The sequence below is a fragment of the Adiantum capillus-veneris genome, chromosome 7, assembly GCF_014529385.1.
Source record: "Adiantum capillus-veneris isolate H3 chromosome 7, ASM1452938v2, whole genome shotgun sequence".
Taxonomy (NCBI): domain Eukaryota; kingdom Viridiplantae; phylum Streptophyta; class Polypodiopsida; order Polypodiales; family Pteridaceae; genus Adiantum; species Adiantum capillus-veneris.
The window spans coordinates 131,319,614-131,391,702 of NC_140937.1; the positions used below are offsets into that span (position 1 = coordinate 131,319,614).

The window sequence follows — 72,089 nt, forward strand, 5'->3', positions numbered from 1 at the left end:
AAAAGTATTGAGGTCCAAGGGCGTTTCATCAACATCAATGAGAGATGAGTCAGTAGATGTTGACCATGATTTTCCATATGGTATGACAAATGTGATGCTCAAGCTCCCAATTGCTTGGTTCATGTCCTCAAAGTTAACATTGGAATCTCTCCCTCCCTCCCTCCCTCTCTCTCTCTCTATGTCTCTGTGTGTGTGTGTGTGTGTGTGCCTCACTCAACACTTGCCAGATAGATCTTTGAGCTTTCTCTATCGTCGAAGAGGTTTTGATTTCAAGACTCATCGGATAGGTCTTTGAGGTGAGACTCATGGGATAGATCTTTAAGATCTCTCTCTCTCTCTCTCTCTATCTATCTATCTATATATATATATATATATATATATATATATATATCTTGCATTTCAGTATGTCAAGCATGTCTTCCAATTGTCTACTTTGTGAGATTTCTTACATACTACATTGAAGACCACCCATAGTAGAGAGGATGACATTGTATTTTTGTTGATAATGCTCTCATTTTTTGGCATGCTCGGTGGGACCTCAACTGAATCCTTGCTCCATCGCTCATTCGAGCCAGTGGAACAGCCTGGAACAGTTTGAAACTAGTCCAGACTAGCCTCTAACAAGGGGACTTGGTCGAGTACATCCACTTGGTCTAGCTGGTCTAGCAGGTCTAGCAAATCAACTTGGTCAATAACCCCCTTTAATTCACACTCAATAACCCTATTGGGCGGCCGTCTTCCGTTTGGTGTCATTTGATTTGCACTTTGGGCAGCCGTTGTCCCCAATTGGGCGGTCTCGACCTCATAATACACCACACTTTGCATGCACATCAAGAAAAGCATCCCGTCGCACAACATTCAGAACACAAATGCTCATAAAAAATCTAACGTGCTTTTGAAAAGGCACCTCATTTGACAAACACATTGCTCAAGGCATTGCTAAGATGTCTTCCCACTGCCATGTTTGGCATTCTCCGAACCCTTTAAGCGAAAGCTCATCAAGAACTTTTTGTGCCTCTGAAAGGACACCACATTCGGAGTACCGAGGTCCAAGGGCATCTCATCAACGTAAATGAAAGATGAATTAGTAGATGTTGACCATGTTTTTCCATGTGGTATGACAAATGTGATGCTCAAGCTCCCAATTGCTTGGTTCATGTCCTCAAAGTTAACATTGGAATCTCTCCCTCCCTCTCTCTCTCTCTCTCTCTCTCTCTCTCTCTCTCTCTCAACACTTGCCAAATAGATCTTTGAGCTTTCTCTCTCGTCGAAGAGGTTTTGATTTCAAGACTCATCGGATAGGTCTTGAGGTCAAACTCATGGGATAGATCTTTAGGATCTCTCTCTCTCTCTCTCTCTCTCTCTCTCTCTCTCTCTCTCTCTAGCAGTTTTTTAAACATCTTGGAAACAATACCACTAATTGGGATTTAAAATGGGGGTCTCTCTCTCTCTCTCTCTCTCTCTCTCTCTCTCTCTCTCTCTCTCTCTCTCTCTCTCTCTCTCTCTCTCTCTCTCTCTCTCTCTCTCTCTCTCATTTCAAGACGCAAAATCCCTCTCGTTTGGAGGGGTTCGAAACAATGGCGTTGGAGTACTAAAACCGCTCGTACTAAAAGCGCCTTTCAACAAGATTGCACAAACTTTTGCTAGAAAAATGGTAGAACCAGAGCTCCCAAATCCAAGTGGCGATGGTAGCCTTTGAAAGGCGAATCTTTAACGGCCAATATCTTGGCAACTAGAACTCCAATTTTGCTGATCTGAAAAGACCGATGCGCTCCACAAAGTGAGCACTTAAGGCCCATGCATTCTCTTTATCTATGATCTCTCAACTGAACTTGCCCAATCCCGTACGGATCTGCAATTGACTCAAATTTGAAACTACTATAACTTCTTCACAGTAGCTCCAATCAACGAGCCGTAAAGACAGGCCAATAGAACACTTCAAGCACTACAACTCTAGATCATAAACTTCCACTGCTTATCACTTCATATGTATCCACTTTTAGCATTAAAAACATAAGTTCTGGCCCCTTATAGCCGCATATGGCATACATAAAGCTTAAAACTAGCTTGTTATCAAGCCATAATCACTGATCATTAATCAAGTAAACTTCAATCAAGCACAATGTGCATCCTTTTGATAATTTTCCTATCATGAAAGCGGAGCTGCACAACAACGGTGACTACCTTTAGTTGCACCAACGTGCGGTCCTACACCAAAACAAAGCCTAGAAGCTCTTGCTCCAACCTCAAATGGTAGAATCCTGTAGATATCCCCTCCCTCATCTTGATTACTCTGTGTGTGTGTGTGTGTGTGTGTGTGTGTGTGTGTGTGTGTGTGAGAGAGAGAGAGAGAGAGAGAGAGAGAGAGAGAGAGAGAGAGAGAGAGAGAGAGTCTTTGATTGCTTCCTTCTTCCTCTTACTCACATACACTTTGAAATCCAAAAAAAACTCTCAAGTCGTTTCAAAACCTTGTCTTCATAACTCCTCCCTTTGTGGACTTCAAAAAATAGAAAAAAAAGAAAAAGATTTCCTTTAGTTTTTAGCACTACCATGAATTTTCCCTTTTGTGATGCTCGAACTTTCCCATGAACCTATGGGAACTCCCTCTTAAATACATTGGTCTCCCTTAAGGGTTGCCACCAATATGAAAGTTGCAACATCTAACTCCAACAATATTATACATTATACAAACGGAGGCCACCATCGTCAACAATTAATGTCACCAACACCACCCTCCACATGCACACATGCATGCGAAGCCATGAAACCACATAATGGAAGCAGAGGTCCTTCAAGGGAGCTCTTCCCTCTTATGATACCATTAGGGTGATGCCACATTATTGTATATATTGTGAGTCACAAACCCCAAAACCCCATGTGGATTTATTTCACTGCCACATAGCGTTCACTTGTGCTCCCTCATTTCAACCTCCCACAACATCTAAAAAATACACAAAAGTACTTGGTGAATTTTAAGCTAAAATGGAGTCATTTCGAACCCAATTGGGGCTCAGAAACATTCGGCTTGACCCCGAAGATTGGAGCGTGCACTATTGAGACCCCCCCTATATAACATACCTTTGAGGGTATTTTAAAAATACCTTTCTTTAACATGTTTGAATGAATAAAATGACCTTTTATTTTAGGATGCAAAACCCTTTTATTAATTTATGTCTATTAATTTGACTAAAACTTTTGCATTTAAAAACCCTATCTAGTAAACGCATGTGGTACATTAACTTCATTACTTAGTCCCCCCCCCCCCCCCAGAGCCCGGAGATGAGATCTAGCCAACTGAAAATATTTTAACACACTCAATCATGATGTTGCTTTCATGCAGGTAATTCAAGTGAATATGCAATGCATACCTCCTATCCACAAAGCTCAAGCCAGGTTCATGATTTTCCTTTAGAAATTTGCACTCACTTATAGAGAATAATTGTAGCACCCACTCATCGTAAAGGATAAATAAGAATTTTCAACTACATAGAGAGAAGCATTGGGAATGGTGTTCAATGTTATTAAGTTCAGATACTATTTGTTGAAAAAGTTATTTCTCTTCTATGTAGATCATCAAGCTCTTTTGTATCTAATCAATAAAGTTGTCAGCTAGGGAAGATTGACCAGATGGATGATGTTTCTTCTGGAGTCATGGACTGAGATTTCTTACATACTACACTGAGGACTACCCATAGTAGAGAGCATGACATTGTCTTTTTGTTGATAATGCCCTCATTTTTTGGCATGCTTGGTGGGACCTCAACTGAATTCTTGCTCCATCGCTCATTCGAGCCAGTGGAACAGACTGGAAGAGTTTGCAACTAGTCTAGACTAGCCCCTAACAAGGGGACTTGGTCGAGTAGATCCACTTGGTCTAGCTGGTCGAACAGGTCTAGCAAATCAACTTGGTCTAGCAGATCCAGCAAGTGGACTATGGAGTGCTTAGGTTAGAGGTCTAATAGTGCTGGGAGGTGGAGGTCCTCTTCTTGCCAGGCAGGTTGACTCTTAGGCTAGTCATGCATGACACATACAAGGCACTCTAAAGTTCAAGACTAGATCTTTAAGGTAAGAGAGATATTTGAGGTCTCTGGGGATTGTTTCCAAGATGTTTAAAAAACTGCTAGAGAGAGAGAGAGAGAGAGAGAGAGAGAGAGAGAGAGAGAGAGAGAGAGAGAGAGAGAGAATTTCTCCATATTTCCACTAATTGGGATTTAAAATGGGGATTGTTTCCAAGATGTTTAAAAAACTGCGAGAGAGAGAGAGAGAGAGAGAGAGAGAGAGAGAGAGAGAGAGAGAGAGAGAGAGAGAGAGAGAGAGAGAGAGAGAGAATCTCTCCATATTTCCACTAATTGGGATTTAAAATGGGAGTTAACATTGGAATCTCTCCCTCTCTCTCTCTCTCTCTCTCTCTCTCTCTCTCTCTCTCAATACTTACCAGATAGATCTTTGAGATATCCCCTCCCTCATGTTAATTACCGCGAGAGAGAGAGAGAGAGAGAGAGAGAGAGAGAGGAGAGAGAGAGAGAGAGAGAGAGAGAGAATCTTTGATTGCTTCCTTCTTCCTCTTACTCACATACACTTTGAAATCCAAAAAAAAACTCTCAAGTCGTTTCAAAACCTTGTCTTTATAACTCTTCCCTTTGTGGACTTCAAAAAATAGAAAAAAAGAAAAAGATTTCCTTTAGTTTTTAGCACTACCATGAATTTTCCCTTTTGTGATGCTCTAACTTTCCCATGAACCTATGGGAACTCACTCTTAAATACATTGGTCTCCCATAAGGGTTGCCACCAATATGAAACTTGGAACATCTAACTCCAACAATATTATACATTATACAAACGGAGGCCACCATCATCAACAATTAATGTCGCCAACACCACCCTCCACATGCACACATGCATGTGAAGGCATGGAACCACATAATGGAAGCAGAGGTAGCTCTTCCCTCTTATGATACCATTAGGGTGATGCCACATTATTGTATATATTGTGAGTCACAAACCCCAAAACCCCATGTGGATTTATTTCACTGCCACATAGCGTTCACTTGTGCTCCCTCATTTCAACCTCCCACAACATCCAAAAAATACACAAAAGTACTTGGTGAATTTTAAGCTAGAATGGAGTAATTTCGAAACCAATTGGAGCTCAGAAACATTCGGCTTGACCCCGAAGATTGGAGCGTGCACTATTGAGACCCCCCCTATATAACATACCTTTGAGGGTATTTTAAAAATACCTTTTCTTAACATGTTTGAATGAATAAAATGACCTCTTATTTTCGGATGCAAAACCCTTTTATTAATTTATGTCTATTAATTTGACTAAAACTTTTGCATTTAAAAACCATATCTAGTAAACACATGTGGTACATTAACTTCATTACTTAGTGCCCCCCCCCCCCCCCCCCCCAACGAGCCCGGAGATGAGATCTAGCCAATTGAAAATATTCTAACACATTCAATCATGATGTTGCTTTCTTGTAGGTAATTGTGCGCTCCTTGCCGTACTGTCGAAGCAAGGGACTTGCCGATACACCGAGTGCGAGCCACAAATGGCTCCAAGCACACAACAAGCCTAAACTAGCAAGCTCAAGAGAGCAAAGGGTGTGTCACTCACTGCTCTACGCTCGCCTTCGTGGTGGATTCATCGCCGCGATGAAGAAGAAGCTGCAGTCGTGCCGTGCTCAACCACTTCGCCGCCGTCGTGCCTTCGTAATGCTCGATCGCACACACACTCTCCCTCTCTCTCTCACACACACATACACACACACACAAGGAGGTGAAGAAGAAGAAGATGGAGCAAGAGCACTCTTCTATTGCACAAATGAGAGAATGAGTGAATTTTAGGTTTAGTTGGCTTTTATATGAGCTCACCCCATTCATACTTGGGCGCCCATGCTTAGCCAACTAATCCCTTGAATGTCCCGGTTAGAGTGCGCCTCTCATCGACGATCACTCTTACCCTTTTCCTATTGGTTCGACAAGCCCGGTACCTGACTCTACCAAATACATAATACACGTCCGTCGTAGGTGATGGGGTGTCCGTGAGCCGTGAGGGTTAACATGCCCCCCTTCCTGATGTAGATTCCGTCCTCGGAAGCTATTGAGTTGAAGTTCCTTCGTCGAGGTGGAAGAGCATTTGAGATGAATGTCCTTAGCCTTCTTCAGTCACTGCAAAATCAAACAACATTGGCACAGTAATTGCATTCTCATAAGTGAGTAAAAAGAATTTGCCTTTTTAGGTAGACAAATTGATTGGTAAAAGAATTTCAAACAATTTGTCAGCAATGAACATTAAATTGCAATGTAATCAAATGCATAAACAGATGTAAAGGTAAAAAATAAAAAAGTCTGGGGTCGCTAATTTGATGGTCGAAAGGCACTAGAGATCGAATATTAATACCATGGGTAAGCTTCTTAATTTTTTGTGGTCAATTAAGTTGTTTAATCGCGAAAGCCAAGTATTCATGTTCGAGGGCTGACTAGAGGCTATATCTAGAAGACCTTATAGTTAAGCTACCATAAAAGGAATTTCTCATGAAATCATCGCCTGACTAATTACTTTTTCTTTGACCCCCCAAAGTCTTTTCACAGTGATTCAATTTGATGTGTGTGCTTATTTTGTATGCCTTGGGTTTTTTTCTTTTCAAGGAAAAGCGCCCACACTGGGAACCTCTAGGGCTCTAGTACCATAGGCAATACATGTGAGTGAAGTACGAAATCAAGCTGAGATTTCTCTTCCAGCTTAAGATTTTACAGTGTGGCACTTTGATTTTTTGTTTGTTCATTTTCATCATTTTAATTTTGTAACTTTGGGGGGTCATATAACACTGATACACCTCCCCAGGCTCATCACACTAGTAAACTCCCTTTATAATACTTAAGCTAAAGGTCAATAGGGTCAAGCCCACTAGAAAGCCCTAGTACATTTCACACAATGCTGCCTAAATCGGATTAAGAACCTAAGTAACCATTGATTATTAGGAAGGCATTCCCCATGGTATTAAGAGAAGATCTCTAACACCTAACTTGGTCAAACTAGCTTAGTTAGACTGCTTGATTTTTAAACCTAGACAAGTGATTATGACAAAAAATTACATTGAATTAAATGTTTGTTACTAAGCAAATGTGCTGGATATTACCTACCAATCACAATTAAAGCAGACAATCATAGATGCAAAAAAGATAAGGGGCAATGCTAATGCACAAGAAACACCTGTTTGTGTCGATGGTTGCGCTTGATTTGAAGAGTGAGTCGAGATAAATATTCAATGAAGGTCCAAATCCTATCAATCGCAACACGCTCCTGTACACACTAGGAAACAAAAGGAATACCTCCAGGAGGCACATTAGTGGGAAAAGGTACCAACACTTATTGAACACAACAAAAAACATAAGGAACCCTAACCTAATTATTTGCACTCCCCTAGAGAGTCAAGGGAATAGGATATTGTAGAGGTTGGGGGGAAACCCTAAGGCTAAACCCCTATCCTCGTCGTCGAGATAAACAAAGTCATCATCCATGAGACCATATGTGCCATCCGTGTAGTCCTGTAAATTTTCTTCTTCATCATAGGTGCCCATGTTTACTAAGAAGGTCACTAGACGCCTATAGTCATCTTGGTCAAAAGGGTAGGCTTGTGCAATGGGAGAAACGCTCTCTACTAAGTATGGATCAGACGTGGTCAAGAGACGTATCAGCCATTCTAACTCCTCAAAATTCCTCTCACATGCTAGCGTACCTATCAAATCCCATTCACATGCAAGCACTGGAAAGACCATGTGAAATATTTGTGAAAAGTAACGAGGGTACCTCTCACCCAAGGCACGAGTGGATGACTCTAGTGTACTAGCCATATCTGTACACGCAAATAGATGATGGTTAGAGTGCAAATATTACAAGGGTCGTGTTCTTGTGCATAATTTGTTTTTATGATTTGTGTTATGGCTCTTGCTCTTTTACTTTTTTATCTTGTTTTTGTGAGTATAAGGCTTTATATATACATTCCATAAGATTGGAGATTAAGAGGTCAGGGAGAAAGGTTGAGAGGGAAGCAAGTGAATGATGGATGTCCACAAACACTCCCCCCTTCCTTGGGTAGATCATACCGTTTGAAATGATGTCGTCACCCTTTGAAACGAATTGTTCCAGTTGGTAATAGGTGAGCATTTTTGCCAGTAGTTTTCTATTACCCTAGGTGCCTCATCAAGTTGCAAGGGTGGTAAGGTACTCTCCCAGGATCGAACTTGAAGTGGTTCATCAGGTGATTCTTGAACACTGGGAGGTGTGGATTCTTTTGTAGCTTCATGGAGGTCCACTACTATAGATGGAGGCTGTGTAGAAGCTTTTACCTCTATGGATGAATTACATGAGGAGCTAGAAGCTTCAAGGAACTCCCCCCTTCCTGAGCTAGGTGGAATTAATTGGTTTTTCCTAGGAGCCCAAACTAGCTCTGGACTAGGTGTGTAGCATTCTGTGATCTTTCCCTTCCCACGGTCTTCCATTGGTAGTGTTACACTGTTTGACTCATATGGGTTTGTTGTCGATAGGGAAGGACACATTTTACGTTTAGGTACCCAAATTTGTTGATTTCCATCATAGTAGCCTTGGGCTTCTAATAGTTGTCTTCCATTGGTAGTGTTACACTGTTTGACTCATATGGGTTTGTTGTCGATAGGGAAGGACACATTTTATGTTTAGGTACCCAAATTTGCTCATTTCCATCATAGTAGCCTTGGGCTTCTAATAGTTGTTTTGGAATCCATCGTGATTTGGTCTTGACTCTCCTAGGGCGCGCTCTTGGTTTTTCGGGGAATTTTTTTCTTGGAATGGATGGGAGGGTTGAGGTAGTTGGAAGTAAGGCCTTGGGGACCCATTGATATGTACTCTTAGGTCGTGCAGGTTGAGTACTTGCAATATTACTGCTTGCTGCAACTACAAGTGTTGAAGTGCTAGGTTCATGGGTAGCTGGCAAAGACGAGTTAACCACCTTGACTTGTGAATGTTGGCTATCCTTCAACTTTGCTAGAGTTTGCAACGTGGGTGACTTTGCTTGAATGATAGGGGTAAGAGTCAAGGGTCGCGTCGTGACACTACCAGTATCCCAATCAATAGTGCATTTGGTTGCCAACATCCACGTGCGTCCTAGGTTTATGTTTCCTTCCATAGCTCCCGCGGGCATGACTAGAAACCTCTGCACTATGCTTCCATTGTCATAGACAATAGGGGTCTGAAGGACTCCAAGAATAGCAGTTTTCTTTTTATTAATGCCCTTGAATTGCATCGTACTCGGGGATAGGGTCGGTTTCCCTAATTGACACCAAACTCCATAGGATAACAAATTGTGTTTAGCTCCCGTATCTAATAAGGCATTGTATAGTACTTTCCCATAGGGGCTATTTAGCTCAATTGGGTATCGTAGGGGTGGCTCAGATTCTAATGAGTCGTCATTTGTGTCCTCGAAAAATGCTTGCGTGATTCCCAGATTAGCCTCTCGTTGGAGTCTAAGATGTTGTTGTCGTTCTCGAGCCTCAACTCTTGCTTGGATTTTTTTAAGCTCTGCTTGTTCCTTGGCAGCCTTCTTTTGATGGATGGCTTGCAACTCTTCCTGGCTTAGAGGATCATAATATCTTTTGAATTTACTCCCATCAAGGAATCCAATGGTTTCAACTCCATCTAGAGTCTCCACACGAATGGTCCCTTGCGGGGTAATTTCACACACTCGATATGGTCCCTTACCAGCGTATTTCAATTTCTTCTTTTCATTACGTACCCCGTACATAAGAACTTTATCACCAACCTTGATGTCTTTATCCTTTAAATGGCTATCAAACCACTTCTTTCTCCTGTCCTTCTCCACTAGAGCATTTCGCACAGCTAATTGCCTTTCTTCATCTAGCCTTTCGAGGATATATAATCTCTCCACTAAGGGGTTACCATCCCAACCTTCTTGAGAAGCTACTCGAAGACTAGGAATGACAAACTCCCATGGCATAACTTCTTCTTGGCCATACACCATCTTAAACGGTGTGCAATTAATAGCAACTTTATACGCAGTACGATAAGCCCATAAAGCTGATGTAAGCTTTAGGTCCCAATCATTGCGATGAGCCTCAACTATCTTTGTCAAAATGGAGATGAGAGTTTTGTTGGTACTCTTAGCTTGGCCATTTGCTTGGGGATAATAGGGTGTAGACTTGTGGTGAGATATCATGAAGTTTGATGTGAGTTCTTTTATTACTTCATTTATAAAATGAGTTCCATTGTCACTCACAAGTTCAAAGGGGCATCCAAAACGTGTGATAATGTTCTCAAAGAGGAACTTAGCTGTTGTTTTTGCATCCGCCTTTCGTGTTGCTTTTGCTTCAGCCCATTTGGTTACATAGTCGGTAGCCACAATGATATATCGTGATTGCGTGTTACGTGCAGCCGGACTAATCGGTCCTACAAAGTCTAAGCCCCACTTTTCAAATGGTTGGGTTACCTTGATGGGATGTAGAGGCATCCTATCACTTCTTTGTGTCTTCTTGAAGCGTTGGCATTCATCACATCCCTTTGCAAAAAGTGATGCATCCTTAAACAGAGTGGGCCACCAGTAGCTTGACTATAAGATCTTTCGGGCAGTCAACTTTCCTGAAAAGTGACCACCAGCTACGTCCATGTGTGCCTCTTGTAGAATATATAAATACTCATCCTCGCGGGCACAGCGTCTAAGAACACCATCTTTTCCTCTATTATAGAGAGTTCCAGCCAGTAAGCAATAGGGTTCGCATTCCTTGATTAATTTTCGAGCTATATCTTTTCGCAGCTCTTTGGGTGGAAAACCATTAACTAAGAAGTTAACAATATTTTCACTCCATTCAGGCATTGTCTCAACAATGAACAAAGGAGTATCAGGCAATTCATCATCAACCCCCATAGGAGCTTCGCCATTAGGGATACGAGATAAATGATCCGCCATGACATGTTTCCTCCCAGGCCTCACAACAACGGTGAAGTCAAACTCAAGAAGAATTAACAACCATCGTGTAATTCGACCTGTGGAACACGGCTTGTTTACCAAATATAGCAATGCTTGATGATCAACATAAAACACAAACTTGGTAGCAAGAAGGTAATAGCGAAATTTCTTTACTGCGTAAATCATAGCTAGACCTTCGCGCTCTGTAGTAGTGTAGTTCATCTTGGCATCATTTAATTGGCGACTTGCAAAGCTAATAGGGTAGTCCAATTTATGTTCTCCTGGTTGAGTTAGAACACACCCAATAGCAAAATTTGATGCATCAATATGCACATGAAAAGGTACATTCCAATCGGGTGTTCGCAGGATTGGAGCACTTGTTAGGGCCTTCTTTAATAACTCATAAGATTGATGACATTCTTCCGTCCAGTGAAACTCGATAAGAAGCTTGTACAATGGACGCGCTGTCTCGACAAAGTTTAAAATAAACCTTCGATAATAATCAACATGGCCCATAAATCTTTGAACTCCTTTATAGTTCGTAGGTGGTGGCAAATCGGCAATGGCTTTAATATTACTCTCATCTGTGGATATCCCGTTCTTGGACACTATATGCCCTAGAATGACTCCATGCTTAACCCAAAATTGGCATTTGAAAGGGTTCAATGAGATGCGATAAAATCTGCACCTTTCAAATATTTTTCGTAGATATAACAAATGCTTCTCCCAAGAAGAATAAACACAAAGGTCGTCTAGGAAAGCTTCACAAAACTCCCTTAGAAATTCTTTAAACGCAGTGTTTATTAATCATTGGAATGTAGCAGGGGCATTTGTTAAGCCAAAAGCCATAACACAAAATGCAAACACTCCAAACTCTGCGATAAAAGCAGTTTTAGCTTGGTCCTCTAATGCAATTGTGATTTGATTGTAACCAGAGTACCCATCTAAAAAGCTATAAGCTTCCTTGCCCGCAACTCTTTCAAGCACATGTTCTGAATATGGTAAGGGATAATGATCTCTCCTAGTGGCTGCATTAACTTTCTTGAGGTCCACGCACACTCTTAGTTTCCCATTCTTTTTTGGCACAATGACTATTGGAGAAACCCATTCTGAGTGCTCAATAGGGTATATGAATCCACATTGGATAAGTTTTTCAATCTCCTCTTGTACAATTTTGGCGTACTTAGGATTCATTGGATAGGGTCGTTACTGGACGGGTTTAGCAGTGTTGATCATGGGAATTGTATTTTGCACCACAGAAGGTGGAACGCCCTTCATGTCATGATATGTCCAAGCAAAGATATCCTTGTATTCCTTGAGGAGCTCCTTAAGTACAGCCTCTTCAGTTTCGGTAAGGTCTTGAGCAATAAAGACTGGTTTAGACTCCTCACCTGGTTCTGCTAATTCTATCTCTTTAACTACCGCTGGACCATCATAGACTCCACTGCTTCCATTGGTAGGTATTCTTTGGGCTTTGGCATACACAACCTTTCGCTCCCCCGTGGTATAAGATTTAAAATGTTCAGGAGCCGTATGTAAGTCAGCAGGCTCTTGTCCTGACAGAGCCCTTTCTTTTAGTTCTGCCTCCTTTTGTTGTTGAGCTAACTCTCGGTTTTGACGTCTTCTTATAGTTCGACTCAATTTCGGCTCTATAACCTCCAATTGAGCGAGGTCAATCGGTCGCGGGCTGCACCACATGACACTCTGGAGATGTTCACCCCAATTGTCTACTAGCTTTCGATGAGCATCACATGCCCCTAGATAGCTAAGCCATTATGCAGTAGATCTTTCCTTGTTTATCCTAGCTCTCACATTTGCTCGATATCGTCGTCTCTTATATGACCTTTGTTTCTTGTTAAGGTTTTGATTTTGGTAAATGTTTGAACTCGACTCGCTTGATAGGTCTTCGCTTGTATCTTCTTCACTCTCATATAAATTACCATAGATGGTCGTACTAGGCCTTGAGTGTTCAGTTTCTATACTTGGTTCACTCGATGTTTCTTCAGGTTCTGAATCCATTTCTCCCTGAGATTCCGTTTCTGATGTGTATTGGTCTGAAGCCTTTGAGGAATCATCGGTTTCACTCTCAGGTAGGTGTGCCTCTTTCTTATCATCGGATGTTACATGCGCTACACCTAACATGTTTACTGGTGCAATGTGTGGTATCTCTTCCCCATCTGGTGTTACCCAGGTTGTTTCTCTAGCTCCCCATGTATCTATAGTTGTTGCTAGGTGTACCCAATCGACATTGTCTGACTCAGCCATTCCGGGTAGGATATCCATATAAGGAGAGTTCTCCCCAATATCCGTGTCTTCGTTACACATGTAACAATACTGTAATGGAGCTGAGTAAATTGTTGTGTCTGATCGATTATCAATGATGAATTTATTTCCTAGAGGATGCGTTCGACCACTTAAAAGATCAACTCGAATGACAGAGTCTTGGAACTGTAAGTAGACGTGGTTTTTGGACCAGTCATGCACCATTTTTGCTTCCCTCATGAATGGACACCCTAAGATCATCTCAAATGACATAGTATGCTTGGAAAAACCCATAACAATGAAATTCTGCCTTACCTTGTGTCCCAAGACCTTGATTCTGAGATCCTTTAGCATTCCAATAGGCGTAACAATAGATCCATTAGCCATTTTTACCGCTACGCTTGTGGTTTCAAGGTGAGGTAAAAACTCCCAACAACTCTTTGTCACCATGCTGACTCCCGCACCACCGTCAAGTACCCCCTTTACAGTTAATCCTTTAGTAGTGATTGGTAGAGTAGCATTAGATTCATCACCTTCAAAGTATTGCCCCAACTTGTTAACGGGTACTTCAATTACAGATTCATGTCCCGCTAGGTCAGATGGCGGTGCTAAATGTTCCTCATCATTCATTACCGAGTCAGGTTTGTTCATATGTGCAAACTGTGGTAATCCGGCCTGTAATTCTCCATTGAGGAAGGCTCGAAGAGCTGAGACTAGCTCGGGGTCTTTATATAGTTTGGACATGATGGTGGTTCTAACTTCTGAAGACATGAAATCCATCAATTTGGCAACATTTAATGGCATCTTGTGGGACGTAGGACCCTGACAAGAGAATGGTGAAGATGGAATCTCCACTTCCTCAAGCGGGTCGGGCATTCCCTCACCAAACATTCTCTCTAGTAGGAAAGGTGTGTGTCCACTTTCAGATGTCCTACCCTCACTCTCTTCCCGAATGATACTGGGTATAGCTAACGGCCTGTAGTTCTTGTGAGGTTGAACTTGTGTGGGAAACACTTTGTCCGACATCTGGATATGTTTGGGTTCAGGTTCTAATGTTCGTTGAGTTTCTTCCACCAAACCCCTCAGTTGTTGGACTCGTTCAATTTCCACTGTTGGGTTTGGATAGGTTCCAATCTTTCTCTTGCAATCCTCATTTTTTGTCTCTCGTGGCTTATCTTGGGGGTTCGCAACTGGGTGGTTTAACTTTGAATACTCTTTTGGTGTTCGTCGTAAGTCCCTCTCGTGATCCTCCACACTGGCTTTTTCCTTTGTAGTAACAGTTTTGGTCTCTGTGGTCTCTATCGAATCTGAGTCATCCTCAGGGTCATTCATATACACGGGATCCTCTCCTGTCCCTATGTTAGTCTTTGAACTAGGTTTTGAGCTAGAAGCAATAAGGGATTTCTTTCTTCGTGTTTTCTTCTTTCTCGCTCGGCCAATGGATGCAGCATCTCTCTCTTCGAGGATGTAATTTTGCTTTTGGAGCATCAACTGTGTGAGTGCATTCACTGGTGCTATGTTTATAGTTGGTGGTGTCCCATCAACAATCTCTATTAAGTTCAATGGTGTGGTTTTCGGCGCGTTTGGATTGTTAGGACACTGTGCGATCAAATGATCTATGCCACAACGATTACAAATGAGTATTGGCATTGCCAATGCACTCCCTTGACTTGTTTGCATTAGTGCAACATTCTTTTGCATTCTAATGGGGCACTCAGCTACTCGATGTGGTCCACCACATTCATAGCACTGAAGAGGTGGTCTCCTGGTAAAACTATTAATGTTTTGGCCTCTTGCTGCTAGCGCAGTAGCTTGATATACCGGTTTGATTTGTCCCCAATGGTCTTCCATATAGTACATGGGACACTCCTCAAGCATGTCGACTCCATAGGTGATACTAGAGTCTATGTCCTCTTCGCAATCTACATAAGTACTAGATGACTCGCAACCTATTTGGTTCATAGGTGTAACTCTTGGATGAGGGGGTTGCGGTCCTAGCACTGGAGGTGGCAACGGTGTGGTTTGAACCACATTTTGGGTTCTAGGGACCATGTGCTGTAATGGCAATTGTTGCTCCATGGGTGGGGTAGGCATCAATGCAGGAACTCGAGGTGAGTCTGCCCAAGCTATAGGCGGTCTATTTTCCATGATGCGTTTAAGAATTAGGCAATCCTTCGCTTGATGGCCATACCTACCACACGCGTTACAAGTCCCGTTAAACTTTACTCTGAAAGTAGGGCATTCACTCGTTGTATGTGGGCCCAAGCAAATTGAGCACCATTGTTGCTCCCTTCTTGGATACATATGAGTGTTTTGTGGAGCACGATTACCCCTAAGGCTTTCTTGGATGGCCTTGGTGAGATCTGCCAAAGTCATCTCAAATATCGTTTGCTCTTTCACGATTGGCTTTATCTTCATTGGCTCATGCCCTGACGCTTACGAGCTACTAGACTTCGGCTCGGCGGACACTCTTTCTCCTGCAATCATTAAATTATCCTCCAATTGGATTGCATTCATGGTGACTGCTTCCCAAGTAGTGATACCTCTAATGACTAGGCCATTATAGATACTTTCATGTCGTAGTCCCCTAATGAATCTATCAAGCAATTGGTTGTTGTTGAATCGCTTATTTGGATTGCATCGAGAATTCAAATTCTTTAGGCGACTAATGAAGTCTCTCACGGATTCACCTTCTTCTCGTTGGGCTTTCTGGAGCTGAGAGGCTACACCCCAAAGTACTCCCTCTCGTATGTATTCTTTTAAGAACAGTCTCCTAAGAGTAGAGTAGATCGTTTTCTCTTCTACTCTTAAGGTTCTATACCAATCTCCAGTCTTTCCGCTTAGGGTCAAACTCAAAGCCTTACACTTATGTAGCTCATTGTGCTCTTCCAAGGAATCGCACACATGTTCAAAGACTTCCATATGCTTTCTAGAATCTCCGTCTCCATTGAATTTCTGTGTGAGCTTAGCTACTTGAACTGCCTTGCTCCTAGGCTCTCTATCAGGTGCACTACGCATGTTTTCTGCAATAGAGCGACCGATAGTTTGAGCAAATGCTGCCAAATCTCCTATTTGAGCAGGTATAATGGGTGTATGTGCTCCTGGAACCACATGTGAGATGGGAGTTGGCCTTGGCCTTGGCATACGCGCGACTCTTGGGTCCCATATTTCGTATGGTGGTGTACCAGACGGTGGTCCAAAGTTTACAGGCGTGGCCATAGGCATAGGGGGTGCCTGATATGGCATGTTATTATTAAATGGCATGGCTCCACTTGTATCAGAGCTTGGATAATTCCATTGTGGATTGTAAGCTCTTGGAATAATCGGAGGTGTAGGAGCTACATGAGGCTAAGGTACGACAGGTGCACATGATTGATACATACATGTAGGTATAGTTAGGGGCACTGTGCTACTAGGCATCAGCGCAGTATTAACAAATGAACTCCATGGTGTACTTATTGTCATGCTCACCACTGGGATATGCATGGTAGCCGTAGTTTCATTAAGAGAAAGATGAGCTAGATCTGGGAAGGTAAAGCTGCCACTTGTGGGCTCAAATTGTACTGAGGATCCTGGCGAAACAACATATGGAGGATCAATGGGGCTCACTGAGGGAGTCTCCATTTGTGATAGGGTTGGTTGGTTGGCCTTTCCCGTATCCAAGAATCTCATTAGGCATGTTGAAGGCATGTTGATCCCTGTGTTCTGTCTTTCTAACTCGACAATCCTATGGAGGACATCACAGACTTTTTGTTGTTGCTCATCTATGCTAGTAGCACCCGATGTGGATTGTAGAACATCTAACCAACCCACATGATAGGTGTGTCCTGTGTACCGATCAGTTAAAGCTTCTGCTTGTAGGTCATACTCCCAATTTTCGTTTAGGAATATCCCATCTAGGCCTGGCGTGCTGGAGGTTTCCCTTGAAGTGGAAGCATTATTGCTCCCCATAGCTTGCCCCTCCGTGACTGCTACCTTGGGAGCACTCTGTTGCTCGGCTGGCATGATTGTTGTCATAGGAGCCTTTGCTTTCAGGGCTCAACTTTGTTCTCGCCCTCGTAGGTTCTCAATTTCCCTCTCCCTTGTTGCTTGCATATAGCGTTCGATCTCTTGCACTTCGGCAAGACTCCTACCATCGGGTAGTAAAACCTCAGAGGGAGATAGTCCTAAAGGATCAGGAGGTGCAGTGGATGGAACATTCACATGCACACTCTCAAGAAGCATAGAGTCTATTTTAGGCATGAATGACGAATTTACTTCCCCACTCCCTTCATTTATTTCATTAACCGCATGTTCGGAGCGAGTAGCTCTACTAAGGGTCTCTTTAAAGCGGCTAAACACGCTGGACCCGGGCCGTGGGCCCATGGCATGCATGTCTTGACTTGAACTATCAGGGTTTGGTGTAGGATACCCCTCCATGACTTCGTAGTCAGAGGAAGAATCACTAGACGCGATATGAGGATCTTGGGTCGCGCTACCTTGAGTCCCGGTCGAAGGTCCAGAACCTAGGGTGGAGGAATAATGGGTGCCCGCGTAAATGGAGGCACTACCAATATGCTCGTGCTCTAACACTCGTCCAGAGCGTAGGTTCATATGACTTCCACACTCTAAGCACATTGGTGAGTGCCCGTGCAGGCCGCTCACTTAGTTTTTTTTTTTTTTTAGGTGTTTATAACCCAAGTTTTTCGTTATTCTTGGTTATTTTTTGTAACCAAGCCACAAAATATGGCGTGTAATAGCTCAAGACGAGCGTTTTGGCTAAAGGAACGTGCCGTTCTTTACAGCTCCCTATTCGGCTACGTGAAGCCCTCGAAATCCTAAAAATAGTCTTTATAGTCCTCGAAATCCTAAAAATAGTTTTTAAATATAAAAAGGTGTATAAACTATATTTTAAAACTGAGGACTGAGGTCTGGGTTTGGGCTTGAGCTTGGGGAATGATCCCCAGCCCGATCCTTCTTTTTAAAAAATATATATATATTTTTAGTTTTTTTTTAAAAAAAAGTCGCCGCGGCCGTGCCGCGCGCGCGCGCACACACACACTTAACCTACACCTAACTTATCTACTTATAGCTAATAGAGATACTGCCACACACACTCTAACACTGTTTACACAGTACTACAGTAGCTAACAGATCTACAAAACTAACCTTACAGAACTAACATTGAACCTTACAGAACTAACATTCCATAGCTAATACCTTAATTCTAACAATACATTGCAAAAAAAATTGTAACTCCTTCTTTACAGAAAACAAAAAAGACAGTTCAGTGTAACAAAAATCTTCTCCACACAACCACACACCTTCCTTCTTCACAAATCCTTCTCCACACAACCACACACCTTCCTTCTTCACAAATCCTTCAATTGAAATTGCATCACAAGAAAGCGTAAAGTGCTTAACCGAGCTTAGTGTAAGGCATTTCCCCGACAGCGGCGCCAAAAATGTGCACTCCTTGCCGCACTGTCGAAGCAAGGGACTTGCCGATACACCATGTGCGAGCCACAAATGGCTCCAAGCACACAACAAGCCTAAACTAGCAAGCTCAAGAGAGCAAAGGGTGTGTCACTCACCGCTCTACGCTCACCTTCGTGGTGGATTCCTCACCGGGATGAAGAAGAAGCTGCAGTCGTGCCGCGCTCAACCGCTTCGCCACCGTCGTGCCTTCGTAATGCTCGATCGCACACACACTCTCCCTCTCTCTCTCACACACATACACACACACACAAGGAGGTGAAGAAGAAGAAGATGGAGGTGGAGATGGAGCAAGAGCACTCTTCTATTGCACAAATGAGAGAATGAGTGAATTTTAGGTTTAGTTGGCTTTTATATGAGCTCACCCCATTCACACTTGGGTGCCCATGCTTAGCCAACTAATCCCTTGAATGTCCCGGTTAGAGTGCGCCTCTCATCGGCGATCACTCTTACCCTTTTCCTATTGGTCCGACAAGCCCGGTACCTGACTCTACCAAATACATAATACACGTCCGTCGTAGGTGATGGGGTGTCCGTGAGCCGTGAGGGTTAACAGTAATTCAAGTGAATATGCAACGCATACCTCCTATCCGCAAATCTCAAGCCGGTTCATGATTTTCCTCTAGAAATTTGCACTCACTTAATTAGAATAATTGTAGCACCCGCTCATCGTAAAGGATAAATACGAATATTCAACTACATAGAGAGAAGCATTGGGAATGGTGCTCAATGTTATTGAGTTCAGATACTATTTGTTGAAAAAGTTATTTCTCTTCTATGTAGATCATCAAGCTCTTTTGTATCTGATCAATAAAGTTGTCAGCTAGGGAAGATTGACCAGATGGATGATGTTTCTTCTCGAGTCATGGACTGAGATTTCTTACATACTACAATGAGGACCATCCAGAGTAGAGAGCATGACATTGTCTTTTTGTTGATAATGCTCTCATTTTCTGGCATGCTCGGTGGGACCTCAACTGAATTCTTGCTCCATCGCTCATTCGAGCCGATGGAACAGTCTGGAAGAGTTTGCAACTAGTCCAGACTAGCCTCTAACAAGGGGACTTGGTCGAGTAGATCCCCTTGGTCTAGCTGGTCGAACAGGTCTAGCAAATCAACTTGGTCTAGCAGATCCAGCAAGTGGACTATGGAATGCTTAGGTTAGAGGTCTAATAGTGCTGGGAGGTGGAGGTCCTCTTCTTGCTAGGCAGGTTGACTCTTAGGCTAGTCATGCATGACACATACAAGGCACTCTAAAGTTCAAGACTAGATCTTTAAGGTAAGAGAGATATTTGAGGTCTCTTGGGATTGTTTCCAAGATGTTTTAAAATCTGCTAGAGAGAGAGAGAGAGAGAGAGAGAGAGAGAGAGAGAGAGAGAGAGAGAGAGAGAATCTCTCCATATTTCCACTAATTGGGATTTAAAATGGGAGTTAACATTGGAATCTCTCCCTCTCTCTCTCTCTCTCTCTTTGTCTCTGTCTCTCTCAACACTTACCAGATAGATTTTTGAAATATCCCCTCCCTCATCTCTCAACACTTACCAGATAGATCTTTAAGATATCCCCTCCCTCATCTTAATTACCGAGAGAGAGAGAGAGAGAGAGAGAGAGAGAGAGAGGGAGAGAGAGAGAGAGAGAGAGAGAGAGAATCTTTGATTGCTTCCTTCTTCCTCTTACTCACATACACTTTGAAATCCAAAAAAAAACTCTCAAGTCATTTCAAAACCTTGTCTTCATAACTCTTCCATTTGTGGACTTCAAAAAATAGAAAAAAAGAAAAAGATTTCCTTTAGTTTTTAGCGCTACCATGAATTTTCCCTTTCGTGGTGCTCTAATTTTCCCATGAACCTATGGGAACTCCCTCTTAAATTCATTGGTCTCCCATAAGGGTTGCCACCAATATGAAACTTGCAACATCTAACTCCAACAATATTATACATTATACAAACGGAGGCCACCATCATCAACAATTAATGTCGCCAACACCACCCTCCACATGCACACATGCATGTGAAGGCATGGAACCACATAATGGAAGCAGAGGTAGCTCTTCCCTCTTATGACACCATTAGGGTGATGCCACATTATTGTATATATTGTGAGTCACAAACCCCAAAACCCTATGTGGATTTATTTCACTGCCACATAGCGTTCACTTGTGCTCCCTCATTTCAACCTCCCACAACATCCAAAAAATACACAAAAGTACTTGGTGAATTTTAAGCTAGAATGGAGTAATTTCGAACCCAATTGGGGCTCAGAAACATTCGGCTTGACCCCGAAGATTGGAGCGTGCACTATTGAGACCCCCCCTATATAACATACCTTTGAGGGTAGTTTAAAAATACCTTTTCTTAACATGTTTGAATGAATAAAATGACCTCTTATTTTCGGATGCAAAACCCTTTTATTAATTTATGTCTATTAATTTGACTAAAACTTTTGCATTTAAAAACCATATCTAGTAAACACATGTGGTACATTAACTTCATTACTTAGTATTCCCCCCCCCCCCCAACGAGCCCGGAGATGAGATCTAGCCAATTGAAAATATTCTAACACATTCAATCATGATGTTGCTTTCTTGTAGGTAATTCAAGTGAATATGCAATGCATACCTCCTATCCGCAAATCTCAAGCCAGGTTCATGATTTTCCTCTAGAAATTTGCACTCACTTAATTAGAATAATTGTAGCACCCGCTCATCGTAAAGGATAAATACGAATATTCAACTACATAGAGAGAAGCATTGGGAATGGTGTTCAATGTTATTGACTTCGGATACTATTTGTTGAAAAAGTTATTTCTCTTCCGTGTAGATCATCAAGCTCTTTTGTATCTGATCAATAAAGTTGTCAGCTAGGGAAGATTGACCAGATGGATGATGTTTCTTCTCGAGTCATGGACTGAGATTTCTTACATACTACACTGAGGACCATCCAGAGTAGAGAGCATGACATTGTCTTTTTGTTGATAATGCTCTCATTTTCTGGCATGCTCGGTGGGAACTCAACTGAATTCTTGCTCCATCGCTCATTCGAGCCGGTGGAACAGTCTGGAAGAGTTTGCAACTAGTCCAGACTAGCCTCTAACAAGGGGACTTGGTCGAGTAGATCCACTTGGTCTAACTGGTCGAACAGGTCTAGCAAATCAACTTGGTCTAGCAGATCCAGCAAGTGGACTATGGAATGCTTAGGTTAGAGGTCTAATAGTGCTGGGGCGTGGAGGTCCTCTTCTTGCGAAGCAGATTGACTCTTAGGCTAGTCATGCATGACACATACAAGGCACTCTAAAGTTCGAGACTAGATCTTTAAGGTAAGAGAGATATTTGAGGTCTCTTGGGATTGTTTCCAAGATGTTTAAAAAACTGCTATAGATAGAGAGAGAGAGAGAGAGAGAGAGAGAGGGAGATTCTCTCCATATTTCCACGAATTGGGATTTAAGACGGGGGTCTCTCTCTCTCTCTCCAAGACGCAAAATCCCTCTCGTTTGGAGGGGTTAGAAACAATGGCGTTGGAGTACTAAAACCGCTCGTACTAAAAGCGCCTTTCAACAAGATTGCACAAACTTTTGCTAGAAAAATGGTAGAAGCAGAGCTCCCAAATCCAAGCGGCGATGGCAGCCTTTGAAAGGCTGAATCGAACGACTTATAACAGATCTTCTCTCCCTTTTAACAGGTTGGATTCTACACTAAACCAACTCTTCATTTTGGCCTTCCTTTCACCTTAATCATGTAGTAATTAGCACATTAACTTTTGCTTAATCCTACCCACTAATCACAAGAGGTTCATTTAATATGCAAACTATGCTACAACTGACATTCCTTTTTCTTTTTCTGTGGTTGACCATCCTCTGCCCTTCGTTCATTAGCTCTGCCGCCGCCAGGCGCTGCACTCGCGGATGTCATGTAGAAGGTATCGGTATATCCTGCATGTGCCTCTGCATTGCTTTTAAATTAAAACTTTACACCGATACAAGAAGATTTAGAATTTTTCTCATGTAGAAAAAAGCAGTCTTTTTCAGTGTTTTTCATACAATGCATAACATCAGGAGCTTCTGCTCGAGAGGCGCCGCATACCTAGCTAGGTCCACCGGGCCAGCGGTCCCGTGCCCCCCATCGTACCTAGCTAGGTATGCAGTGCCTCCCTCACAGAAGCTCATGATGTTGAGGTAAGTCGCAATGTGGGAATTATTGTGAGAATTTGTCCAAAACTTCTTGTCGCTGGGTATATTGCTGTTGCACACATTTTTTTAAAGGTGAATGTGCCCCTTGCAACATTTGGTTTAATACATTTGTCTTAAGTGCTATTGCTACTTGTCCCAAGTTTGATTCATGCTTGCAGGCTGTAGTATTAAATGCTGATCTTAATTTGTAGAGCAGCTAGCTGTGATAATGGTAGGTTTAACTCACCCAATCATGACGTTGCTTTCTTGCAGGTAATCCAAGTGAATATGCAATGCATGCCTCCTATCAACAAAGCTTGGCACAGGTTCATGATTTTCCTAGAGAAATTTGCACCATCTTTAGCATGGTTGTAGCACCTGCCGCTCATCGGCAAAGCCGGCCATCCGCTTGCTAATAAGTGTGCCTATATTGTAAACAAATGCAGAAAACAACATTAATCAGTAGGAGATCAAGGAGGCTGCCAATAGATACCAGCAGAAAGAGTCCTGCATTATATCATGGCGTCGATAAGCCAGCAGAGACTCCAACCGAGGTAAACGACATATGGTATTGAAAGTCTGTAAGCAATTAGATTCACTGCTTGGCTCATAATTGCATTATGCAATGAAACCAGCTTCGAACCATTATTAAAATTATGAGATGATACCATCGAACCAAGAATTTAGCCGGCATTAATGCTTCAAGAGGATCGCGATAAATATAGTTTGTAGTATTCTGCCCATTCCAAATTGCTGATGCGCAGATTAGCTTGCTGTTAGCCATAGCTGCATGTAACTTAAGACATTAAGAATCTGATAAATTCCCCTCATTTAGCTACTGCAAGAAAAAAACCTGCACTAGAGAGTCTAATTAGGCAAATTACATGTAATTGATGTAGCTTTGCTTCTGAGATTGCAGAGTGAGATTGCTGCAGAAAACAGGAGGGCATTAAGGAGGGAGTGGTGGTCATCGTCAGATCCGGCATTCCAGGCAGATTACTTCAAGGCGCGACCGCACCCGCCAAAAAACAATCGGTAGAGGAGGGGCAGTCATGATCAGACGTGCTCATTGAGTATATGAGCTGCTTCCAGGAACAATATAGTTTTAATTAGAGTTGCTGGTAGCCAGCATTATCCCCTTTGTTTATCTGCACAGGGTTCTTTTTTAGCATTACAAGTAGTCGTAGTCTGTGCGTGCGCGCTCCGGATACAAGCTCATACATCAGCTTACAATTTTGACACAAGCTTACTTATAGGTGCCTCTCTCGACACAATAGTAGGTCAAGTTTTAGGCTATATATTTTACCCTTCGGGGTTTGCATTTTGGGATTTTATGTTTTGCTCGGTCGATACAATATAAATTGCAGTTCTCTCTCTCTCTCTCTCTCTCTCTCTCTCTTTTGGTTATGCCATTTCCCTCTTAAATGCATGTCAAAGATGTTTGTGTTACCATATACATGAGGTCGTGATGTGTGTGAACACATTTAGAATCGTCGGGGCATTTTGTTCCTCTTTAGGAGGTTTTTTCTCCATGCATTGTATATATGTCCATTCTAGGACTATCTATCTTCCCATTGCACACTAAGTAAAACACTCTCTATTGTGTGCCTTGAGCTTCCTTCGTCTTCTCCAAGCTATGTATGTTTTCTTGTAACCCGAATTCCAACAATTGGTACCAGAGTAGGTTGTGTCCTTCCGGGTTCAGTCGCAAGCAGCTCCAGCACACGCTTGCTCACTTTCTTTGATTTTTGGGAGCTTTGGCGAGCGTTTGCAGGTGGACAAAAATTTCGGGAAAGGCGGTAGAGCTTAGTCTCCTTAGATTTTTTATTTGGGCTCATTTCGGACTCCGTTTCCACTATATGCGCAGTACTGCATATGCTATTTCGTCATTTTGTACAGAATTTCTGTCAGTGTCCTTTTTTGCATAACAAGTCCCTTACAGTCTTCTACGGTTTGTGCTATATAGCACGTGTTGTTCTCACTTCGTTTCTCCTTTTTCGGGCAGTTTTCACATCAGGTGCAACATTTACCATGGCTAACAATAACACAGATGTGTTCAAGATATTTGCTGTTGAGGACAGATTGGATGGGGATAATTACCCAATGTGGGCTTACATGATGCAACATGTTCTTGTGTCAAAGGACGTCTCGAATACTGTGCAGGACATTGATGTACGTCCTGGTTTCGAGGATGTAGGCGATGTTGAAGATGTTGCAGTACTTGCTGTTGTTAGAGTTGTTTTACCTACGACAGAACAAGCTCGTTGGGATGTAAAGGATGCGCAGGTTCATGCGTTGATTGCGTTGTCTGTGAAGCGCACCATTACTCCTCACATTCGTTCAGCGAAATCTGCAAAACAGGCTTGGGATATTCTGATCGGTCTTTATGTAAGCCGCAATATTGAGGCAAAAATTGCATTACTGCGTAAAGAGCTGGAGTTAAAGATTATACATGAGGAAGATGATATGGGCACTTTCCTTGATGGTTTCAAGGATATCAATGAGCAACTTATCTTTGCAGGTGAAGTCATTTCAAATATTCCGTTGTGCAAACTGTTCTTGATGCCTTGTCAAATTCTTACCAGACTTTTGTTAGTACTTGGAGATTTAGGACCCAAGGAAATCCTGAAGTTATCAAGTTTGATGCATTGTGTACATTGCTGTTACAAGAGTCACTTTCCAGAAAAAACAGGACTAGACAGCGTGCAATTGAACAAATTTTATTGCTGCACAAAGGAAGGGTGGTAACAACAATGCAGTCACTTCTTATGGTTCTTCTGCGAGCGGAAAATCACCTGTTACTAATACTTCTGCTGGCAACAATTCGTCTAGAAACTCTTGTAATAAGGACAAAAAGAAGATGTGATGCCATTATTGTAAAGGTAATGATCACTTGATCAAGCAGTGTCCTAAGTTGAAGGCCAAAGAGACTAAGAAGAAAGAGGGTGGTTCCACTACAAATGTTTGTTCCATTACAAATGTAAACTATTGTTGAGTCTTCTGTGAAAGGAGACTGTGATGCTGATGTTGATACAAAATGGGCTTTTAGTGTAGAGTGTACCTATAATCCTCTTGTCCATGATGCATATATATCAATTGTTGCAGATTCACATGTGTGGTATTTTGACAGTGGTGCTACAAAACACATTACCTCACATCATGATTTGTTCACCTTTCTTGAGTCTGTCCCTCATAAGAATTTAGTTACTTGTGCCAACAACGCCTCTTATCCGGTTAAGGGAGTTGGAAAGATTGTGCTTATTACTGCTGCAAATGCTAGTTCTTTCATACTTGTTGATGTACTTTGTGTACATGGGATCAAGAAGAATCTTTTGTCTATATCTGCACTTGCTAGACTTGGACTTGTAGTCAAGTTTGTGGATGACAGATGTACAGTACACGATCTCAGTTTTGGTAGATGAAATTGTTGCATCTCGCATATTATATCGTGGGCTGTATAAGCTCACTTTGTACGACAAGTGTGGGCAAAATTTACAAATGCAGTTTTGGATTCAAAGGCTATTTCATATGAAAAACTTTGGCATGCACGTTTTGGTCATCTGAATTTTGCCAGTTTGCTGCGCTTGCAAAAATCTGATATGGTTTCTTCTTTGCCGCCTCTTGAAGCACCTGCCAAACATGTTTGTGAAGACTGTATTTTGGGTAAGATCCAGTGTTCTAAGTTTCCAAAGGATGGTTCCGTTAGGGCCACATGCAGATTGCAGCTTGTGCATAGTGATGCTTGTGGGCCCATGCAAACTCCATCCTTGTGTAATTACCTTTACTTCATGACCTTTATTGATGATTACTCCAAGCATGCACCATGGGTATTTCAGCTTAAAGTGAAGTCCGAAGTATTTATGTGCTTCAAACAATTTCTGGCTATCAATGAAAATGTCTCGAAATGTACTATAGACACTCTCCGTTCTGATCAAGGGGGGGAGTATATGTCTCATGAATTTAATGCATTTCTGGCTAATTGTGGGATAAAATACCAATGTACAGTGCCTTATACTCCTTAGCAAAATGGTGTTGCTGAGAGGAAAAACAGGTTACTTACAGAAATGGCACGATGTATGGTCAAAAGTCAAGCTTTGCCGCATTCTTTTTGGCTTGAGGCCATCATGTGTGCCACTTATATACTAAACTGGTGTCCGACAAAAGCTTTGCAGTCTATTACTCCATGTGAAGCATGGCATGATAGAAAGCCTTCTATTGAGCACATGCATGTTTTTGGTTGTTTGGCATATGCTTTGGTGCCACAAAAACAACGCAAAAAATTGGATGATAAGCCTGTTAAATGTATTTTTGTTGGTTATAGTGCTAAAAGCAAAGCTTACAGGTTGTATCATCTGCAAACAAAGCATATCTTGGTCTCAAGAGGTGTTGTGTTTGTGGAAGGTTCTGTTCAGCCCTTGCTATCATGTACTTATAATTTTGACACAAGCTTACTTATAAGTGCCTTTCTCGACAGCAATAGTAGGTCAAGTTTTAGGCTATATATTTTACCCTTCAGGGTTTGCATTTTGGGATTTTAGTTTTGCTCGTTTGATACAATGTAAATTGTAATTCTCTCTCTCTCTCTCTCTCTCTCTCTCTCTCTCTCTCTTATGCCTTTTCCCTCTTGAATAAAAAGTCTTGAGTTCAACTCTTCTCATTGGCTAAATCTTTAAGGTCTCGTTTCCTACGACGTTAAAACCCTCTTATTCTTCTTCTTCTTCTTCTTCTTCTCTCTCTCTCTCTCTCTCTCTCTCTCTCTCTCTCTCTCTCTCTCTCTCTCTCTCTAGTTCTCTCTCTAGTGTTAGGAAAAAACCGGGGTCGACGAATGTATTTTAATCGGCTGAATCCTCAAATCTCGATTAGATTTTGAGCTTGCCTTGAAGAAAACCAGGAAGTTTTCATAAGTTTTAGTGTATTTACCGGGAGAAGCTTCAAATCTTGATCCAAAAACCACGAGAATTTCAAGTTTGCCCTTATTTTCTTCAGTTGGGAAAATGCATTTTTCTAGCCGTGTGAGCTCTCTCTCTCTCTCTCTCTCTCTCTCTCTCTCTCTCTCTCTCTCTCTCTCCAACATGTGTTATGCAATGTCAAAGATGTTTGTGCTTAATGGGAGATTAGGTAGGCGTCACGCCTTTCATTTTCAATAGAGTTGTGTTAGACTATCTAAGAGTGTAGAGATGGTGTTTTAAAATTGTCATAATAAATAATATTTAATTCTCCTTAATGATTTTCTCATGTTAAACTGATCATTTAATATGGGGAAGTGCCACGGGAGAAAAAGCTAGAATATTGGTTAAGCTGGCAGGGTGACCACATTAGGGATCCAAACGAGGGAAAATAGGGATTAAAAGGAGGGAACATCTGCAAAATACCAAGGTGCAACAATGGGCTTAAAAGACCCTAAGGTTGAGCCCATTAAGACTTACAAAATGCTAAGGTTCCAAAATTCAAAGGTTGTATCCAAAGGTCAAAACCTTAGGGAAATTGGATGCTTTGTGTGTGTCCCAAAGTCTTTCACAATCCCTATAAAGGAGGGGGCAAGCCCAAGAAGTAGGGGATGAAGAGAAACTCACACACACACACATACACACACACACACACACACACACACACAAGCTCCCTTTACACAAAGGGAATGAGGGACACAGCCCAGATGCCCACAAGGTGTACTCAAATCCTATTGGATGGCCTTGGAGCTGGACCAATGAGAATTAGTCTAGAGTAAATCTAATATAATTAATTTAAAAAAACTTAATAAAAGAACCAATAAGAATTAAGCTCTCTAGAAGACTATTGGATAGTCTCCCAAGGGGTCCAATGAGCATTCAGCAGCCCAATGGCTTACCTGATTCCTATTGGCCAAGAGGCAAAGGGGTCCAATGAGAGTTTAGTTGCATATATTAACTACCTAAAGCTCTAACAAAAGGGGAAAAGGGAACACATGTCAGAAGGCTATCACTTATGCTCCTGAAATCCTATTGGCTAAGCCCGGGGAGGTCCAATGGGGTGTCTGCATGAGCAAATAGCAAGAGGGGTCGACCAAGAGAGAGGGGGGACTAATTTTCTCAAGGAATTATTGGATTACACACTCACACTAGTCTATGTGTGGAGTAAGAAGACTCTCTCTCTCTCTCTCTCTCTCTCTCTCTCTCTCTCTCTCTTCTCAAGCTTTAATGGAAAGCTTATCACCTACTCCAAGCTTGTGAGAAGGGATGCCTACACCAACAACTCTTGGATTTGTGATGCAAATCCAACCAAGAGCCAAGCGTTCAATGCATGCTCATCCCTCTACCATGCTAATTACTAAGCTAAGCTATGCTAATATGATGATTATGTGAGGATATGTACATCTTTCTTGTAAGACTACTCCTTCTTCCTCTCAATCTACTCTCATACCCTGCTAGCTCTCACCATCTTCGAAGGTGTGTGAGGTCTTGGGTCTGAGACCATGAGGGAATTGATGTTGTGTTTGATAAGTGTTTTGCTTAGTGCTTGAAGTTTCCATCTTCATTGCACTAGCTAGTATTGAAGGAGCACAAAGAATTGTATTGTAAAAAGTCTCTCTTAATGGGAGAAACCATAATACAAAGCCTTTTGGAGGGGGGACCAGCTCCATGCAAATCCGGTCCTCAACTATTTTCAATTGCTTAATTTCTCTCTTTTGAAGTATTGTCCATGCTATCTAACTAGGTGTTATACTTTTTGTTGCTCTCTCCACCCAAGCACTCTTGTTATTCTCATTAATTATTCTAATGAAATGCTCACTATGTTCATGCTATTTTCCGCTACACACAAGTTACTAGACCATTATATGTTACATTGGTATCAGAGCACAAGGTTTCTCTTTTTTTGATCAAGAAGGGAGGTCCTCAAGCTAGCTATAAATGGTTGGTATTATTAATTGCATGTAAGTAAGTAGAATAGGGATTTTTCAGCCTTGCAGTGCGCCTACCTTTGTGCAGCTTGAAGCTCTCTCCCTATGAATCCATTCACAAATATGTAGACAAGTTTTGAATCCTACAACTCAAAGCCTCTGTCTTCAAAAAGTTGGATTTTGGAGAGCAAAATCAACAATTTTGTGCGGGCTTAACTGAAGAAATGGCGGAGTATGTCAACTCCCAAAGGCCACACACCATATTGGTGGTTATACACCATACTATGGTGGATTCTCAAATCAATTTCCAAACTGGGGCTAAAAGAAATTCTAAGCCCACAAAAAAAAAGGGTTCCAATGAGCCTAAGGGGAAGGACAATGTCCAAACGTTTCCTAACGGCAACTCCAACAAAGCTAAAGAGAAAGGAGTTTACAAAGGCAAAAATAAACTCTCTCCTCAAGAGCTTGAGCATTATCACAAGGATAACCGTTGTTTCAAGTGCGGCGAGCAAGGGCGTGCGTACAGCGCTTGTCTCCAAAAGAACACCCGCCATGAACCTCCTAGAGCTACCTTGGTCGAAATCCAGGAGGAGGAAACTCACCACAAAGGATCTCCTTTATGCCATGCTTGGGGAAAGGTAACAGAACATGATGCTTTTATTCTCTTTGACCCTGGTTCTACTCACAATTTCATATCCACAGAGTTGGCCACCAAGCTAGGCATACAAGCTTACGAGATGGGAGATGTCCTACCCGCAGACGGTGCTTTCAAGGGGCAAGAAGCTTCAGTCACTCCATTAATCGGGAAATTGAGGCTCCATGTCCAAAGCGATGTGGACAAAGAGGACTTCTTCATCTCTCCTCTCAAGCATGAGGATGTAATCCTAGGGGCACCATGGTTTGAGCACGTGGCTGCCAATGTTAAATTCCCTAAAAGGAGAATCTCCTTTAGGTTCAAGGAAAAAGATATGTACATAGATGCTAAGGAAATGGGTAACACCATACCCATTGTACATACACAAGATTTCAATAAGTCAATAAAGAGCTCTATTTCCGTGTACATGATTTTTGTTAAAGACTCTGAAAATGAACCTAATGTTTTAGCAAAAGAAATTATACACAACCAAAAGGAATTAGAGTTATCCAATTTTCTCAGGGGTTTCAAGATGTCTTTATTGACGACATCCCTTGTGAGCTACCTCCTAAATGGGGCAATGATGACCATGCAATTGAACTTCTTCCAAGAAGTTCACCGCCTAACAAACCTCCTTATAGAGTTTCTCAAGCTCAACAAGAGGAGATTATGCGGCAAGTGCATGAGTTAGTTGAGAAGGGCATGGTTAGGCCTAGCTCATCTCCATTTTGCTCACTTGTGCTATTAGTGCAAAATAAAGACGGCACATATCATATGTGTGTCGACTATAGAGCACTAAATAGAATCACTATCAAGAATAGATTTCCCGTTCCATGGGTAGAAGACTTATTTGATAAGCTACAAGGGTCCACCGACTTCAGTAGGATTGACCTAAAAAGTGGCTATCATCAAATAAGGATAGTTGATCAAGACATTGTAAAGACCGCATTTTGCACTACGTTTGGTCTTTACGAATATATTGCCATGCCATTTGGCTTGACCAATGCACCAGCTACATTCAACCGCTTGATTGGAGAAGCTATTCAGGCCTCACCAAACCTTTCCTGGAGTGTTCTTTGATGATAACATCATCTACTGTAACTCATTAGACGAACACAAGCAACACCTCCAGGTAATATTTCAAGTTCTAAGAGAGAATAAACTTTATGTTAATCGAAAGAAAATTAAGTTTTTCTTGCAAGAGATTCAGTATTTAGGTCACATTATCTCTCAAGATGGCATCCAAATGGATCCATCGAAGTTAAAGGTAATAAAAGAATGGCCTAAACCAAGGAATCTTCATGAACTAAGAAGCTTTATAGGTATGTGTGCATACTATAGATGCTTCATAGAAAAGTTATCACTAATAGCAGGACCATTACATGACCTAACAAAGAAAAAAGTTAGGTATACATCGTCTGCCAAGGAAAAAAATGCTTTCAAAAAGCTTATCTCTGAACTTGTGCTTACATTACTGGATCTCTCAAATCCATTTGAGGTCCAATGTGATGCTTGTGGTGATTGCCTTGGAGCTGTTTTCTTCCAAGAAGGGCACGCCATAGGCTATGAAAGTCGAAGGCTCGAATTGTTGAGCAAGTTCTAGGAATATATGAAAAGGAACTCCTCATAGTTCTACATGCCATAGACTCATGGAAGCACTATTTATTGGGGACTCCTTTCATTCTGCGAACGGATCACCAAAGTCTTAAGTACTTCATGACGGAAACCAAGCTCTCCGACAAACAAATGAGGTGGGAAAAACAATTTCATTTTCATATTGCTCACATTGCTGGCAAGCATAATCAAGTAGCCGATGCACTCTCAAGACGGCCGAGAGTGAATGCGGTTTCCATAGCAACTCACAATGATCTACCTTCTATGATAGATGAGTATGCTATTGATCCCTATTTAAGAGATGTGGTTTCAGCCCTTGCACTAGGGAAGAAAGAGGAACCATTTACTTTACGAGATGGTTATCTTCTCTATGGCAATAGACTATGCGTTACTAACTCACTCCGTGAGAAAGTAATGTATAAATCTCATGCTCCTCCTTATGCGGGGCATAGAGGGATTCAATCTACCCTAAAGGGGATTGAAACATATTTTTATTGGCCTACCATGAAAGAAAACATACAAGTGTATGTTTCTAAATGTGTGATATTCCAAAAGACAAAGTTTGATAGAGGGAAGCAACCTGGATTGCTTCAACCTTTGCCAATCCCTAATTCACCATGGGAGAGCATATCCATGGATTTTATCTTTGGATTGCCTAAGTCTATCGATGGGAATATGGACAATAGTAGACAGGATCAGTAAACAAGCTCAATTTATACCTCTCAAAAAGACTATCAAAGCCCATCAAATGGCAACCCTCTTCATTTCACAAATCTTCAAGTACCATGGCTTGCCAATGTCCATAGTGTCAGATAGAGATCCTAGAATGACCAGTAACTTCTGGAACGGTCTCTTTGAGAATTTAGGAACAAGGCTAAACTTCTCTTCGGCCTATCACCCGCAAACGGATGGACAAAGTGAAATAGCTAACCTAACAATCCTCAATCTACTAAAAGCCTATGTAACGGAAGTAGATCAAAGATCTCAATGGGAGAAGTACTTACCCTTAGTGGAGTATGCCTACAATAATACTGTACATACTTCCACGGGAAAAGCACCTTTTGAGGTAATTGAGGGAAGATCAAAAAGTCCCCTGCTACTTAAGGTACACGGGAAGATCTTCGCTACTGCAGATGAGTATAGCCGAGACCTACAAGAATCTTTCCAAAAGATTAAGGATGCTATCTCTATCTCACAATAACGGCAAAAGGCTGTTGCTGACAAGCACAGAAGAGCCCAAGCCTTTAAAGAAAATGATTGGGTCTTACTCAAATTCTCCAAGGCTCGATTAAGGCACACGACGGGCAAGAATCCTACGGGACACCAAAAGTACTATGCTAAGTACTATGATTTGGGAAAGTGCCAGGGGAGAAAAAGCTAGAATATTGGTTAAGCTGGCAGACCGACCACAGTAGGGATCCAAAGGAGGGAAAATAAGGATCCAAAGGGGGGGCCATCTGCAAAAGAGCAAGGTTCAACAATTGGCTTAAAAGACCCTAAGGTTCAGCCCATTAAGACTTTCAAAATGCTAAGGTTCCAAAATTCAAAGGTTCTGTCCAAAGGTCAAAAGCCTAGGGAAATTGGATGCTTTGAGTGTGTCCCAAAAAGTCTTTCACAAACCTTACAAAGGAGGGGGCTGTTGGGATTAAAGCCCAAGTAGACTCTTATACGGATATGGCCGGCCGTCCGCCGCCTGCCTAGCTCACTTATCACTAACTCTTTGTATATACTCACTTATACTTGTGTGAATAATAAGATTTGAGAGATAACTCTTCAACGAATTCTTTGCGTACTGTGTAATCTCTTTGTCTGTGTATCTGTGTGTGTGTGTGTGTGTGTGTGTGTGTGTGTGTGTGTGTGTGTGTGTGTGTGTGTGTGTGTGTGTGTGTGTGTGTGTGTGTGTGTGTGAGTCGGTCTAAGCTCCGCTCCGCGACTTCAATTGGTATCAGAGCAAGGTTTGGTGCGTTTTCGTGTAATCGCGTGCGTGCACACTTTTTAGGCAGATTCTGGATCCGAAGCTTGGAAATTCACACTTGGTGTTCCGGGAGTATTTCCCAAAGGTGACCTGGAGTTTTACCCCCCTCTCGAAGTTGTTTATGCCCTCAGAATTTCATTCTGAGTACTATATCAAAAGATAGGTTTCAGCTGCTGCAAAGAAACCCGTCTTGTGTAGATTGGGAAGCAGGAGGTGGTCGGCATCAATATCGGCACCGACATACATCACTCATTAGTCTTCAAAGCATCATCTATAGACCAGGTACACATATATATCATCAGATATATATATTGCAGTCTGCATTGCTACTTCTTGTGCTTGCTAGGCTCCATGGGAGGTGTGGCCATACGACGGCTTAACACTAGAATGGTAACCTAACAGGACATAAAAGTGTCCTTTCAGGGTTTTGGGAAAAAATTCCAAAACCATAGTAGATCCACTCATTTTGAAAAATCCTTTCATGAGCTTATAGTTCAATAACTACTACATATGGAAAAAATGAGAAACTTGTAATTTTTCTCATCCCTTGGTCACTACAAGCCTCCAAAGTTGATGGACCAGTGCATTTTGCCCAAAACAGCAATTTCTTACTGTTGATTGCATATAAATAAGAGTGGAGATTTTTGTAGGACATGAGATAAAATGCCCCGTTAACTTCAATGGGTTGGTGACCAAAACATATGGTTGCTTTTACCTCACTAATTTTTTTTTGGGCAAAAAAAATAGGTACAAAAAAGTTGCATTTTTGCCATTCTGCGGACCTATCATCAAAGTTTCTATAGTCACGCTCAATAAAGATACTATATACATGTTTTATTAGTTTCCTTGGGCCTCTGGATTCAAAAGTAGCCATGGAGCATGTCAAAAGGATAATGGATCTCTTACAATTGGAACCTTGGGGGCAATGATAAAGTGCTAAATATAGCAAACATGAAAAAAATGGGTTTAGCATTATGACCTCTAGAAACCCTTAGAAACCACTCAATATCTAGCCAAGTTTGTAGTCTATGATTAGATATGGTTACTACCTACAAAATACACACAATTGGCCTAAGAAACTAGCAATATTGAGAAAGTTATACTTGCTACTCTAAAATGTATCGTATTCTTTAGCAATCAAAAAACTTAACGATCATCATATACTATGCTATATAGCATATTAGGTCCCCCAAAACTCAAGGAAGATTAGCTTTATGTTATACATTACACTTACACAATCAAAATTGAATTTGGATATCAAGAAAGCCACCAAAAAAAATCATAAAAGTGCTAATTTTGGCCAAAAAACAGGATTATGCAATTCTTGTAAATTGGTCATAACTTTCAATTTTAACACTTAGCTCTCCCTACAAGCATCAAAACATGTTGAGAACTATGAAGGCCTAACCTCTAGCCATCTAAACCTCACAAACATGAAGTTTAGAGTGGTATAGTTGCCAAAAATGAAAAAAAAGCCAAAAACAGGACCAGTTGTTTCACACAGTTTAGGTTCAAAAATGTTGTGCAAGAGTAAGGTTAATGGTGAGATCGATACTAAAAAAAAAGTGCTAAGTTTTTTTCAGCTCATAAGGCAACTTTGTGGATATATAGCACCTAGAAATTCATTTTCATACTCTTCAAATAATTCAAGCAAAATGGTCACTTAACAGGACACAAAAGTGTCCAAGGACATAAAAGTTTCCTGTTACCATTCTAGTGTTAACACCACTGGCATGTATTGCAGATTGATGTACTGTGATTGTGGGTTTGCTAGTTGTGAGGCACGCTAGCAGACAGACCTCCACAACGGTCATAGGACAGTGATTGGTCTATTGTAGGATGTATGCTAGTGTTGGGCAATTTGCTGAGCCATCTGAGAGGGTTGTGTGTGAGGTTTTTTGAAGCCAAGCAGTGGGGGATGGGTTACCCAGTGTGAGGTGGATTAGGTTGCTGGAGGTCCCCTCTACATGCATCCTCTTTGGCACCTTTTATCCCATAGGATGTATGACTTTGTGTAGACACCGGATTTCATCTTATGTGTCAGGCCGTTGAGGCATTGTTCAGGGTTCAGCCTTGAGACAGATATAAGTTCTGTGATCTCCCAGACAGGAGACAGTGTATGCTTACAGGATAGCATATTACAAAGATTTTTAGATTTGTCACTAGTCAACTATTTATGGTTGTTTTTTAGCTATCTTTTGGTTTTTAGAGCTCAGTTTACACGGGAGACTCTGTCAAAATTTTTCAAAATACTGACAATTCTTGAGGAGAGGTGTTCAACTTGTTGTTTATTGTGTACAGAGGCCAGTTTACAGGGGAAACTCTGTCGGATTTTTCTTAGAAGTAAACAGTTTGGCAGATATGGCATCTTCTCCAAGTGAGACTCTTTACAACATAAAGAAGCTGGATGGCACAAACTTTCCATTCTGGAAGAAGAAGATTTGGTAGGTTTTGGTGCAGAAAAAACAAGTGAATCCACTGAAGCTCAAAGGGGAAAGACCAGAAGGTATGGCTGAAGATGAGTGGGAAGAGCTTGACTAGTTATCTTGTTCCACAATCATGTTGACACTGGCAGAAAATGTTTACTTCAACGTAGCAAAAGAGACTATAGTGTATGGCGTATGGCAAAAGCTATAAGGTATGCACGAGAAACAAAGTGCTGCTTCTCAGATTTACTGGCTCAAGAAATTGGTGGATTTGAATATGAAGGAAGGGACAACCATATCAAATCATCTCAATGAATTTCACACAATTTTCATCCAGATAATAGCACAGGAGATAGTCTTTCCAGATTCAGTGAAGGCTATGTTTCTCTTAATCACTTTGCCAAACAGTTGGGAATACTTTTCGCTTGGCATTAAGTAATTCTGTCACGCCAGAAGGTCTTACAAGTGCCAATGTAGAAGGTAGCTTGCTTACAGAGGAAGTGAACAGGAAGAACATTGGCAAAGGCAAAGGCAATAGTGCTTTGCTTGTTTGAGTGAGACAGCAGTTCAAAGACAAGAAGGATAAAAGGCATAAAACCGAAGTAAGTCTCGTGAATCGAATTCAAAGGATGACATAAATGCTACCATTGTGGCAAGAAGGGTCACATGAAGAGAGACTGTACAAAGTGGAAACAAGAAACAGACAAAACAAAGAGTTCTGAGCAAGATGAAAAGAAGAGTTCAGTGAAGATTGAAGAGGTGAATGTCACAGGATCTGGTTCAGACAATGATTCTGGTATAGTAGCTGGTGACATCTTCCTCAAAAGAAATTTTGATTTTTTTTTCTTGACTGCAGAGGATGGACATGCTATGAGTGATTGGATTATTGACTCAGGGGCATCCTTACATGTTTCTCCGCACAAAGAGTGGTTTACATCATATGTGGCTACTAAAGATTATGTCAGACTTGGCAATGAGCAGGTTTGTACTTGGAGTGGGAGATATGCAGTTGAAGTTTTAGAATGGCTCTTCTTTATGACTCAAGAATGTCAAACATGTTCCAGCAATCCAAAAGAGCTTGATCAGTACAGGGAAGTTGGATGATGCGGGTTATGTGACAGTTTTTGGGAGCAACGCTTGGAAGATCTCCAAAGGTTCGATGATTGTAGCACATGGAAGCAAGTCAGAAACTCTGTATACTTTACATATTTCAGAGGTTAAAAACCATCTAATTAATGTGATTGAGTAGCCAAGTGTGTCACTGTGGCATCGTAGGCTGGGACATATGTCAAAAAGAGGAAGCGAAATACTTTCTCGTTATGGTTATTTGTCTGGCTTTTCATTTCAATATTTCGAGTTTTGTGAGCATTGTGTTTATGGTAAGCAAACACAGGAACCGCATAAATCAAAGGGAAATCGTAAGGATGAACGGTTAGCTCTTGCACACAGTGACTTATGCAGACCAATGCCTAGTTTGTCGTTAGGGGGAGCATCGTACTTTTGTACCTTTATAGATGACTATTCTTGCAAAGTATGGGTTTATTTTGTGAAGCACAAGGATGAGGTACTCAAGGTCTTTAAGACATTCTTGTAGCTTGTGGAGAATCAGAGTGGTCAGAAGTTGAAGTGCTTGAGAACTGACAATGGTGGAGAGTACGTTTCCAAAGCTTTTCAAAACTTTTGTGAATCAAAAGGGATAAAGTGAGAACTTACTGCACCATACAATCCTTCGCAAAATGGAGTTGCAGAACGTAAAAATAGGACCATCCAAGAGAAGGTCAGAAGCATGTTGTCAAATGTCGAGTTGCCTGATGGATTTTGGACGGAAGCAATGGCTACAACAGTCCATTTGATCAACAAGTCTCCTAGTAGGGTTTTGGATAAGAGTGAAGTGGCCGAGATGCTATGGACAGGCAAGGAACCTTTTTATAAGAATCTCAGAGTCTTTGGTTGTGAAGCTTATAGCCATATTCCTAAGGAGTTCAGGAATAACTTAGAACCAAAGAGCAAGAAGTATATATTTCTTGGCTATGGAGAATTGGGGGAGATGGGTTACCGGCTTTAAGCTCCTGAGTCGAGAAAAGTTATTCATAGCAATGATGTGCATTTCAATGAAGCCAAGTTTCACGCTAGGCCAGAGAAGACAAAGGAGATCAGAAGAGTTGTCTTCAGGGAAGATGGACCTAGTGCTAGCACATCAAGACAGCATGGTCAGGCTGAGGAACAGCCTATAGTGGCTAGAGAGGTAGAATCAGTTGTGGTGAGACGTTCTGAGCGTGTCTCCAAGCCACCTGATTGTTATGTGCCACCTCTAAATTATGTCATGCTCACGGATTGCGGAGAACCATCTTGTTACAAGGAGGCATTACAAGTGGTTGACTCAAAAAAATGGCAGTTGGCCATGCAATCAGAGATGATGGCTGTGCATAAGAATCAAATGTGGAATTTGGTTCAATTGTCAGAGGGCAAGAAATCTCTACCTTGTAAGTGGGTTTACAGGTATAAGCTTACTCCTCATGATGGACAACCAAAATACAAATCACGGTTCGTTGCTAAGGGTTTTAAGCAACAACACGGAATAGATTTTGATGAAGTCTTTTCACCAGTTGTCAAGATAACAACATTGAGAAGTGTACTTGCTTTGGTTGCCAAACATGATCTGCATTTACATCAGATGGATGTGAAAATGGCATTTCTTCATGGAGATTTGCATGAGGAGGTTTATATGCAGCAGCCAGAAGGGTATGTTGAGAAAGGCAAAGAGAAATTTGTATGTCATTTGAGAAAGAGTCTCTATGGCAAAGAGAAGAAGGGTATGTTGAGAAAGGCAAAGAGAAATTGGTATGTCGTTTGAGAAAGAGTCTCTATGGCAAAGAGAAGTTTCACCGATTTATGCTTTCTCAAGGATACAAGAGAAGTGAGGCAAATCATTGCCTGTATACTCGACAAGCTAAGGATGGTAGCTTGATAATCCTCATCTTGTATGCGGATGACATGTTACTTGCTGGTAGACAAATGGTAGAAATTTCAGCTCTTAAGCCAAAAATGGCAAAGGTTTTTGACATGAAAGACATGGGTGAGGCAAGTCATATACTGGGTATGCGTATCCAACGAGATAGGTCAAAGAAGATGCTTTACTTATCTCAGGAAGAGTATATTGACAAGGTGTTGCAATGTTTCCATACGAACAGGGGAAAGGCATTGATGACACTAAGCAAGTCTGAGGTGGAAATGGATACAATGTCGTATGCGTCTGCATGTGGGAGTGTGATGTATGCAATGATTGCTACACGTCCGGATATTGCATTTGCAGTGGGAGTGGTTAGCAAATATATGTCAAATCTTGGCAAGAAACATTGGGAGGCAGTGAAAGGTATCATGAGATACTTAAAACATACAAAGAGTATGTGCATATGCTATGGTAGTCAGGATTTGAGTGTCAGAGGATACACTGACTCAAATTATGCACGAGACTTGGATAAGAGGAGATCTACATCAGGCTATGTCTTTACATTGGCTGGAGGTGCCATATCATGGCGATCTCCATTATAAGATTGTATTACGCAGTCTACTACAGAAGCTGAGTATGTTGCAGCAAATGAGGCATGCAAAGAAGCTATTTGGCTTGGTATATTGGTAGCAGACTTGGGAATCAAAGTAGATATGCTAGAGTTATATTGTGATAGTCAAAGTGCTATACAATTGGCAAAGAATCCAGTGTTCCATTCGAAGACTAAGCATATTGATGTGAAATATCACTTCATTAGGGAAGTACTTGAAGACAAGCAGATACAATTGATGAATCTCCACACCAAGGACAATACTGCTGATCTACTCACAAAGGGACTTCTAGGAGAGGGCTTTGTGAATTGTCGTGAGTTATTGGGTATTGAATAGATGGAAGCCATGTAAATCTTTGTATGTTTATGCTCATAGATTTACAGTTAGTTAAAGTGCCACATTGGACTTTAAGTGGGAGGTTGTTGGGATTAAAGCCCAGGTGGCCTCTTACACAGATATGGCCGGCCGCCCGCCGCCCGCCTAGCTCGCTTATCACTAACTCTTTCTATATACTCACTTATACTCATGTGAATAATAAGATTTGCGAGATAACCCTTCAACAAATTTCTATGTACTGTGTATCTGTGTGTGTGTGTGTGTGAGTCGATCTAAGCTCCGCTCCGTGACTTCAGGGGCGAGCCCAAGAAGTAGGTATGAGAGAGAAACTCACACACACACACACACACACAAGCTCCATTCACACAAATGGAATGAGGGACACATGTCAGCTCCCTCGCCCAGATGCCCACAAGGTGTACTCAAATCCTATTGTATGGCCTTGGAGGTGGACCAATGAGAATTAGGCTAGAATAAATCTAGTTTAATCAATTTAAAAACACTTAATAAAATAACCAATAAGAATTAAGCTCTTTAGAAGACTAATGGACAGTCTCCCAAGGGGTCCAATGAGCATTCAACAGCCCTGTCAGGACAAGGGTCCTATGGGGCAAGGCCCAACCTAGGGGGTCAAGGACCTAGGCCAAGGGCCTGGACTCGACCAGTGCGGACTAGGGATCCGCTTAGGGCAAGTGCTAGGAGCTAGCCTATATAAGGGACGGCAGGGAGGAGGATCCTATGTTCAGTTACCCTAGGTCTTACATTGGTAATAAGAGCTCAGGGGAGATGGGCATGGAGGAGTAGCCAGGGAGGAAGGAGAAGAGTAGTGTTTGCATGGCGTTGCATGGTCTTACTCTCTCTCTCTCTCTCTCTCTCTGTCTCTCTCTCTCTCTCTCTCTCTCTCTCTCTCTCTCTCTCTCTCTCTCTCTCTCTCTCTCTCTCTCTCTCTCTCTCTCTCTCTCTCTCTCTGCCTCAGGGCGTGCTTGCATGACTACAAGGAGGAGGATAATGTCGACTGTGGAAACGGTGGCTTGCCTCAGGGCTTACTTGCATGACTACGAGGAATATTTTGTCGACTGTGGGAACAGTGGCTTGCAATCGATACAAGTCGATGACGACTATGGGAGCAAACCCCTGCACACAAGGGAGGGTCGAGTTCAACCAACGCAAAATTGTGCGCGCAAGTGCTCGTTGTGAGTGCGAGGGTAAGAGCACCAAATCTCGATCACTGAAGCCAAGGCAAAGGCAACTCCTGCAGAGCGCCATCGTCTTCCTCCTCTCTCGTCGCGTTGTCGGCTCTGCAGCAACAGGTTTCCATGATTTTTATTTTTTTATTTTTGGCTTTTGAGGCCCTAATTTGGGCCACCCCCCCCCCCCCCCCTCACACTATATGAAGCTGGTCACACGATGGCAAGCTGCGGCCAAGTCTGAGACCTCCAGAGGCCACTATTTGGGTGCCTTGGCATGACATTAGATAACAACAGGCAACCGACAAGTTCATGAGCAGGTACACACCCATGAAAACTCATGAAAACTCCATCAAAACTCCAAGCCCCGACAAACACATCCATTATATGGCAATCAAATGGAGTTTTTGATAAGGGAATCAAAACTCTGATATGCAAGGCATTTCGATGTGTATTGGAATATCAACATGGTCATCAAGGCATGCAATCGCATGAAAGCTTGCCAAAGGCCGTTTGCAAGGTCATAGGCAAGGTACTTGGAGCCGGCACGCAAATTCAAAGGACGTGGTTGACCTCGCCTAAGGACAAGCAATGATTATCAGGTTTGAGATTTCATGTTATTGAAGTTTTTATCACTTTATATAGGTGCTTGTGTGCACTTCTATGGGTCACATATGACCATGGTTAAAAATACAACAAGCTCTTATGCGCACGAGCAAGGCTCAAGCATGACCTATCACTTGACTAGTTGAAGACGGCAAAGGTGTTCGACATGGCTGACCACTTAGTTGAAGGCGGCAAAGGTGTTCGGCATGGCCGACCACTTGTTACACATTGAGACACTGCTTATTTTGAATTTCACTTTTTGCTAAGAACATGGTTCCTAGGGAAAGTCTGTCCACGTTGTTTAGTCGCTCACAAAAAGCCTATATGGTCAAGGACACCAGTAATCAGGATAAGCGAGTACGCATACATACCTTGCCATTATTTTTTTTTCTTCTCAATCCACTAAACATGCTGACAAGGTCCATTCTTGGTACATGATTCACAAGGTCGACTCTCTTTGCTATGACATCGCCAATAACGTTTGTTGGCAATGAGGAAGACATAGTTATATGAAGCAAGTCTTCCATTTCTGCATCTTGCATTGCGACTCCCCACATTTTACATATTCTATGCGCCTACAAAATTGGGAAGGACTATACAATGTGTTTGCTGGTTATTTCATTACATACCAGATGGGTGTATATGATACACAAGGGCATATATGCATATGCGACAACTCTCTCTTGCAAAGCAGATATGGCTATGAGCCGATTGGAATGAGTTTTTCCTTCCAAATTTCATGACAATTGGTTGCAGCAACAACTACTAGGTTAACCAAGTTTAAGTTTTTCTCGTTTTTCCCTGTTTACACTTTACTTGGCAATTACGGTCATTATGCAAAGAAAAATGCTTTGGCATTTTTTTTTAATGAACCAAGACTTCTCCCTTGTGCCAAGGTACTGCCCAATGACTTGGCATCACGGGCAGTGGCACACACGTTTCGGGAACTACCAAAATGGGAATATCAACTCACACAATCCCTACCAATCTAAACTTTGCAAGGCACTTATGGTTTTGGTTCTCATGGTTGAGGCCATCACTCTCCGCAAGGGCTTACAATTCTCTATGCAAGGCATGCTAATGAGGAGGATCCAATACTACCGCTTCATGCATTACGCTTTCGCTATCACACTCGCAACTCTGTCAAGGACAGACTAAGTAATGGATTGTTCACTATGATTTTTGACTGCCAAGGCTAAGTTGTCCTCATACAATCACGACCCCTACAGGGTAGGGGGGTCGGCATGAGTTTTTGTTTTTCTGTTACCTCTTTTGATGAGAGCGTCATACCGGCAAACTATGGAATGCTTCTACGATAAGCTGCAAGTTAGGCATAAGATGCGTAAGAGCACATAGCTTGGGTACACACTCTAAAACCTTAAGGAAAGTTCCTCAGCCCAACATGCTCTTGTTCAAGTCTCTCTCTCTTTCTAAGGAAAAAATGAAAATCTTCTAAGAAGCTTTTGATACATGTTTTTCTCATGAGTCAGCTTGAGCCAAGGAGCTCTAACTCACAGCTAGCACGTGGCTACGCCGCTACTCAAATTAATCTTCATTTGTTCGTCGATTGAACACTATTTTGCATAAGGGCTATGAGCCAAACAGGCTAAGAGCCGTTGTCAGGACAAGGGTAAGACCCAACTATTGGCATTCTTTGGGTGATTGTTTTCAAGATCTACCCAAGGAAGTACACATCGACGTTAATGGACAAGTAAGAGTCTTGTCAATACGACTGTTCAAGGTGTCATTTTTGCACTACATGTTTTCAGTGCGACACTCAAGTTGACTTTTTGATAATCTTCAACTCACAGCAGTAGCAGCTGATCTCTACAAGAAAGTATAGATGCAGCAATCAGTTGCGACAGCATGGCTGTCCATAAGAGCTCGGCAGTTCACTTATGTGGGTCTCATGCTCTTTCTATAGCAATATGGAGTGTCTATGGACATATTGTTTTGGGGTAAGACCCGACGGGTGATTGCTACATCACCCCATAGGCATTAAGGATCACAGCTTGATCTGCATTGAGGCTCACAATTGATCTCTCCCAGTTATACTTTCAGGGAAAGAATTCCACAATCTACCATGTGGTAGTGGACAAACACACTTTTAAGGTTAATTCCAATCATTCTGTACACGATTGACTATGTTGGTTACCATTATCTGCTAGTTGAGCAGTTTCTACAAAGAGTTTAGCCAAGGGGTTTCACTACGTAGATTCTAATCCAAGGGCTTGGATTGCAAAGGCAACACCCAAGGTTCCCAATGCAATACTATTTGTTTTTTCAGGTGGGGGACGTGCTCCTCTCCATTTGAATACAGGTAAGTGTACATTACGTTCAAATCTCCATGTACGCATCTATTGATTTGGTGTCATTCCATTTTCAGTATGCTTTGCTTGGTTTTTCAAGACGTCTAAGTACGCTTGTATGTTACAGAGCCATGCCAAGGGCATGTCGGCACAAAGTATTTTGGGCCAAGTGTCCAATCTATCTTTCTGTCTTATGCTGTTATGAATCTACTTCTAGGATTCAATTTGGCACATGTTGTCACATGGGATACAACATGGTCTAGGAACTCAAGGAGTTCAGTTTAGCCAGTGTGGAGCAAGATAATGAGGATCCCTCTCACTCTTGTCGCGGAGTGTTTTGCAGTTCCTCCACACATAAGTACATCTTGTACTTGAAGGATGTTCTTTTTTACACATCCTTACATGAGACATATTCCACATGTGGAGAATATGAGTCTCTGGACTGACAGTGGCGCCATTATTTCAATTATGTGTCACGACAAAGTCCCTAGGTGCTGGTCACATCTGTTTTCTAGACCAATTTTAGCACGACGTATCAGGAGCAATTTCGTGGCCAGAAATTGTCGGAGACTTAGAATGACTTGTTAAGGTACAAGTACCATTGGATGTATCTAGAAGTGCTCAATGTTTCACCTTCTATTGTGATTCAGACATTTCAGCAAGGCTTGCAAAAGATTACAACTAAAAGTATTTAGTTTCTTTTCAAAACTATTTACATTCCTTTTAATGTGTGCTAGGCGCATCACATTTGCCATAAGTATTGGCAAGGATTATTATGGATATACAAGTTCGGGTTAGTTGTTGCTAAATGCATACACACTAGGTGTTATGGGCCCTAGTGTTTAGCAAAGCCTGATTTGGAACGGCATGCATATTCCTCAGGTTGTTGCTTATGAAGCATTTTGCACTCTATGTGCACTATCTCTATGAGATTACTTTTGGGTCTACTAATCACCACTAGAGGTCATGGCTCGGTTTGGGCGTTTGTGGATTTTTTCAAGTTAACCACGATGGTTATTTTGGACATTGTTGATTCTTCACCAATGTTATACACTACTGTGATTCCCCGTTTACCAGTCATCTGGGACGACTGTCTGTAAACCGTGAGGAAAACACACCTCAGTACTGTCAGTTATCCAAGGGGATAGGCAGATTACAAAGACTAATCTTGTGCTAAATGATTGTTACCATATACATGTGGTAGTGATGTGTGTGAACACACTAGGACCGTCGAGGCATTTTTCCCTCTTTAGGAGGTTTTTTCCCCGTGCATTGTATATACACCCATCACTCTAGGGCTATCTATCTTTCCATTGCACACTAAGTAGTACACTCTCTATTGTGTGCCTTGAGCTTCCTTCGTCTTCTCCAAGCTGTGTGTGTTTCTCTACAACCCTAATTCCAACAATTGGTATCAGAGCAGGTTACGTCCTCCCGGGCTTAGTCGCCAGCTGCTCCAACACACGCCTGCTCACTTTCTTCGATTTCAGTGAGCTTTGGCAAGAGTTCGCATGTCGACAAATACTTTGGGAAAACTCGAAGAGCTGGGTCTGCTCAGAATTTTGATTTGGGCTCATTTCGGCCTCCGTTTCCACTACAGGCAGTATTGCACAGGCTATTTTGTCATTTTGTGCAGAGCTTCTGCCAGTGCTATTTTCTGCATAACAGGTGCCTTATAGTCTTCTACGGTTTGTGCTATATAGCACGTGTTGTTCCCGCTCCATTTCTCCTATTTTTGGGCAGTTTTCATATCAGATGCAACATTTACCATGGCTGACAACAACAACATAGATGTGTTCAAGATGTTTGTTGCTGAGGACAGGTTGGATGGGGACAACTACCCTATGTGGGCTTATATGATGCAACATGTTCTTCTGTCGAAGGGTGTCTCGAACATTGTGCAGGGCATTGATGTACGTCCTGGTTCTGAGGATGTAGGCGATGTTGAGGATGTTGCAGGTCTTGCTGCAAGGATTGCAACTGTTAGAGTTGTTTTACCTACGACAGAACAAGCTTGTTGGGATGTTAAGGATGCGCAGGCTCGTGCATTGATTGCATTGTGTGTGAAGCGCACCATTGTTACTCACATCCGTTCAGCAAAATCTGCAAAACAGGCTTGGGATATTCTAGCAGGTCTTTATGCAAGCCGCAATGAGGCTAAAATTGCTTTGCTGCGTAAAGAGCTGGAGTCGAAGATTATGCATGAGGAAGATGATATGGAAACTTTCCTTGCTAGTGTCAAGGATATCCATGAGCAACTTATTTCTACAGGTGAAGTTATTTTAGACAGTTCCCTTGTGCAGACTGTTCTTGATGCCTTACCAAATTCTTACCAGACTTTTGCTAGTACTTGGAGACTTATGACCCAAGGAAATCCAGAAGTTGTCAACTTTGATGCATTATGCACATTGCTGTTGCAAGAGCCACTTTCCAGAAAAAACAGCACTAGACAGCGTGCAGTTGAACAGGCTTTTATTGCTTCTCAAAGAAAGGGTGGTAACAGCAATGCAGCCACTTCTTATGGTTCTGCTATGAGTGGCAAAAATTATGTTCCTAATGCTTCTGCTGGAAGCAATTTGTCTGGAAATTCTGGTGATAAGGGCAAAAAGAAGATGCGTTGCCATTATTTTAAAGCCAATGATCACTTGATCAAGTCGTGTCCTAAGTTGAAGGCCAAAGAGGCTAAGAAGAAAGAGGATGGTTCCACTGCAAATGCTGGTTACACTACAAATGCAGCCATTGTTGAGTCTTCTGTAAAAGGAGACTGTGTTGATGATGTTGATGCAGAATGGGCTTTTAGCGCAGAGTGCACTTACAATCCTGTTGTCCATGATGCATTCTTCTTAGTTGTCCGAAGTTTTTATGTGCTTCAAACAATTTTTGGCTATGGCTGAAAATGTCTCGAAATGTACTATGGGCACCCTCCGTTCCGATCGAGGGGGGGAGTATATGTCTCATGAATTTAATGCATTTCTGGCTAGTCGTGGGATAAAACACCAGTGTACAGTGCCTTATACACCTCAGCAAAATGGTGTTGCTGAGAGGAAAAACAGGTCACTGTTGGAAATGGCACGATGTATGGTCAAAAGTCAAGCTTTGCCGCATTCTTTTTGGCTTGAGGCCATCATGTGTGCCACTTATGTACTTAACAGGTGTCCTACGAAAGCTTTGCATTCTATTACTCCATATGAAGCATGGCATGATAGAAAGCCTTCTATTGAGCACATGCGTGTTTTTGGCTTTTTGGCATATGCTTTGGTGCCACAAGTGCAGCGCAAAAAATTGGATGATAAGGCTGTCAAATGTATTTTTGTTGGTTATAGTGCTGAAAGAAAAGGTTACAGGTTGTATCATCTGCAAACAAAATGTATTTTGGTTTCAGGGGATGTAGTGTTTGTGGAAGATTCTGTTCAGCCCTTGCTGTCATGTACTAGAGACAGTAATGTAAGCTCACAGGACATTTATGACACTTTGTTGCCTCTTTTTGGTGGTGGAAATACGAATGTAAGTTCCAATGAGGAAAATGTACAGCTTATGGGGGTTTCTCAAAATGTTTTAGATCAGACTATTACTGATGCATATGTACATGATGTACTTGATGAGGAAAGGGCTGAAAATGAGCAGGCTAGAGGTATGCCAAAATGCCTGGTGCACACTTTGCGTGACAGTAAATTGGATGCACCTTTGTCTAGTCGTACTCGTTCAGGCTCTCACCATGCATCTTATGCATCAGATTGTTATGCTTTGACTGTGTCTAGTTTACATGATGTTGAGGAGCCTTTGTTTGATGCAGCACAAAATTTAGAAAATTGGATGGCTGCCATGCAATCAGAATATGATGCACTTATAGAAAATGACACATGGAATTTATGTGATTTGCCTCCTCGCAAAAAGGCCATTGGTACGAAGTGGGTTCACAAGTTGAAATGCAAGCCGGATGGTGAGATGGATCACCATAAGGCTCGACTTGTTGCAAAGGGTTATGCACAGCAAAAAGGCATAGATTATGAAGAGACTTTTGCTCCCACTTGTCGTATGAATACTGCGCGTTTTCTATGTGCATTGGCAGCTCATGTTGGTTGGGATGTACATCAATCAGACATTATTACTGCTTTCTTGAATGGTGACATATTTGAGGAAGTTTATGTAACGCAGCCTTGCGGTTTTGTCATAAAAGGACAAGAGGACAAAGTGTGCAAATGTAACAAGGCTTTGTATGGGTTGAAGAAATCTCCTCGTGCTTGGTATGAGAAAGCTGACACTCATTTGGTCAAACAAGGCTTTCGTAACAGTCCAACAGAAAGCACATTGTATGTAAAGCGTGACGGTGATGTACTTCTCATTGTGGTTCTTTATGTTGATGATTTTTTGATCACTGGACCAAATGAGAGACATATTGCTGAATTTAAGGCTGATTTGAATGCTACTTTCAAGATGAAAGATTTGGGGTTGTTGCGTCATTACTTGGGTATACAGTTTAAGCAGTGTGATGGCGGTATTGCCTTGTGTCAGAAAAGTTACATAGAGACATTGATATGTAAGTTTGGACTGGATTGCAAATCTATTGCCACTCCCATGGAAACAGGTTTGAAGTTGAGTCTACATGATGCTGGCGATCCTGCTGATGTCACTCTTTACCAAACTGTTGTTGGCTGCCTCATTTATGTATGCAACACGAGGTTGGATATTCAGTTTGCAGTCTCACAGGTCATCAGATTTATGCATAGCCCAGGGTCTAAGCATTGGCAAGCTGTCAAGAGGATTTTCCGCTACCTTAGCGTCACTTTACATCTTGGCTTGTTTTATCCCAAGGGGGGATCATTGTCGCCAGACTTACATGCTTTTTCAGACTCAGATTGGGGTGGTTGTTTTGACACGAGAGTGTCCAAAAGTGGTTTTTGTTTCATGCTTGGAAGTTCATGTATATCATGGTTGAGCAAGAAGCAACCTACTGTGGCCACTTTGAGTTGTGAGGGTGAGTACAGGGCAGTCTTCACAGCTACGGTTGAGTGTGTATGGCTCAGATGCCTTATGGCTGATTTGGGTGTTGGATAGGACACTGCTAACACTATCTACACTGACAATCAGAGCACATTGGCAGTTGCGAGGAACCCAGTTTTTCATGCTCGCACAAAGCACATTGAGGTGCATTACCAGTATGTCAGGGAGAGGCTCTCAGCAGGAGAGATCAGCTTGGCTTATGTGCCAACACAGGACAACCTTGTAGATCTTTTCACAAAGGCATTGTCTTGTGAGAAGCTTGAAGCTTTCCGCAAAGCTTTGGGCTTACTCCCCTTTCTGGATTGATCATGTCCTCAGGGCATGGCACTTCCTTCTACTCATGTGCTAGCTCTCGTTCACCGCATCACTCCAGGGGGGATTTGTTACCATATACATGTGGTAGTGATGTGTGTGAACACACTAGGACCGTCGAGGCATTTTTTCCCTCTTTAGGAGGTTTTTTCCCCTGAGCATTGTATATACGCCCATCACTCTAGGTCTATCTATCTTTCCATTGCACACTAAGTAATACACTCGCTATTGTGTGCCTTGAGCTTCCTTCGTCTACTCCAAGCTGTGTGTGTTTCTCTGGAACCCTAATTCCAACAATGATCTGCTAAGAGCATACGTTAGCACAACGCATTTCTGAATAGATGATTTTCTCCCTATTCTAGAATTTGCTTAAGTACGATTTTCGACTTTGACCACCTCTTGTGGTGGGGTTGGAAATTGTGTCAATGCTTTCATACGTCAAGGACTTACCAAGTGTGCTGACAAAGTATGTTGGCAAGTAACCTTCATTAGGGATGAACATGTAGTTCTTTGTGTTCCAAACTATTCAAAATTCTAACACGAGGACATTCCCTATCTACGGACTTTTCAAGATACTCAGGCGAGTAGGAAATCTGGCTCACAACTGCATGGAAAGTTACGCTAAGTTTTCCTTGCATTATTCCAGTACTTTCAGAAGATCTGAAAACTAGTTATGGCTTTGGACGACTCTTAGTTGTTGTTACTCCTTCACAGCACTCAAGTGACATAAATGGAGTTACCATTTAGACCCAAGTGGTTGCAAACGGCCAACAATGTTGAAAATCAAGATGTTGCTCTTAGTTTCATTGAACCTCCTCACTGCACCAATTATCGATCATACAGAAAATTGGCTCACTTATGGGACGTCAATAAAGAAAACATTAGTATTCTTAAGAAGATATTACTACTTGTGTTTTCAAGGACGAATACTCTTCCTTAAGGGGGGAGTAATGTCAGGACAAGGGTCCTACGGGGAAAAGCCCAACCTAGGGGGTCACGGACCTAGGCCAAGGGCCTAGACTGGACAGTTGGGACTGGGGATCCGCTTAGGGCAAGTGCTAGGAGCTAGCCTATATAAGGGGCGGTAGGGAGGAGGATCCTATGTTCAGTTACCCTAGGTCTTACAAGCCCAATGGCTTGCTTGATTCCTATTGGCCAGGAGGCTAAGGGGTCCAATGAGAGTTTAGTTGCATTTATTAATTACCTAAAGCTCTCACAAAAGGGGAAAGGGGGACACATGTCAAAAGGCTATCAATTATGCTCCTAAAATCCTATTGGCTAAGCCTGGGGAGGTGTAATGGGGTGTCTGCATGAGCAAATAGCCATGGTGCCTATCAGAGGTGGTTGGTCAAAGTGTACAAAGTGAAAGTTATGATGGTTTGAAATTTGAAGTGATTTGCAGATCCTTGTCGGATTAGGCAGTAGGCAGATGGTAGATCAAGGTGGAAGTGAATAGTGTGCACCTGAAGTGCTTGTCTTACGTTGCATGTTGGTCTTTTTGGATTGAAAATAGAGTTCAAACGACCAAGATATGAGCAGTTGAAGTTTCATCGGGAGCCAGCTATAAGTCACATCAATTGCCTTGATAGGGGTGCCATTTGGAGTTTTTTTTAGCTTGCGAAGGTTTGCATGGACACTAGGCAGCATAAAGAGGTCACAAGAAATTACAAGGACATAATCAGAGCCGGAGTGGCGAGATATACCAGGTCAAAGTTGGATGGAGCTGACCCAAGGGCAGTATCAGATGTTATTCTCTATTTTCATGGCCCCGGTTTGTGATCTTTGGACGATCAAAATCCGACACGGATTGGGTGATTCAGATTCAAGGATGCAAGCTTTTGACACTGCTATGTGGCTTGGGCATCCGGCTAAGGAGCAATGAATGGTCTGATGGGAATGGTGGGAAAAGAATTTTGAACTCTCAATGCTTTTTGTGAGTTTCCCAACCCTTGGAGGGTCGATATCTTGATCTCTCTCTATATTTATAATAAGCATTTAATTATGCTAAACCACCTTAATTAATTTAGTTTCATTATGCTCTCAGCCAAAGGCTAGATGCCTATTTGGTCTTCCCTTGAGCACAAACATCTCTAGCATCACATTACACATGCTTGTTTCAATTTCCCTTATGAGCTCTACAAACTAACTCTTTACAGCATTCTCTGATCGCCTCTGTCATCCTCCTCATGATTAATTGAGAGAAATATTGAGAGAGATCTGCAAAAATCCCCCGTCTTTCTCGTTCTTCACTTCCTTCATACATGCTCACTTTTACTCCTTCAATTTCCCTTAAGGCATCTTCCAAACTCGCCGATAGCTTAGGATTCCATAGTTCTTGTTCTGGTTCTTTGCTTGCTCTCTCCTTTGCTTAACCTCATGGGTTTACCTCCCCTCATTTTGTCCATCCTGCTCCTTTTTCTTTCTTCTTCCTCGCTTCACCAAGGTCAAAAGAGAGAAATCTCTCTATTGGAGTGAGAGATAAACCTTGCTTGCCTCCTATGCCGGCAAAGAGAGATAAAGATAGAGAGTCAAGCGAGAGAGAGGGAGAGTTTCGATTTCTTTTGTCTATTCTCGCTTTCCGACCTCGATCTTTGATGCCTTCCTTGTCCTTCTTCTCCCGCTCACTTGCATACCTTGCTTCCTTGCTTAGATCCAAGAACGAGAGAGAGAGATTACATGCCAGTTTTCTCCCTCCTGCCTCCTCGTCGAATACCCTTTCTTCCTCTTAACCCTTTTTTGTTTTTTCCTCCCTCCAATAAATCCCCTTCTTTCAATGCCCCTATTTTTTCCTCTGCCCATCAATCACGGCATTGTGCCTAATGTGGCACGTGAACCTATGTGATGATGTGGCAGTCGACGGACTGAGTTGCACCGATGTTGTGTAGCTCCGCTCTTATGCTAAGAAAGATGCCAAAAAATTTCACATTGAGCTTATTTAAAGCTTACCTGATTAATGATCAGTGATCAGGGCTTGGTAACATGCAAGGTTTATAATTAATGTGTGCCAGATGTGGCTTAAAAGGGTCAGCAGATGCCTTAATGATGCCAAAAATGAGTATGCTTGAAGTGAGCACATATGAAAGATTAATTGAGAATTACAAGGGCATCAAGCAAGGAATTTTACCAGATATGTACATCCTAATCATCTTCAAATGGCTCTAAAGGCGGGCATAAGTGGGAAATTTATAGTCGTGGTCTAATTTGAGAGCATTAAACTCTCCTAACACCATCAGTGCCGTTAACGGAGAACATTTGTAATCGAATTCCACTTTGGCTAATCATTAGCGACTTGGAACATTCTGGATGTCAATTTTTAAGCATTTAAGGTGCTTTCAAAGTCTTTTGCTTTGTGTCTTGCATCTAGTCTCTCACACCTCCCACAGCTAGAGGCCCGGCGCCTGCCCGACTCACATTTCAAACACATATCCCCCCACATACCTGGTGAACCCGACGCAAAACGAGCCAGGGTGGGAGGTTAAGATGGAGATGCCAAAACAATTGAAGCTGTTTATTGATGATTTCAGTGCCAATAGATTTGATAAAAATCTAGCAGTTGCAGATTTGACAAAAATGATGGAATTAGTTCAGGGATGTCTACAGGGAGCAAAAGCCATGCAGATAAAAAAAGAAAATTGATGATGCTGTAGAGTTAGCACTTGATGTTTGTATGGAAGCAATATCATGTTTTTCAGGGATATGATCTAGAAGGTTTTATTGCATGTTACGAAGCTGAGATGAAGAGCCGAAATGTTCCAGATGATCGTATGATAGCAACTTTTGAAGAGGTTGTACACTCAGATTTTAAAAAGCAGGTTCAAGAACTGACAGACGCATATCCCACACGGTGGGACTTTTTTGCAGAGGAATTTATTTATGAAACCTCAAGGGTTTTAGATCTAGAAATAAAAGAGATTACTGAACGAAGCCAGGTTGTCTTCAGTAAAGGTGAAGGGGATCAGATGTAGTTCCTCAATCATGATGAATTCTAGGAGCATATTTCTGCAAGAAGTAAAGCCAAAGAAAATGATGAGCTAGAAGTAGCAGATTTAGTTTCAAAGGAGCTTATTTTGAGCAACAAAGAAAAGGTAAACAATGAATTTAATGTTGAAATAGACTTTAATGAATTTTTTTCAAAGATTGCTCGCATGGATGCTACCTTCAATAATGGTTCTAGTGAAGATGTAGACTGTATAGTAAGTGGTTCACAAGCTTCTGACCTTGACATGGGTTATTTTGAAGGATTTCATCAAGAAGATGAGCCTCTACAGAATATTTCTAAAAATGTCAGCACTATAGCCAAGAAGGACAACATGTTTGCTGCAGATGAGTGCATAAATAAATCTATTATATACACAGTAGTTGATGAAGTGACAAAGATTGTGGACCCATCACAGGATGAGCCTGAGGATGTCAATGAACCTATGATTGCTACTATACATATATTTGTAGATGTTGTTATCATGGAAGAAGATGCTATAATTGATGATCTTTTGTCTAGATATGAAGGAGATGGTTATAACAATATAGAAGAGATTTTCGATACGTGTACCCCTTTAGAAGGGGTGCCATATGAGCCTTTACAATGCTATGATAGATTGCTAAGTAACATGGATACAAATGAGGAAGCAAAGGATGATATTGATGATTATGAAGATTGCTTAGATCATGCTGATTGTGAATAGGTTATCGACAAGGATTCTACATCTATCCTTGTACATGGGCTGCATAAGGAGATAACTCCTACAGTTTTGATGAATGTTGAGACTTCCAAACAAGGGTAATATCCTAAGGATGCTATGGATGAATATTTACAGGATAAAGTTGTTTTTCATGATCAAGATGAAAACCAAACAGGTAAAAATTCTTTTGATGATACAGGCCTAGAGAATCCAAAGGTTTTTTGTGATGGCTATGAAGCTAGAGGGGGTGATGATGCTAAATCATCCTTGATACTGCATAAAGTGCACACGGTTTTTCATTTCCTTAGACAATGTGCCAAATGTGGTTGGATTTGGATGTTATTCCTATTGATGCTTATGTCAATGATGTCCTAGCAGCCAATAAAAGGGAGTCATATTTCTTTAATTCTTTCTAATAACAAGCTTAAGTTGCCAACAATTTACAGTATGTGGGTGTTGCACTATGCTTCAGATGAAGCTCTAGTATATTGCGGAGCCCATCAATGCTATGTAATATCAATGGTGTTTGATCCAGGAGATTCTAAGGATATTCATAAGAAGATTCAATATGGATGGATATTGTTAAGTATTATGCATAGTAATTGTGTGCTATTTGAACCAGGGGTAGCATATCTACACCAGAAATGCTTAATGTTGATTGATACAGGATATGTATGCTCATGTGGATATTATGATGCTCCAGTGTGTGGGCAATTCCTTATTAACCCATTTGATACTGGACGGCTACCGAAGTGCAAATAAACTGCTTCAATTGTTTTAGCAAATGTCTGTTATGGCAGGGTGCCTGGTACAAGGTTTTGTTTCCTAGATTATGCTAAGTCAGAAGAGTTTTCGGTTATGCAGTCAATAAGCTTACATGGTTGGCTTCCAGTTGACATCTTTGGACAATTGATGAAGTATCTTCACATTCTTTTTTTTGAGTTGGTTCTGCTACCAGAACTTAAAGTAAAGGACTTGACGGGGCCGTTCCGTGTGCAAACAGAGTAAGGCATACTTGAGCTTGACAGGGTTCCTTAAAGCAAGCTTAATGGTCAAGCCGTATGCATCATTAACCGAAGCACTTGAGTCTGGTGGGGTTTACTAATCAGTTTATCTATACTTGAATACTTTGGAGATGCTGCGGATACGATTCAAAGATTTTTGATGGGAAACTACCTAATGGGTAAGCTAGAACATTGATGATAGGGTATAAGCCTTATTTTATTTTTCATATGTTTACCAGTTACGTGAGTCTGATGAAGGCTAGAGCATAAGGTACATGTAGCATAGGCAAATTGAAGTGCAGTTGGCATAGACCGAAGGCTCTGCAAGTTCAGAGGGGGTGGATGTCATGCAGCTCCGCTCCCATGCTAAGAAAGATGCAAAAATGCACATTGAGCTTATTTGAAGCTTACATGATTAATGATCAGTGATTAGGGCTTGGTAACATGCAAGGTTTATAATTAATGTATGCCAGATGCGGCTTAAAAGGGCCAACAGATGCCTTCATGATGCCAAGAATGAGTATGCTTGAAGTGAGCACATATGGAAGATTATGATCTAGAACTACAGTGCTTGAAGTGCTCTATTGGCCTGTCTTTACGGCTCGTCGATTGGAGCTACAGTGAAGCAGTTATGGCAGTTTGAAGTTCAAGTCGATTGCAAATCCGTACCGGATTGAGAAACTGTAGCTAAGGTGACATAAATGAAATGAATGCGCGGGCCTAAAGTGATCACTTTGTGGAGTGCGTCGATCTTTTCAGATCATTGATCAGAGTTCCGGTTGCCAAGTTATTGGGCCGTTAAAGATTTATCGGGGTCGGTTCCGTATTAGTCCAGTCTCCTCGATCGGAGTGCCATCTGGGAATTTTACAGCCTCGGCAGGGTTTGTATGCATTTTATGCAGTTTGCAAAGTTGTCGGCACTGCTGAGTTCACACAATCTTAAGGGACAATATTTTTTGAGAGCAAGGGAGCCCTTCCCACCGAGCAACGATGGCGCCGTCATTGCCGTGGGAAAGGGGGGACTTATTGCCTGACTTGGAGGGCAAGTTAAACCTAGGGCAAGTGGTTTTTCATGCAAGCTAAAGAAAGACAAGTGGTTGAAAAAAAAGGGGGTTTGCCAAAAATAGATCGGACGCTCTATAAGAGCCCAAATTTTTGCATTTTTAGGGGTCCGGGAGCTAGAGGAGGGGATTTCTATTGAGAGATACCCCTCCCTAGGGGTCTATGCACAAAATATACAATTTACACCTTTATACAATTTTCAATATACATCAGAGTTGCGAAAGCATTTGCATAGGGGAGGAGTTCAACATCTGACCAAGAATGGAGTTTAGGCCATGAGCCGGACTGCATCTAGAGGCACCTAGCGACTAGTGCTACCCCTGAATGGGTGTTATGAATGAAAGCGTACTCAAGAATAATGTAAAATTGTGGAGGGTGAATATATGTGTACACCGCATTGCGGAGAGAGAGAGAGAGAGAGAGAGAGAGAGAGAGAGAGAGAGAGAGAGAGAGAGAGAGAGAGAGAGAATATAGTGGAGGATGAGATAGAGTGCACTGAGACATGAGACAATGACAATAGAGAGTCTTTAAATGCCCCATCTAAATGAAAAATGCAGCCATGTATTAATGCAATGACAAAATCTGGGTACACCATGACATCAAAAGAATATAACAAAATAACTAGCAGAGGAGCGGACCCTGTGTAGGGATCGACCGGTCCACCCATCCACTTTCTCTCTAGTATGGAGAGAGAGAATTTCACTTCCCCAGGAGCGAGCCAAAACACCTCCAACCTGCCTGAGCTGGACATAAACTGAGGTCGCTTCGCCTCCCTCCATGAACACAAGCTCTGAAAGGATCCGAAGTACCAGTAGGTGGTAGGGTATCAACACCAACCATACCAGTTTAGGCACCACACCTCTTCGATGCCCAATATTGGGTGTTTAGGCAAAGCCAAGGCAAAATCCCCGACGTGTTAGCCGTGTAGGTCATTCAACCCCGGATGCACTAACCGTGTAGATGAGGCTAACAAAAATAAGAAGACCTAGGAAACACCCCCGATCCAACAAAGCCCCTGGTCAATGATCCTTCTATCTAAAGGCTAAGCAATGTAGGTAATCCTAGTCTTATAGTGACGCTGTCATGAGAAACATAGCACGTGATTCCAATCACAATAGCACTTTTTATATGCATAGACAATCTTTTCTAAGCAGTTAGACTGTACAGGGTCTTTACCCTTACATGTCCACCATAAACCTTCCAAATCATTCCATGATCCAATCCCAAAATCATAAACTATAATCCAATCACATCAGATGGGTGAGCACTCCACATAACTTGGGTGAGGCACAACCAATCCTGCATAACCACTTTAGAACATAACATGGCTGCAAAAATTTTGCCAACATTTTGGCAGCATAACCATATCCCGAAAAAAAAACCAAGAGCCACACTGGCTTCCACCAAAAAAATCACAACCATAATCCATAAAGGATCTCAGCCCTTAACCACCAATCATATTCTCACTCAACCGACTCCCACACTTGGAGTTTGACATATCCACTCGGAGTCCACACGCATAGCTCTTGAGACATGAGATTTTTATTTTGTAAAATAAGTCCAACCAACAACCAAACATGATATAAAAATCCAATTTTGACAGCATCTAATAATGCATAGTTTATGCATCATATCTGCACTTCACCTCCCTAGCACATAGAGCTAATTTTGACCTAGAGAGGTGGAAAGCAATCATACCCATGCACATGAGGCATCCACATTAACCCATAAGGTTCCATACATCATATGATAACATTCCATCACCATAAACATGATGCAAAACAGCTTCGACCTTTAGGTCAACCATAAACCATAACTTCACACATATGCAAAAAACAACTTTTTGACATTTCCGAGAGCACGTATAACATGCAAATGGAAGTTTTGACCTCAAAAAAATGCATCAAGCTCAGGTCCATAATATAGAATAGCACTTTATCACATCACTTTACCCATATGATACTCACACAACAAATGGTAACCCGACACTTTAATCATATCTGCCTATGCGGTTTGGGTTGACTAACCATATACCCTCATATAAGTTTATGGGCATCTAATAGCTGAAATCAAATCATCAAAAGAAACCATAAATCATGCGTAAGCAGCTCGGTTAACTCACGACATCATATGGTACTCCCTCTTGGTAGCACCCCTACACGCGTAGGTAAAGCCGATTATGAAAGGATTAATAACTCGCGTACCCAAGGTGTTAATGGAGACCTAAATACATTTATCATCAAGTTAAGTCAACCTTTTCAATTGGTTAAGTGGGTTTGCCCATCCGGTGAATCTATATAGTGGTTCTCCAAGGAGCCCGGGGTCAAAACATTTGACTGTGTAGTGGGCAGCAAGTTGTTTTTTTACCATATCTCTTAACTCGTGCGTGATTTTTACATGACACATAAGAGATTAAATGTTTCAAATGATGTGTTCCATCTCTGCTATAAAGGGTTTAGGATGATTCATAAAGGTTTGTGAGTTATGACTAAAACAGTGTTCCTACCTCTTTTATGGCATGAAACGAAAAGCGCTTTTTATGCACAAACATGATCATAAACACATCGTGTGTATAAATCAACGTTTTAAACATGATGAAATAATCATGGAGCAACTTTTTATGTACTCAAAAAATCCATACATGCACTCGTATATGGAAAAACAATTACTGAGAGGGTGACTACTCAGAAAAACGACATAGAGAGAGATGATGGCTATGGAGTTAGAGCTTCTCATCGTGCTTTAGAATTGATTAGGGGATCTCGAAAGGCTTCGTGATTTGCCGCAAGAGAGAGGTAATGAGAGCTACGTAGAGGTATTCACCACGAGAGCTTCTAGAGAGGGCTACACTGTGAAATGAGAGAGGAGATAATAAGCAAGTAGAGAGAGAGTATCCTTCTTCTTTTTCTTCTTCTTCCTGTATACAAGAGAGAAGATCTTATGGAGATGGTGATGAAGAGCTTGCACCACTCCATATAATAGATATGTATAGCCTTGCAGTAATAGACGCAACAGGCGACACTGAATATTGAGGCTTGCAGGTGATTTTATAGGCACTGCAAAAAACTAGAGTGAGCCCCAAGCCAGCTACTAGCGCTACCTCTTCTGTGTGAGATAGTTGTTTAGCTTTTGTAAATTTTCTAAAAACAAGGCTTGGCTTTTAGTGGTCAAGTCTCTCACTTACCATTCAACTTTTATAGTAAAATTGATCACTTTAACAATATCCGGCCAACTAGTTAATGGAACCTTAACTAGACTGTCGCACTGTGATGTCCTGACATAATTATGAATTTTCTGTACTATCTCGGCGTATTTACGGTACTGCTTTTTATAACCATATTTCTCGTAAAAATCTCGTTAATCTCGTTTTTGCTTCCGGGTGGTCATTTTTAAATCCGACGGAGACTAAAATCAATATTTTTATGTCTAGGTCATCCTAAAAAGCACATTGCTTTTCAAAAATGTCAAAAAGCACAAAAGCTATAATAGCGTAAAAGGGAAAAAAAAAGCAAATTTTTTGAAAATTGAACCATGGCTTCCCCTTGCCCACTGGAATAATCGCTTTTCACTAAAAAGCACTAAAAATCATGAAAAGCTAAAAATAGCGTGAAAAGCACTCAAAAAACAGATTTTTACAAAATTGAACCATAGTCTCCCTGGAACACATAGATTAAGGATCGTACCCTGCTTTTTGCAAAAAGCATCTAAAAGCACACAAAGCATGAAAAGATTAAAAATAGTAGATTTTTCCAAAATTGAACCATAGGCTCCCGGGAACACGTAGATTAAGGATTGGACCCTTTTTTTGCACAAAAGCACCTAAAAGCATGAAAAGATTAAAAATAGCAGATTTTCTCAAAACTGAACCAAACGTCTATTGTCCTACTGGAACATGGAAATGACCTTGCTTTTTACTTTAGAACCCTAGAATACTGTCAAGCAAGCATTCTAAACAAGAATTTGACGAAATAGATATTGAAAGCTATTTTTCGTATTTTTTAAAAGAGACCCAAAAATTGGGGATCTTACATCTGTAGAAGGAGACAATGAGGGCTACCAAGAAGGATTTTTTTCTAGGAGGAAGCCAAGGTTTTCCGGTCGAGGTGTGTGCCGACGAATCCAAGCTACGAGGGAGGTGTGTGCCCCTCTGTATGAAGTGATGATGACGATGGTGCATGCCAAAATGAAGCATATAGTGATTGGTATATGGTGTTTTTCATTGAAGAAAAAGCCATCATTGACTATTTTTTACGCCGTCTCTTTCCCCTTCCCCTTCCCCCTCTTTCTTCTTTGCTCATCTTCAGTGTATGTGGTGGTGCCGGCGGTCTGTGTGTGAGTGTGTTCGTCCCCCAGACTGTGTGTGTGTGTGTGTGTGTGTGTGTGAGAGAGAGAGAGAGAGAGAGAGAGAGAGAGGTGTTGAGTTGTGAAAGTGACAAAAGCGGGCAAAATTGGGGTGATTTGTGTTTATTAATTGTGCGGAGCGGGTGTGTGTTGCTATGTGTGCAAGCAGTGTTTTGCTAGCAAAAGTGTGAAGTTTTGAGGTGATTTTGAGTGGATTGGGTGGTTGTGATCATCCTGGCCTATAGAGACACAAACTGTTAGTGCTTTTCGATGTGCTTGCATCCCCCCTTTCCAGCATCGTCGAGATACATTGAAGATACACAGAGAAGGTTGGACTTGATTTCAGTTTGGGTTTCCATCATCAAAGTGTATGCCGATAGGATTTTGTTATCTTGATCTCTCTCTATATTTGTAATTAGCATTTAATTATCCTAAACCACCATTTCTACATCTCTTAATTAATTTAGTTTGATTGTGCTCTCAGCCAAAGGCCAGATGCCTATCTGATCTTCCCTTGAGCAGAAACATCTCTAACATCACATTACACATGAGAGAGAGAGAGAGAGAGAAAAACAAGAAGATGAGGAGGAGGAGGAGGAGGACAAGGAGGAGTTTTAACATTGCAGGAACAATACCAAGAAACTTGATGAGTCTTGTGTGTGTGTGTGTGTGTGTGTGTGTGAGAGAGAGAGAGAGAGAGAGAGAGAGAGAGAGAGTTACAATTTACATTGTATCAAAGGAGGAAAACAGGTTCATGGCGAAATTGGAGGAGTTATAAAGATGAGTTTTTGAGACGACTTGGGAGAGTTTTTTACAAATTTGAAAGTATATATAAGAAAGAAGGAATCAAAGTTCTCTCTCTCTCTCTCTCTCTCTCTCTCTCTCTCTCTCTCTCTCTCTCTCTCTCTCTCTCTCTCTCTCTCTCAAGTCTTGAGTCGTTGGATAGATCTTTAAGGTCTCTTGGGATCATTTCCCACGACGTTAAAAATTCTGTTCTCTTCTTTTTCTTCTTCTCACACATACACAGAAGAAGAAGAGAAGAGAAATTGAGATTAGGAAGGGAGCACCTACTAGGAAGTGATCACCAACCTTGGATAGTAGAAGCACCAACATGCTTTGGCTTGGAGCAAGAGCTTGTTGGGTTTACAATTGGAGGTTTTCAAGGTGGATCAAAGCTACACTGACGGGAGCAGACTTGGTTTTGGTTTGGGTAGAGCCATCAGGGTGTATGCAGACAATATTTCATGCGTATGGTTTTGGAGTCTTGTGGTTGAATTAATCTATATTTGATGGCTCTCAAATCCTCTTTATTTCTCTCTAATTTTCTCTTGATATCTTTCTATATCTGTAATTAACATTGAATCATTTTAAGACACCATCTCTACACTCTTAGTTAATCTAACACAACTCTATCACAATGAGAGGCACAACGCCTAATCTCCCATTAAGCACAAACTGTTGGAATTAGGCTTGCAAAAAAACACACATAGCTTGGAGAAGATGAAGGAATCTCAAGGCACACAATAGAGAGTGTTTTACTTAGTGTGCAATGGAAATATAGATAGCCCTAGAATAAAGGGGCATATATAAAATGCACGGGGAAGAAACCTCCTAAAGAGCGAAAAAATGCCCCGGCGGTCCTAAGTGTGTTCACACACATTACTACCACATGTATATGGAGACAATCTCCCTGGAGTGATGCAATGAATGAGAGCTAGCACATTAGTAAAGGGAAGTGTCATGCCCTGAGGACATGATTAGTCCACAAAGGGGAGTAAGCCCAAAGCTTTGCAGAAAGCTTCGAACTTCTCACGAGACAATGCCTTTGTGAAAAGGTTTGCAAGGTTTCCCTATGTTGGCACATAAGCCAAGTTGATCTCTCCTGCTGAGAGCCTATCCCTGACATAGTGGCAATGCCAATGCACTCTAACTGTCAGTGTAGATAGTGTTGGAAGTATCTTGTCCAACACCCAAATCGGCCATAAGACGTCTGAGCCATACACACTCAACCGTAGTTGTGGAGACTACCCTATACTCAGTCTCACAACTCAAAGTGACCATAGTAGGTTGCTTCTTGCTCAACCATGATATACATGAACTGCCAAGCATGAAACAAAAACCACCTATGGACACTCGTGTGTCAAAACAATCAGCCCAATTTGAGTCTGACAAAGCATGTAAGTCTGACGGCAATGATCCCCCCTTGGGATAAAACAAGCCAAGATGTAAAGTGCTACTCAAGTAGCAAAAAATCCTCTTGACAGCCTACCAACGCTTAAACCCTGGGCTATGAATAAATTTGTTGACCTGTGAGACTGCAAACTGAATATCTGGCCTCATGTTGTATACATCAATTTGGTAAAGAGTGACATCAGCAAGATCACCAATATCATGTAGACTCAACTTCAAACCTGTTTCCATGGGAGTGGCAATAGGTTTGCAATCCTCAAGTCCAAAATTACATAACAATGTTTCTATGTAACGTTTTTGACACAAGGCAATACCACCATCACACCGCTTAAATTGTATACCCAAGTAATGATGCAATAGCCTCAAATCTTTCATCTTGAAAGTAGCATTCAAATTAGCCTTAAATTTAGCAGTATGTCTCTCATTTGGTCCAGTGATCAGCAAATCATCTACATAAAGAACCACAATGCGAAGTACATCACCCTCACACTTTACATACAATGTGCTTTTTGTTGGACTATTACAAAAGCCTCGTTTGACCAAATGACTGTCAGCCTTCTCATACAAGGCACGAGGAGATTCCTTCAACCCATACAAAGCTTTATTACATTTTCACACCTTACCCTCTTGTCCTTTCTTAACAAAACCGCGAGGCTGCATTACATAAACTTCCTCAAATATGTCACCAATCAAGAAAGAAGTAACAATGTTTGATTGATGTATATCCCAATCAAAATGAGCTACCAATACACATAGAAAATGCACAATAGTCATACAACAAGTGGGAGCAAAAGTCTCTTCATAATCTATGACTTTTCATTGTGCATAACCCTCTGCAACGAGTCGAACCTTACTAAGCGATCAATCTCACCATCTGGCTTGCGTTTCAATTTGTAAACCAAATTTTTGCCAGGAGGCAAATCACATAGGTTTTGCAACATCATGGAAGCTAGACACAGCCAAAGCATAACAATCTGATGCATAAGATTTATTGTCTTTAGTACATGACAGCAAGGGCTGAACAGAATCTTCCACAGACACAACATCCCGTGAGACCAAGATACACTTTGTTTGCGGATGATACAATCTATAATCTTTGCTTTCAGCACTATAACCAACAAAAATACATTTGACAGTCTTATCATCCAGGCTTTCTATCATGCCATGCTTCATATGGATTAATAGATTGCAAAACTTTTGTAGGAAACCTGTTTAGTATATAAGTGGCACACATGAGGTCCTCAAGCCAAAAAGAATGCGGCAAAGCTTGACTTTTGACCATACATCGTGCCATTTCCGTAGGTAACCTATTTTTCCTCTCAGCAACACCATTTTTCTCAGGCTTATAAGGCATTGTATATTTTTGTTTTATCCCACAACTAGCAAGAAATGCATTAAATTCATGAGACATATACTCCCCCCCTCGATTGGAATGGAGGGTGTCCATAATACATTTCAAGATATTTTTAGCCATAGCCAGAAATTGTTTGAAGCACATAAATACTTTGGACTTTGCTTTAAGCAAAAATACCCATGCATGCTTGGATTAATCATCAATGAAAGCCACGAAGTAAAGGTAACTGCACAAGGACGGAGTTTGTATGGGCCCACAAACATCACTATGCACAAGCTGCAACTTGCATGTGGCCCTAGCTGAACCATCCTTTGGAAACTTAGAATGTTGCATCTTACCCAAAATACAACCTTCACAAACATGTTTGACAGGTGCTTCAAGAGGCTGCAAAGAAGAAACCATATCAGATTTCTGCAAACACAGCAAACTGGCAAAATTCAGATGGCCAAAACGTGCATGCCAAAGTTCTTCATCTAAAATATCCTTTGAATCCAAAACTACATTTGTAAAATTTTTCCCACACTTGTCGTACAAAGTGAGCTTATACAGCCGACGACATAATATGCCAGATGCGACAATTTCATCTACTACCAAAACTGAGATCATGTACTGTAAATCTGTCATCCACAAACTTGACTACAAGTCCAAGTCTAGCAAGTGCAGATATAGACAAAAGATTATTCTTGATCCTAGGTACATAAAGTGCCTTAACAAGTATGAAAGAACTGGCATTTGGAGTAGTAAGCACAATCTTTCCAACTTCCTGAACCGGATAAGAGGCATTGTTGGCACAAGTAACTAAATTCCCATGAGGGACAGACTCAAGAGAGGTGACCAAATCACAATTTGAGGTAATGTGCTTTGTAGCACCACTATCAAAATACCACACATGCACTATAAGAGGAGTTGTCTATAACCGCTAGCATTGCCTCGGAAAAACAAAGGAAAAAGGAGAGAGAAAAATTTGTGGGGGCAGCGATAACCGCAACTATGGACGTAGTAGTGGTTTCTCAGTAATAAGCGCGGTAATAGTTGTGGTAATATACCCACTGCTATTACCGCGCCAGTTGCCACGTTTATTACCGCGCTTATTGCCGCTACACGCTAATTCAAAAATAAAGATGCTCATTTGGGTCACCCAATTTTGAGTGGCCCAAATGAGCACCTTTATTTTTGACCTGCATAAAACAATGAAACATCAATTGTGTTTTGGAAGAGTATAAAAATACCAAAGAACTGAAATTGAATTTACTTTACCTTGACAATTTAAATGTTGAAGATCAACTATTTAAAAAAGTTACAATAAAAAGTAAATAGTTGTATATAGATTGTGCCACATTGGGACTTTACAAGTTGGACAAAACATTTTTCTATCTAATCCTCCTCTATCTCGTCGTTGTCTAGAGGCACGTATGTTGGATCACTTTGACTCTACATAAACCCAAACCAAATTAAACAATTATCAATAGCTCAAAACAATTGACACAAAAATACTTGTTTAAACTTACCGCTTGTAGTGGTCCAACCGCCATGGCGAATTGCTCGCGAGAGATGTGGTTGTTTTCGAACAACCATGGCCAAGTATCAAATTCTGTATGTCGCTCCCGATACTTGACCATCTCTCTGGTTGGTTGAGAGAGAGTGATATTTTTCTAAGTTAGCAATAACAATATTAAATCATCAACTACAATCTTTATAATCACCGATCGACGTTATAATTCAATAATCTTACATATTTATCCTTCCAAGCTCCCTTGCCTCCTGAGCCATAGTGTGTGGTTTGTCTTGCGCGAGCCTAGCGTTGTTGTCTGTATGATGAGCCCGTCGCAGCTTGATCACTCTTCTCTTGAATTGCCCACTCCCACTCCGCGTCTGCCATGTTGCCACCATGGTAACTCCTATCTGGAACTCTGATCTGGTTGGTTGCTGCGTGCCGCACATTAGAGTGCTTGTTTTTTAGAAATGTCTTTATGTAGCCCTCCAACCATTGTTGTGAAAAATGTTGATCGGGGACATTTGGAAATCTAGCTAACAGAGCGTCTTCAATGTACCTTGCATGATCGGGCAATTGGTCTCTAAACTTTTTAAAACAGTTCTTATATGTTGAATGTACAAGAATTTGTAGATGGCGTTGAAATGCCGTGCCCTGTGCTGTGTCAAAGTCCACCTCCCCGCCATATATAACCCTGTAGTAGCGCCCATGCGTGTCTGGCATGGGTGAGTTAGTATCCTCGTCCTCTACGTCAAGGGCGGCACGCTCTGAAAGTGGGGACTCCATTCCTCCGTCACTACCAAAACATGCAAAACCACAGGATCCGTCGTCGCTTCGTCTCTCACGGCGCTCGCTGCCCTAAGATGAGCGTCGACATGCGCTGCTAGAGTAAGTTTGTCGATGATGTTTTGGCGAAGCAGGAGTGGAGTGGCATAGGACCCTACGATGCAAGGGGAGTAGGAACCTGCTGTGCAAGGGGAGTAGGACCCTGCGATGGAATAGAAGTAGGACGATAGGAAGGGAGAGTAGAGGGAGGTGCCATTGGTGCGAGGCTCTATAGGTAAGGAGTCCCTCCGTGACTCCCCCATGGTGTACTCTGCGAAGAAATACCGTAGGTCGCAAGCTGCTGCAGAGTGTAGTGGCCAAACAAATCCTCCGTCGAATGTAGGTACTGCTCTCGTAAAGAGATATCCCACTGTAGGTCTGGATCTACGGCCGATGGAGGAACCTGAGAAGGGTAGGTGTAGGATGGCCATGCCTGCAAATACAAAAATAAACATATGACACTCATGGTTTAGGGTTAACTACGTAGAAACATTCTTTATTTCCTTGCTTGTTCTCACCGAGTCAAGACTCGGGTCCACTGGAGGCGATGTCCACCTCAGTTGGGAGCCCACCTGGGATGTGAACAAACCAAAAGAAGAGCCAATTGGCTGCTGCTCACCAGTTGGTCTCTCGTCTGATATCTACATTACAAAGAGCAATATAAGATTAAGCTTTCTACCCTACTCAGTCATCTATAAATATGTACACAAGTACATTAGCACACAAACACGTAGATACATATACATACTAGTAGACCTAAGTAGAGGCTAGTAGTACCAAAGGTCAAGTGCACCTCTTTAGATATCATCAGTCTCAACCGTGGTAAAACCAAAGGTACATTGCGGTAATCCATGCATGAGTGGATCAATGACCACAATGCCACGATTAAAAAAGGACTATACCCAAGAGGAAGTGTCTAACCTTCGGGTGCTATGCTCTCGTACTTAGTGCCTACATACATGCATAAACAAATATATACGTACACACATATGTATGTTATGGTTGTAAATGTAGGCATCATTTTTTGTTGGCTACACCTAGATCCAACGTCTAAGTGATCAATTGATCGTAACATTATAATTCTAATGTAATTCAATAAGTAACTCCATTTCTCTCACCGAGTCTCTCTCTCTCTCTCTCTCTCTCCTCTCTCTCTCTCTCTCTCTCTCTTCCTATCTCTCTCATTCTCTCCCTCTTTCCCTTTTTCCTAGCTCTCCCTCTCTCTTTCTCTATATCTCTCCCTCTCTCTCTCTCTCTCTCTCCCTCCCCCTCCCCCTCCCCCTCCCTCCCTCTTTTCTCTCTCTCTCTCTCTCTCTTTCTCTCTATCTCTCCCTCTTTCTCTCTCTCTTTCAATCTCTCTCTCTCTCTCTCTCTCTCTCTCTCTCTCTCTCTCTCTCTCTCTTCCCCTTTCCTATCTCTCTCATTCTCTCCCTCTTTCCCTCTTTCCTAGCTCTCCCTCTCTCTTTCTCTCTATCTCTCCCTCTCTCTCTCTCTCTCCCTCTCTCTCTCTCTCTCTCTCTCTCTCTCTCTATCTATCTATCTATCTCTCTTTCCTATCTCTCCCTCTTTCTCTCTCTCTATCTCTCCCTCTTTCCTATCTCTCCCTCCCTGTTTTCCCTATTTCTCTCTCTCCCTATCTCTCTCTCTTTCCCTATCGATCTCTATTCCTCTCTTTCCCTCTCTCTATTTACTCTCTCTATTTACTCTCTCTATCTATCTATCTCTCTCTCTTTTTCTATCTCTCTCTCTATATCTCCCTCTTTCTCTCTATCTCTATATCTCTCTCTATTCCTATCTGTCTCTCTCTCTCTCTCTCTCTCTCTCTCTCTCTCTCTCTCTCTCTCTCTCTCTCTCTCTCTCTCTCCAATTTGGGTGATCTATAGCCTCAATCAAAGAGCACGAAGCCCTCTATGCATTGATGTAAAGACAGAAATTTTCAGAGTTATGGAAGGTGTTTCTGTAACAGCATTTCTAAAGTGAACAAGTTCAAGAAAATTGACTCTCATCTCTTATTTTACATACAATGTCTTGCGGAACTTGCAAGGGTTCTTCTTCTTCAGCAAGGTCCACAACCATTGTGGAAAATGATCCAAAATCTACTAAGTGTGGATATAGCAACACAACCACCTAACCAACGACATCGAAAACCATGATCATGGCATACTTGGTATCATTGCAAGAGACCGTAAACAAACAAGGCGAAGATTTACGAGCACTTACAATGGAGAATGGCACACTAAGGGTACTTGTGGTTGAGAATGAGAATCTCAAGAGGACACTTGAGATGCAAAAAACACGTTTGATGCAACTTGAAGAGGAAGTGAAGGAATGTAAATTCTCTCTTGTGGATTTGAATGCTTTGAAGGAGCGGATGAGAAAAGTAGAGCATGACCATGTATTGAAAGAGGAGAAATTTGACACCATGAGCCGGGATGTATGTGACATGATGAATGTATGCACAAAAAAGTCTTGGAATGATGTATGTGGTAGCAATGTGGTTTCTAATTCCTCACTCATGCAAGATATGGTTCAAACAAAGAATGTTGAGAATCTTCATGTAGAGGAGTTGAAGTAACGGGAGCGACGTTCCAAGAACATTGTTATTCGTGGAATTCCCGAAGACAAGCTAGAGACACCTCCTTCTCTTGCCATTGTTATCAAAGATTTCTTCAAAGCCCAATTTCACATGTCCGGAGTTATGGTCTATGGAGCACATAGAGTGGGGAAGCAAGGAGATCCTTGCTTGGGAGAACGGCCAATTGTATGCACCATGCCGGATGAGACCAAGCGAAAGATTATCCTTGATAATAGTTGGATCTATTTGAGGGATACAAATGGTTTTGTATGGAAGATCGCATTATTAAGCAACAAATTATGCGTCGCAAGGCATATAAGAAAAAGAATTAAAAAAACAAGAAGATCTCTCATGAAGAAAATGTGCCCAAGGAGGAGGCAAATCCCTTGAGCAAATAGAGATGTGTGACCTATGAGACCGAGTTACAATTGAAAATATGCTTTTGGAATTGTAATGGATACCCATGGAATGCGGGGGTTGACATTGATGAACTAACAAGCAAAGACGATGTTGTACTTCTTGTTGAAACTTGGGAGCATGATACACAAAGGATTAACGGTTTGGAGAATTACAATGTACATTCATTGATGTGGTCAAAGAATCTTAAGCAACGAAGAGGAAAAGGAGGGGTAGCATGTATGGTTAATAAATGATTGGAAGATTTTTTATCAATTGTGAAAGATGAAAAGTACAAATGTTATGTATGGCTGAAAATTATGACACCAAAAAGAGCACCCATTTTTGTAGCCGGTTGCTACATTCCTCATCATGATTTTCCTTTTTATGCTTGCATGGATAGAGATCAGCCATTTTTTTATTTAGAAGAGAAAATTTCTTATTTCAAAGGTGAAGGTGATGTTATTGTATTCGGGGATATGAATGCTCGCACAAAAACATTACAACATGAAACTGAACAATTTGATATGCCATACATTTCAAGGGAGTTGGAGGAAGTTCACTTGTATGATCGTCCTTAAATGGATGAGAAAGAGCCGGATTACTATGGAAAGTTACTTTTACACATGTATAATAGCACATGTATGCCCATTGCCAATGGTGTATCTGTGTGGAGTGAAACCAATGGATTTACATGTAGGAGACATAATGGGGACAGTGTGATTGACTATATGCTACTCTCCGAAGCCATCATGTATCGCATAAAGAGTTTTGTGTTTGGCCAATGGACCCCGGAATCTGACCATCGCACCTTATGTATTGACCTTTCATGTGGAGAAGCAACTAAGCATGATAATCTCAACCAAAGAAAAGAGAAATTATCTCTATGTATGAAGTTCAAACGGGCACCAATGTACACTAAAATGGTTGAGCATAAATTATGGATGAAGAAGCTTCAATATAATGCACCATTGGAAAATAAATGGGAAGCTTTCAAGAAATTTATTTGTTCTTGTGCCGAAGAATGCTTTGCTATAAATCATCTCCATGGTATCAACAAAGATAGATCACGCAAAAGGTGGTTTGACAAGATGCTCGAAAGTTCTTGATAAAGCTTGATGCAACTATGGACAAAGACAACTATCAAAGTCATTTGCATACATACAAGGCAATGATTCAAAAGAAGAGAAGAAGATGGGAAGTAAAGCAACAACTTTTTCAAGTCCAAGAAAAGGCACATGCTTATGGAAGATTTTGGAGAAACTTGAGGGACAAACGGGTTGAGAACTTTGGTAACTTGAGTCTTGTGGATATTTACACACAATGTAGGCAATTATATGAGCAAGCAAATGCTGAAAAAATACCATTTTATGGTTCACTCCCATGTATGTCCTCTTTTTTTACTATTGAGGATGTATACAGTGGGCTTGAAAAGTTGGCCACTTGCAAAGCGGGAGATCTTCAAGGTATCAAGCCAGAGATGATCAAATGGATGGGAGATTTTATCCACGAGTGGATGTGCGATATGTTCAATCTTGCACTTCAACATGGTATGCCCTATGATTGGAGTACTAATTGGGTTAAGCCTTTGCATAAACGAGGGGATGTAAAGAATGTAAACAACTACCGGACTATAATGATTAGGTCTCTTATGGCAAAGTTGTTTGGGTGCATAATGGAGATGAAATTGAGTGATTGGGCTGAAGAGAATGACAAGCGTGCAAAGGGACAAGCGTGTTTTCGTCGATGCGATAGCACCATTGATCATCTTGCCATTCTTCGTGTTCTCATGGAGGAAAGTTGGTTGAAATGCAAGCGATTGCAGTGTTGTTTTGTGGACTTTAAGAAAGCCTTTGATATGATTCCACGTAACAATTTGTGGAGAAGGATGGAAGAACTCCAAGTGCCAAGTGAGTTTATGCTTGCGGTTTCTCGAATGTATGAGAAGGTGATTTGTCAATTGCACATGGGAAGAGAAATTTCAAAAATTTTTGTGAGCACTATTGGGGTTAAACAAGGATGTTCGTTGTCACCAACTCTCTTTGGTCTATGCATCGATCAATTGAAACAAATGGTACTTGACTTTATGCAAGAAGAAGGCATTGAATAGGTCACTATTTGCAACGCGGTAATCATGATTTTGTTGTATGCGGATGATGTGGTGCTTCTAGCACACACTTTAGAAGATGCACAAAAGCTTATGGTTGTCCTTGAAAACTTTTGCTTGCATAGTGGGCTGATTGTGAATGAATCCAAAACAAAGGTTATGCTTGTGAAATCCAACCATAAGGAGAAGCCATGCATTGTGTACAACAATGAGACACTTGAAGCTGTTGAGAGCTTTAAGGACCTTGGCCTTGAGGTTCCGTCCAATCACAAGTGGCATGAATGTGCTATGCGTCATTTGGAAGAGAGAAAAAGAGCATATTATGCATTTGAGAACATGTGTAATGCGGGAAGCATCAAGTGTT

General features: G+C 41.6%; 1 protein-coding gene across 2 annotated transcripts; it reads left to right on the plus strand.

Moving 5' to 3' along the window:
• The first annotated feature begins 22,145 nt into the window (after positions 1–22,145).
• Positions 22,146–24,234, plus strand: LOC147454635 (uncharacterized). 2 transcript variants are annotated; one of them, XM_086517387.1, is made up of 5 exons: positions 22,146–22,378; positions 22,572–22,615; positions 23,139–23,191; positions 23,312–23,419; positions 23,785–24,234. In XM_086517387.1, exons 1-5 carry the CDS (start codon positions 22,317–22,319, stop codon positions 23,902–23,904), a joined length of 387 nt encoding a protein of 128 aa, XP_086373513.1. In that variant the 5' UTR covers positions 22,146–22,316; the 3' UTR covers positions 23,905–24,234. The 2 variants fall into 2 exon arrangements, with proteins under 2 accessions (XP_086373513.1, XP_086373512.1); XM_086517386.1 differs by lacking the exon at positions 22,146–22,378 and having other exon boundaries at positions 22,387–22,615.
• The last annotated feature ends 47,855 nt before the right edge of the window (positions 24,235–72,089 follow it).

Excerpts from the sequence above, each read along its gene's own strand:
- LOC147454635 (XM_086517386.1), top strand. The coding sequence starts at position 22,498 with ATGCAAACTATGCTACAACTGACATTCCTTTTTCTTTTTCTGTGGTTG. Across the intron at positions 23,192-23,311 it reads ATCAACAAAGCTTGGCACAG|AAAACAACATTAATCAGTAG; the intron begins GTTCATGATTTT and ends AAACAAATGCAG. Across the intron at positions 23,420-23,784 it reads CAGCAGAGACTCCAACCGAG|AGTGAGATTGCTGCAGAAAA; the intron begins GTAAACGACATA and ends CTGAGATTGCAG.